The 72,089-nt window shown below is 42.0% G+C and overlaps 1 protein-coding gene across 1 annotated transcript; it reads left to right on the top strand.

Annotated features, from left to right (window-relative positions):
* The first annotated feature begins 17,161 nt into the window (after positions 1-17,161).
* LOC138675272 (annexin A1-like) lies at positions 17,162-61,480 on the top strand. Its single transcript, XM_069763359.1, has 13 exons — positions 17,162-17,242; positions 20,175-20,250; positions 24,099-24,198; positions 24,449-24,543; positions 25,615-25,728; positions 26,870-26,960; positions 29,250-29,329; positions 45,857-45,913; positions 46,024-46,117; positions 48,473-48,568; positions 50,153-50,211; positions 59,467-59,589; positions 61,236-61,480. The coding sequence occupies exons 2-13, from the start codon at positions 20,179-20,181 to the stop codon at positions 61,293-61,295; spliced, it is 1,041 nt and encodes a 346-aa protein (XP_069619460.1). The 5' UTR covers positions 17,162-17,242; positions 20,175-20,178; the 3' UTR covers positions 61,296-61,480.
* Positions 61,481-72,089: the final 10,609 nt, after the last annotated feature.

Raw genomic sequence — 72,089 nt, 5'->3', positions numbered from 1 at the left:
GGCCCATAGAAAGCATATAGTTTGTTACATTTGTTTTCTAAATTCTCCCTGCAAAAATCTATTTTTTTTTTTTTTTTGGGGTTTCTAAAGTGTTCCTGAAAAAAATAAAAATAAAAAAAAAATAATAGTGTGACATTAATATTAACATTTGTGCTTCAGTGACAGTCCTGCGTGTGGGGCATCTCTCTAATTTGCAGCCACCAAAAACAGAGTGTGTAACATTGGGCCTGATTTTCGCTGTGGTCTCACCAACCTGTAAAGGGGTAGCTAAATCATACTGAAGTTATAGCTCACCGTGTAAGTTGTGTGACTGCAACAAATAACGTTAGTTTGGTTACGTTTTTAAAACAATGAGGAAGTCTAGTGGAAGAGGTCGTGGCCGGGGGCGTTCATTGTCAGCTGGTAATGAGGGTAGTGGTAGTGGTGGAGCATCAGGTGGTCGTGGGGAAAAAAATATTGCACCTAAGTCTGGAGCTGTGGAGCCAGGTTCGTCGTCCGGCTACACAAGGCCTCGAACGCTCCCTTTTCTGGGATTAGGAAAACCGCTTTTAAAGCCGGAGCAGCAAGAGCAAGTTTTGGCTTATCTTGCTGACTCAGCCTCTAGCTCTTTTGCCTCCTCTCGTGAAACTGGTAAAAGTAAAAGCAGCGCGTCGTTAGTGGATGTTCACGGTCAGGGACAAGTCACTTCCTTGTCCTCTTCAGCAAAAACAACAACAGAGAAGAATGCAGCAGGCGACACAACGGGTTACTCCATGGAGCTCTTTACACATACCGTCCCTGGCTTAGAAAGTGAAGCAGTTAACAGTCCATGCCCATTACAAGTTGAATCTGACATGGAGTGCACTGACGCACAGCCACAGCCAGACTACTATGCTGGTCCTTTGACTCAGACCACAACATTGCCCTCGCAGGGTGCTGATCAAGAATCAGACCCTGATGAGACTATGTTGCCCCATCACGAACGCTATACCACCAAACGACACGGTGACACAGACGAAGTTGCGCAGGAGGTACAAGAAGAGTTATTAGATGACCCAGTTCTTGACCCCGATTGGCAGCCATTGGGGGAACAGGGTGCAGGCGGCAGCAGTTCTGAAGCAGAGGAGGAGGAGGGGCCGCAGCAGGCATCAACATCGCCACAGGTTCCATCTGCCGGGCCCGTATCTTGCCCAAAACGCGTGGCAAAGCCAAAACCTGGTGGAGGACAGCGTGGCCATCCGGTTAAAGCTCAGTCTGCAATGCCTGAAAAGGTATCCGATGCTAGAAAGAGTGCAGTCTGGCATTTTTTTAAACAACATCCAATTGATCAGCGCAAAGTCATCTGTCAAAAATGTTCTACTTCCTTAAGCAGAGGTCAGAATCTGAAAAGTCTCAATACTAGTTGCATGCATAGACATTTAACCACCATGCATTTGAAAGCTTGGACTAACTACCAAACGTCCCTTAAGGTTGTTGCACCCTCGGCCAATGAAGCTAGTCATCAACGCAACATCCCTTCCGGCAGTGTAGGACCACCATTTAGCGCACCACCTGCTGTATCTGTGCAGGTATCTTTGCCAGGCCAAAGCAGTCAGGGTCAGGGAATCACCAGTTTCGTAGTAGGAAACACTGCATCTAGGGCACCGGCGGCAACAATACCATCTCCCACCGTCTCTCAGTCTGCCATGTCCACCGGCACCCCCGCTAGTTCCACGATCTCCAGCTCTCCAGTCCAGCTCACCCTACATGAGACTATGGTTAGAAAAAGGAAATACTTAGCCTCGCATCCGCGTACACAGGGTTTGAACGCCCACATAGCTAGACTAATCTCGTTAGAGATGATGCCCAACCGGTTAGTTGAAAGCGAAGCTTTCAAAGACCTGATGGACTACGCTGTACCACGCTACGAGCTACCCAGTCAACACTTTTTTTCCAGAAAAGCCATCCCAGCCCTCCACCAGCATGTTAAAGAGCGCATCGTCCATGCACTCAGGCAATCTGTGAGCACAAAGGTGCACCTGACAACAGATGCATGGACCAGTAGGCATGGCCAGGGACGTTACGTGTCCATCACGGCACACTGGGTAAATGTGGTGGATTCAGGGTCCACAGGGGACAGCAAGTTTGGGACAGTTCTGCCTAGCCCACGGTCTAGTAAACAGTTGTCTGTAGCCGTTCGCACCCCCTCCTCCTCCTCCTCCTCCTCGTCCTCCTGCAGAAGCAAGAGCTCGTCCACAGACCGCAGTCGCACAAACACTCCATCCGCACCTGCCACTGTTGCACACCAGGTCTCCCATTATGGGGCAGCTACTGGCATACGTCAGCAGGCTGTATTGGCTATGAAGTGTTTGGGCGACAATAGACACACCGCGGAAGTTCTGTCCGAGTTCTTGCAGCAAGAAACGCAGTCGTGGCTGGGCACTGTAGATCTTGAGGCAGGCAAGGTAGTGAGTGATAACGGAAGGAATTTCATGGCTGCCATCTCCCTTTCCCAACTGAAACACATTCCTTGCCTGGCTCACACCTTAAACCTGGTGGTGCAGTGCTTCCTGAAAAGTTATCCGGGGTTATCCGACCTGCTCCTCAAAGTGCGTGGACTTTGCGCACATATCCGCCGTTCGCCTGTACACTCCAGCCGTATGCAGACCTATCAGCGTTCTTTGAACCTTCCCCAGCATCGCCTAATCATAGACGTTGCAACAAGGTGGAACTCAACACTGCACATGCTTCAGAGACTGTGCGAACAGAGGCGGGCTGTTATGTTTTTGTGGGAGGATACACATACACGGGCAGGCAGTAGGATGGCAGACATGGAGTTGTCAGGTGTGCAGTGGTCGAAGATTCAAGACATGTGTCAAGTCCTTCAGTGTTTTGAGGAATGCACACGGCTGGTTAGTGCAGACAACGCCATAATAAGCATGAGCATCCCCCTAATGCGTCTGCTGATGCAAAGTTTGACGCACATAAAGGATCAGGCGTCTGCACCAGAGGAAGAGGAAAGCCTTGATGACAGTCAGCGATTGTCTGGTCAGGGCAGTGTACATGACGAGGTACCGGGCGAAGAGGAGGTGGAGGATGAGGAGGATGATGGGGATGAGTATATTTTTAATGAGGAAGCTTTCCCGGGGGCACAAGAAATTGGTGGCGTGGCAAGGCCGGGTTCTGGTTTTTTGAGGGACACAAGTGACGTAGATTTGCCTGCAACTGCCCCTCAACCAAGCACAACCGCAGATTTGACAACGGGAACTTTGGCCCACATGGCGGATTATGCCTTGCGTATCCTCAAAAGGGACACACGCATTACAAAAATGATGAACGATGACGATTACTGGTTGGCCTGCCTCCTTGATCCTCGCTATAAAGGCAAATTGCAAAATATTATGCCACATGAGAACTTGGAACTAATATTAGCAACAAAACAATCAACTCTTGTTGACCGTTTGCTTCTGGCATTCCCTGCACACAGCGCCCGTGATCGTTCTCACACGAGCTCCAGGGGCCAGCAGACCAGAGGTGTTAGAGGGGCAGAAATCAGAAGTGGCGTTGGCCAGAGGGGTTTTCTGACCAGGTTGTGGAGTGATTTTTCTATGACCGCAGACAGGACAGGTACTGCAGCATCAATTCAAAGTGACAGGAGACAACATTTGTCCAGTATGGTTACAAACTATTTTTCATCCCTTATCGACGTTCTCCCTCAACCGTCATTCCCATTTGATTACTGGGCATCCAAATTAGACACCTGGCCAGAATTGGCAGAATATGCATTGCAGGAGCTTGCTTGCCCGGCAGCTAGTGTCCTATCAGAAAGAGTATTCAGTGCTGCAGGTTCAATACTAACAGAAAAAAGGACTCGTCTGGCTACCCAAAATGTAGATGATCTAACCTTCATTAAAATGAACCACAACTGGATTTCAAAATCTTTTGCCCCACCCTGCCCGGCTGACACCTAGCTTTCCTATGAAAAGGTCTTGCCTGTGGACTATTCTGAATGACTTTTCCAATCTCGTAATTTTCTTCACCTGATTGTCCAGCATACGACATGTTTCCACCTCACGAAATGGCCAAACTCCCCACACGGGGCCGTGCTATCGCCACTTTGCGCTTGGACCCTTGAGAGTGCTGTTTGTCTGAAGAGGTGGGTGTGGCCGCTTTTGGTCGACGGCACTGCCACTGGGTCCCTCATAGTACAATAAAGTGTCTCTGGCGGTGGTGGTGCGCACCCAACGTCAGACACACCGTTGTAATATGAGGGGCCCTGTGCCTGTACCGCCGGCCACAAGACAGTTCTTCCCCCCAGCTCAAACAGTGCTCTACCACTAGCAAAATTATCTCTCACAGCTTCACCAATGTGTAGTCTAGGCGCTGACATCCTTCAATGCCTGGCACTGACAATACCATTGTTTTGACATTTTTGTTATGTTAGGCCTTCGAAGCCTGTCTGCGGTCCCTTCTTTCTACAACTACTACACTGACCAGGCCACTGCTGGCCGTGTTACCCTGGAACCAATTTAAAAGTGCCTACAGCCAGCCCAAGTTTGTTATGTTAGGCCTTCGAAGCCTGTCTGCGGTCACTCCTTCCACTAGACTTCCACAGACCAGACCACTGCTGCCCGTGTACCCCTGGAACCAATTTAAAAGTGCCTACAGCCAGCCCAAGTTTGTTATGTTAGGCCTTGGAAGCCTGTCTGCGGTCACTCCTTCCACTAGACTTCCACTGACCAGACCACTGCTGCCCGTGTACCCCTGGAACCAATTTAAAAGTGCCTACAGCCAGCCCAAGTTTGTTATGTTAGGCCTTGGAAGCCTGTCTGCGGTCACTCCTTCCACTAGACTTCCACTGACCAGACCACTGCTGCCCGTGTACCCCTGGAACCAATTTAAAAGTGCCTACAGCCAGCCCAAGATTGTTATGTTAGGCCTTCGAAGCCTGTCTGCGGTCACTCCTTCCACTAGACTTCCACAGACCAGACCACTGCTGCCCGTGTACCCCTGGAACCAATTTAAAAGTGCCTACAGCCAACCCAAGTTTGTTATGTTAGGCCTTGGAAGCCTGTCTGCGGTCACTCCTTCCACTAGACTTCCACTGACCAGACCACTGCTGCCCGTGTACCCCTGGAACCAATTTAAAAGTGCCTACAGCCAGCCCAAGTTTGTTATGTTAGGCCTTGGAAGCCTGTCTGCGGTCACTCCTTCCACTAGACTTCCACTGACCATACACTGCTGCCCATGTACCCCTGGAACAAATTTAAAAGTGCCTACAGCCAGCCCAAGTTTGTTATGTTAGGCCTTCGAAGCCTGTCTGCGTCCCGTTCTTTCAACTACAACTACACTGACCAGGCCACTGATGGCCGTGTTCCCCTGGAACCAATTTTAACTTGCCTACAGCCAGCCCTATGTTATTATGTTAGGCCTTCGAAGCCTGTCTGCGTCCCGTTCTTTCAACTACAACTACACTGACCAGGCCACTGATGGCCGTGTTCCCCTGGAACCAATTTTAACTTGCCTACAGCCAGCCCAATGTTAGGCCTTTGATGCCTGTCTGCCGTCACTCCTTCCACTAGGCCTCCACTGACCTGTCTATTGCTGCCCGTGTACCCCTTGAACCAACATCATTAAATATAAAAAAAATTAATTTGATTATAAAAAATAAGATCGTGTTGAGATCTCAAATGCAGACATTTTAACAATCAAAACAAACACACAACAAATATCTGGAACTGTACTACAAAGGTCCAACAGCTACAATTTCTTTCTCCTGCAAGAAGTTAACTGAAAGTTTTTTGGAGTTGTTAACACAGATATGGCATCCACCGAGTGTTGTCCTGTCGCGTCTCCTTTAAATTATTTCCAATAAGATGTTAAACTATTAATTTAATAAAATCAATAATTAAAAAAATAATTGAGTAAGTCAAAAGCACATTGCAAATAAACATTAATTACAAATCAAGAAGCATGGCGCGTCCGAGGGTGAGTAGATACCGAATAAGAATATAATCACCCTCGGACGCACAAGGCTTATTTACAACAGCCTTCCTTCCTAAGAATCAGCCCTTCCGTGGTGTAGAGAGAGGTTGTGTTACACTCCAAGGTGTTCCCCAGGTTGCCTTTCCTGAGCTTCGATCTTCCGGCTCTCGTTTAGTAGCTGTTGGAAACTACGCTGCATTAGGCCTACTAATTGTGTATGGGTGAAACAGTGGCGCATCTGCGGTCCCTCCTTCCACTAGGCCTCCACTGACCTGTCTACTGCGGCCCGTGTACCCCTTGAACCAACCTAATAAAATATTTAAAAAATTAATTTGATTATAAAAAATAAGATCGTGTTGAGATCTCAAATGCAGACATTTTAACAATCAAAACAAACACACAACAAATATCTGGAACTGTACTACAAAGGTCCAACAGCTACAATTTCTTTCTCCTGCAAGAAGTTAACTGAAAGTTTTTTGGAGTTGTTAACACAGATATGGCATCCACCGAGTGTTGTCCTGTCGCGTCTCCTTTAAATTATTTCCAATAAGATGTTAAACTATTAATTTAATAAAATCAATAATTAAAAAAATAATTGAGTAAGTCAAAAGCACATTGCAAATAAACATTAATTACAAATCAAGAAGCATGGCGCGTCCGAGGGTGAGTAGATACCGAATAAGAATATAATCACCCTCGGACGCGCAATGCTTATTTACAACAGCCTTCCTTCCTAAGAATCAGCCCTTTCGTGGTATAGAGAGAGGTTGTGTTACACTCCAAGGTGTTCCCCGGGTTGCCTTTCATGAGCTTCGATCTTCCGGCTCTCGTTTAGTAGTTGGTGGAAACTACGCTGCATTAGGCCTACAAATTTGGTATGGGGTGTAGAGACAGGTTGTGTTACACTCCAAGGTTTTCACCAGGTTGCCTTTCCTGAGCTTCTATCTTCAGGCTCTCATTAAATTGTGGTTAAATGGAACAACTGCATTTGGCGTACTAGTTGGTTTGGGGCCTACTATCGGTGTCTGCCGCTCCTTGCTGTTCTCCTGGTTTCCTGTCCTGAAATTCCATTTTCAGCCTCTCGTTAAGTAGTTGTTAATGTTAAACTGCATTTGGCCTACTAGTTGGGTTGGGGCCTACTATCGGTGTCTGCCACTCCTTGCTGTTCTCCTCCACTGAACAAAGCTGTGCCGCCTGTTTACTACGGTTGCCAATTTTGAACTGCATTTCGACTACTTACTGATTTGGCCCTACTCTCTGTGTCAGCCTCTCATTCCAGTTGTCCTCCACTGCAATGCCCCCTGGTTATTCCTGTGTTACCAATTTTGAACTGCATTTAGCCCACTTTCTTCTTTGGGCCTATATCTGTGTTTCCACTTCATCGTGCCCATTGCCCAGCCAGTGATAGATGAGTCTGCTGGTACATTGACCCATAACGCAACATTCCCCGTGCACGCTACACAACAACATTGTGACCCTGCTGAAAGTCAGGTTGCTCTTCCCGCATACCATACCACCTTACACGGGGACAAAGAGGAAGGTGCAGATGAAAGTGCAGGTTCCTTCATCAGGTGGGGGGAGGAATACTAGTTGGCGACGTCACTGGCACAGGGCCTCTCATAGTACGCAAAAGTGTTGCTGCCGGTGGGAGGCGCCCCCGCCGTGCAAACACACCGCTGTACTTTGAGGGGCCCTGTGCCAGTGCCAATGCCAACGAGTGGGCCCCCCCTGCTTGCTCAGGTTCACAGCACTTGCAAAGTTGAAATACTTACCTCTCCCTGCTCCACTGCCGTGACGTGGTCCAGATTTCCTGGGCCCACTAATTACTTGAACCAGCCCTACCCCCCACAACTTTAGCCAAATGACCCCCAATTTCAAATGCCTTCCAATTATTATAAGGTAAATTACGCTTGACAAGCTTCATTAAGAAGAATGGATGGTTTTGACATTAAAATGGGCACTCTAGGTGTTTTCCTGGCCCCCACTCACTGCCGACTATGCTGCCCCATTGACTTGCATTGGGTTTCGTGTTTCGGTCGATCCCGACTTTACGTCATAATCGGCCGATTTCACTCGACCCGACTTTGGACATAGTCGGGTTTCGCAAAACCCGGCTCGACTCTAAAAAGGTCAAGGTCGCTCAACTCTAATGCCCAGTAATCAAAGGGGAATGACCTGTGAGGGAGAACATCGATAAGGGAGGAAAAGTAGTTTGTAACCATACTGGACAAATGCTGTCTCCTGTCACTTTGAATCGATGCAGTGGCAGAAAGTGGCTGGAAGATATATGAAAAAATACAAGGACTGTAGTACAATTTCAATCTCCCTTCAATGATCTCAAAAAAAGTATGGCAGCAATAAAAAGGACTGCTGCACACAAAAGTGTGGACAAATAAACAAGATAACTGTGCAGAAAGGAGCAACAGGATTTTTGCTTTTAAAAAAGCAGTTGTTTTGCACAGCAGTGTGCAAACAGCAATGCAGCTATCAGGGAGCATTATAAGGCAGCCTAATAAGCTACAGAGCTGATGCACAAAAATATAGCCTCCACTGTCCCTGCAAACACATGGTGGTGTTGGACAGTGGAAATTGCTACAGCACAAGCAGTTTCAGGGCTTAATCTTCCCTCCCTAACTATATTCTTCTGATGAAGCTGCGGCAACCTCTCCCCATGCTACGACTGGCAGAAGTAAGATGGCGGTCGGCGTGCACGGCCCTTTATAGCCCCTGTGATGCTGCAGAAAGCAAGCCAATCTCTAAGATGGTGGGGACCGAGACCTATGTCATCATGCTGCCCACATTCTGCGTCCTCCTTCATTGACTGAAAAATGTCAATGAAAGCGTCATACAAAACGCGACTTTGGCGTGAAGATCGCCGACCTCATGGCCGATCCCACACTAGGATCGGGTCGGGTTTCATGAAACCCGACTTTGCCGAAAGTCGGCGATTTTTGAATTTGTCCGATCCGTTTCGCTCAACCCTAGTTATATATACTAGATTCCTTGATAGGGTGTTGATCCAGGGAACTAGTCTGATTGCCTTATGTGGAGTCGGGAAGGAATTTTTTTCCCCAGTGTGGAGCTTACTCTTTGCTACATGGGTTTTTTTTACCTTCCTCTGGATCAACATGTTAGGGCATGTTAGGTTAGGCTATGGGATGAACTAGATAGACTTAAAGTCTTCCTTCAACCTTAATAAATATGTACTATGTACTTTGTATTTTTGTGTGGGTCTAAATACTCTGAAAAAATGTCTTAAAAAAAAGTTTGTGGGCGGGAGAGGCATCAAGAAAATGTGCTACCATGTAAGTCTCATTCAGACCTCTGTGTACAAGTCTAAGGGCTCATACTCTCTTGCGCGAAACTCGGATGAGTCTCGCATGTTAAAACCCGACGCTGCTGCCAGCACTCAGATCAGAGCATGCGGCCGCATAGTAATACACGCAGCCACACGCTCCGATCCTCTGTGCCAGGTGCAGTGCCGGGTATTGCCGTGCGAGACTCATCCGAGTTTCGCGCAAGTGAGTATGAGCCCTAACTGGAAGTCTTCTGACCCTAACTTGACAGACTGATAGGAATATATAAGACTGTCAAGTTCAAGTCAGGAGACCAGCTGCCAGTTGGTGTATCATGGTCCGTACCCAGACATCTAAATGAGGCTTAAAACATAGAATCTCTTTTATAGACGTTCTTATATAAAGGTACCTGTCAATTAATTCGATAAGGGGATAAATAATAAAAGCAAAATATTTACATTTTTGCTTTCCTAAAATACTTCTTTCAATTTACATTTTGTAGTTTTTTTTAGTAACTAAGGCTGGAGTCACACTAGCGAGTTTTACGGACGTATGAGCGCATAAAATACGTCCGTAAAACTCGCCTAACAAACGTCCCAATTATTCTCTATGCCCCTGCTCCTATCTGCCGTATTTTTACTGATCAGTATTATACGGCTTTCTACGGCCGTAAAAAATCGCAGCATGCTGCGTTTGTCACCGTATTGCGCAAAAAAAAAGCCAATGAAAGTCTATGGAAGCCCCAAAAATACGGATTACACACGCACCAGAAGTGTGACTTGCGAGGAATACGCAGCGGTGTTAGAGAGAAAAGCCGGCAATTCAGTGCGGTGTACAGTAAAATCACACTGACAGCTTACAATAGAATAGGTAGAATAAATGTGTACACATAGAATAGATAGATATATATATATATATATATATGTCAGTGAGACACATATATATATGTATATACATATATATATACTGTATATTAATATTTCATACAGCGCTAGATAGCTTTAAAGCCGGTAATTCAATTGCCGGCTTTTGCTATCTCCTTCCTAAACCCGACATGATATGAGACATCGTTTACATACAGTAAACCATCTCATATCCCCATTTTTTTTGCATATTCCACACTGGCGTGGGCTCCCGCGCAATTTTCTCCGCCAGAGTAGTAAAGCCAGTGACTGAGGGCAGATATTAATAGCCTGGAGAGGGTCCATGGTTATTGGCCCCCCCTGGCTAAAAACATCTGCCCCCAGCCACTCCAGAAAAGGCACATCTGGAAGATGCGCCTATTCTGGCACTTGGCCACTCTCTTCCCATTCCCGTGTAGCGGTGGGATATGGTGTAATGAAGGGTTAGTGTCACCTTGCTATTGTAAGGTGACATTAAGCCAAATTAATAATGGAGAGGCGTCATCTATTTGCAACGTTATGCTATTTGCAATAAGCTAATTAAACAAGAACTTAATACACCTAATATAACAAGGGGGTTCTCTAAAACCAATGCAAAATGTCAATTTTTATTACTTCTATAGTCTCAGAATTTTTCAACTTCTTCATGTCAAGTGTATTTACTGCCTAGTAGAATATCCTTTGAGTGTTATGACCTGCTGAAAACATCCTGCACAGCCATACACTAGCTTTTAGCAGCGTTCCTTAAGAATCTTAGTCCATTCCTCATGGGCAATTGCCTCCAGTACACTAATATTCTTGGGCTATGTGATTTAACCACTTCTCGACGTGCGCCGTACTAGTACAGCGCATGTCGTGTCTCCTCCTTTGATGTTGGCTCCGGCGCTGAGCCCACATCAAAGCCTGGACATGTCAGCTGTTTCTGACATGTGCGCGCAATAGTGGCAGGTGGAATCGAGATCCACCTGCTGCTATTAACTAGTTGAATGCCACTGTCAAACGCTGACAGCGGCACTTAACTATTGCTTCCGGCCGTCAGGGCGGAAATGCGTGCATCGCTGACCCACGTCATGTGATCGGGGGTCAGCGATGTGTCAGCATGACAGCCAGAGGTCTCCTTGAGACCTCTATGGTTTTTGGTGCCAGAGTGCTGTGAGTGTAACCCTGTGGTCGACGTTTATAACAATGCAGGAATTCAGCTACATAGGAACGATGTGAGCATAGCTTCTATGTAACAGAGCCAATCAGGCTATGCCAGCTTCTAGCCTCCCATAGAGGCTATTGAAGCATGACAAAAGTTAAAAAAAGTTTTAAAAAGTATGAAAAAATAAAAAAATATATAAAAGTTTAAATCACCCCCCTTCGCGCTATTCAAAATAAAACAATAAAAAAAAATCCAACTTACACATATTTGGTATCACCGCATTCAAAATCGCTCGATCTATCAATAAAAAAAGGATTAACCTGATTGCTAAACTGCATAGCAAGGAAAAAATTAAAAACGCCAGAATAACTTTTTTTGGTCGCTGTGACATTGGGCGATCAAAAGAACGTATCTGCACAAAAGTGGTATAATTAAAAATGTCAGCTTGGCAAGCAAAAAATAAACCCTCACCAAACCTGAGATCCCGAAAAATGGAAACGCTATGGGTATCGGAAAATTGCGCATTTTTTTATTTTTAGCAAAGTTTGGAATTATTTTTCACCACTTAGATAAAAAATAACCTAGACATGTTTGATGTCTGCAAACTCATAAAGACATAGAGAATCACAACAGCAGGTCAGTTTTAGCATTTAGTGAACCTAGCAAAAAAGCCAAACAAAAAACAAGTGTGGGATTGCACTTTTTTTGTAATTTCACCACACTTGGAATTTATTTCCCGTTTTCTAGTACAAGACATGGTAAAACTAATGGCGTTGTTCAAAAGTACAACTCGTCTTGCAAAAAAATAAGCCCTCACATGGCCAGATTGATGGAAAAATAAAAAAGTTATGGCTCTGGGAAAGAGGGAGCGAAAAACGAAAAAGGGCTGAGTCTTGAAGGCATTAAAAGGTATGAGAAAAGATCATTTCCTTACTTACACAAAGAAGTAAAAGGATACAAAAGGATAGCAAAAACATTAAATGTTCCTAGAAGCACAGTTGAAAGCATATTTTGCAACTTCAACGTTAAAGAAATAATGGCTACATAACTTGGAGTAAGAGTAAGCTGTTAATGGCTGCCACTAGATTACTTAGAAGGTAAGTGGTTTAACACCCTTGAGTAGCTGCAAAAGACCTCTAGAAAAATTTAGTGGTGGCAGGCTTTAAGGTATTAGTTTTGCATTGTAAGGTGCATAGTAAATGTCCCTAGAATACCAGCACCTCTGGTGAGGAGTTTTGTGTATGTGGATTGAGGGCTGGCGTATAGCCATTACAATTCCGGTTCCACGGGAGAGGAGCTTGTGTGCTATTCTGGAAACAGGAACACATGGGCTACCTGCACAGTGAACAAGTCTGTAGGAACATGTTCACACACCACCAAGAAACCTGAAGACACAAAAGAGAATAGTAAAACCAAAAACACTCAGTTTGAAAAAAATCGCAGTAATCCGCAAGTGCTAGTAAAAGATGTAAAAAACAGGGTATTTGGTTGATACGTTTTTTGCAAAAAATGTATATTAAGCTGCTCTACCACCAGGTTTCTTGGTGGTGTGTGAACATGTTCCTACAGACTTGTTCACTGTGCAAGTAGCCCATGTGTTCCTGTTTCCATAATTGTTCTCTTGTGTCTACAAGACTGGGGAGTTCCACCACTCCTCTTGGGCTATCTGCACAAAAGCTGTTCTACTCTGTATGCACACATGGATTTTTCCTCTCTGAACCCTGTTCACACAGGTAATATACAGATGATCAGGTTTTTAAATACATCAGATAGGGATTGCATACATTAGTTAGGACTGCTCTGATATGGGTATACCGTGAAGTTTGGTAGAGCAGCTTAGTATACATTTTTTGCAAAAAGCGTATCAACCAAATACCCTGTTTTTTACATCTTTTACTAGCACTTGCGGATTACTGCGATTTTTTTCAAACTGAGTGTTTTTGGTTCTACTATGCTCTTTTGTGTCTTCTTTTGGTGTGCTATTCTGACTGCATGACCACTGTTGGCTCTATTAGGTAGCTGTGATCTCCTGTGAGGTTAACAGGGCACGGCGTTCTCTTTTCGTAGTGAATCTGTGAAGTAACAGAGTTTGCTTATACCGCCATATAGTACTGCCTGTTACTAGCAGCAGGTTTCTCTCCTGCACGGTGGACCCTGGGTTGCAAATGCACCTACTGTCTCATATATACATATATTCGGTGCATTCCGCCAACCCTAACATACCCCTTTAAATTTTTCACTTTGTTTCATTGCAGCCATTTGGTAAATTCAAAAAAGTTTATTTTTTCTTATTAATGTACACTCTGCACCCAATCTTGACTGAAAAAAAGCAGAAGTGTAGTAATTTTTGCAAATTTATTAAAAATGAATAACTGAAATATTGTATGGTCATAAGTATACCGACCCTTTGTTCAGTTTTGAGTACAAGCACTCTTTTGAGCTAGTACAGCCATGAGTGTGCTTGGGAGTGAAACACATTTTTTACACCTGGATTTGGGGATCTTCTGCCATTTTTCCTTGCAGATTCTCTCTGGTTCCATCAGGTTGGATGATGAACATTGGTGGACAGCCATTTTCAGGTTTCTCCAGAGATGCTCAATTGGCTTTAGGTCAGGACTATAGCTGTGCAAGTCAAGAATAGCAACAGAGTTGTTCTGAAGCCATTCCTTGGTTATTTTAGCTGTGTGCTTAGGGTCATTGTCTTGCTGGAAGGTGAACCTTCGGCTAAGTCAGAGGTCCAGAGCGCTCTGGAAGAGGTTTTCATGCAGCATATCTCTGCACTTTGCCACACATGTTTTTGTCAATGACAACTAGTCGTCCTGTTTCTGCAGCTGAAAAACACCCCCATAGCATGATGCTGCCACCATGTTTCACTGTTGGGATTGTATTGGGTAGGTAATGAGCAATGCCTGGTTTCTCCACACATACTGCTTAGAATTATCACCAAAAAGGTCTATCTTCATCTCATCAGACCAGAGAATCTTATTTCTCATAGTCTGGGAGTCCTTCATGCATTTTTTAGCAAACTCTATGCATATTTCATATGTCTTGCACTGAGGAGAAGCTTCCGTCGGGCCACTCTGCCAGAAAGGCCTGACTGGTGGAGGGCTGTAGTGATAATTGACTTTGTGGAAGTTTCTCCCATCTCCTTGCTGCATCTCTGGAGCTCAGCCACAGTGATCTTGGGGTTCTTCTTTACCTCTCTCACCAAGGACCATCTCCCACAATTGCTCAGTTTAGATACACAGCTAGGTCTAGGAAGACTTCTGGTGGTCATAAACTTCTTCCATTTACGGATTATGGAGGCCACTGTGCTCTTAGGAACCTTGAGTACTGCAGAAATTATGTTGTAACCTTGGCCAGATCTGTGCCTTGCCACAATTCTGTCTCTGAGCTCCTTGGCCATTTCCTTTGACCTCATGATTGTCATTTGGTCTGACATGCACTGTGAGCTGTGAGGTCTTACATAGACAGTTGTGTGCCTTTCCAAATTATATCCTGTTACTTTGATTAAACACATCTGAACTCCAATGAAGGAGTAGAACCATTCATGGAGGATCACAAGGAAATGAACAGCATGTGACTCATATATGCGTGTCTAAGCAAAGGATCTGTATATTTATGACCATGTGATATTTCAGCTTTTCTTTTTTATTAAATTTGCAAAAATTTCTACATTTCTGTTTTTTCAGTCAAAATGGGGTGCAGAGTGTACATTACTATGAAAAAAAAAACTTTTTTGAATTTTCTAAATGGCTGCAGTGAAACCAGGAGTGAAAAATATAAAGGGTCTGAGTACTTTCTGCACCCACTGTATATCTATCTATTCTATGTGTATATATCTTTTCTATCCATTCTATTCTAACCTGTCACACTGTGATTTTACTGTACGAGGCAGGTGAATTGCTGGCTTTTCATCTATATCTATCTATTTATCTATCCCATTCATTTCAGCTTTTTTTCTCATGCCGCAGACCTGTTTGAGTGCATTCTCAAATCCAAATATTTCACTATTTGCTCATGACTAGTTAATATGTATAACCCCGATAACAGGTTCTCTTTAAACTGTATAATAGCCCTCACATTATATTCCACGCTGTACAATGGCCTCACATTAGCTCCTAGCTGTATAATGGGCTCCACGTTAGTCCCCAAACTAAATAATTGGCCCCACAGTACTCCCTATAATGTATGAGTGCCCTCCACTTTTTCAAGGTCCCCTATTGTTTATGATGCCTCCACAAGTTTTAATTAAGATAAAGAAAATCATATACAGTACTTACCTAATCCAGGATCCTGAGGACTTCACTGGAGAGGCTCAGGTGAACCAACACATTGTCATAGCGGCTGACACAAGCACAAGATAGAGTCACGACACTTCAATTATGACATCACCATGCCGGACTTTGATGTTCTGTGCATACGTAGGGCATTCTGTATACCGCATGTTTAAAGTGCTTTATCACTGCACAAGCTGATAGAGTTAAGAGTAGCGTATCTCTGGGTGGGCTCCTCTGAGTGTGGGGGCCTGGGGCTGCCGCACTCTCTGCTCCCCAGTAGCTACACCGCTGCATAACACCATAGCTCCCTGTCAATCTTCTGCTGTCTTCCTATTGTGTTGGTGCCATTGAGGCCTCAATGTATGTTATGATATCATTACATGTGCTGCTAATGTCATCGCATAGGCACATTAAGAGATTGTACCTCAAAGTGTTAAGGTACCTTCACACATAATGATTTTGTTAACGATATCATTGCTTTTTGTGACGTAGCAACGATATCGTTAACGAAATCGTTATGCGTGACAGCGACCAACGATCAGGCCCCTGCTGGGAGATCGTTGGTCGCTGGCAATGATCAGGACCTTTTTTTGGTCGCCGATCACCTGCTGTCATCGCTGAATCAGCGACGGCCGGCCGTAAAGCAGAGCACAGCGGTGACGTCACCGCTGTGCTCTGCTTTACAGCCGACGCTGACACAGTCAGTGCGGGAAGCTGACACCGGGGGACGTGACAGACATCGGAATGTGAGTATGTACTGTTTTTTTTTTAACTTTTACAATGGTAACCAGGGTAAATATCGGGTTACTAAGCGCGGCCCTGCGCTTAGTAACCCGATATTTACCCTGGTTACCCGTGGACTTCGGCATCGTTGAAGACACTTTTCCCTGATCGTTGGTCGCTGGAGAGAGCTGTCTGTGTGACAGCTCCCCAGTGACCACACAACGACTTACCTACCAACGATCACGGCCAGGTCGTATCGCTGGTCGTGATCGTTGGTAAGTCGTTTAGTGTAACGGTACCTTAAGTCACAGACTAGCCAGTGCCTCAATTGCTGGAAAATCTGAATAAGAGTTTAGTGCAGGGTGAAGGCAAGCAGAAGACCTATGGGAAGCTGTTACAGTAGGGAAAGGTGAGGGGATAGCTGTGTATAATATTTTTTTAACCCTTTCAAGCCCATATGAATCCAAAAAAAATGGTGCCCGGCTAGCCATCATTTTTTCAAAAATTCTGATTCACTTGAATCCATCATTTTGAGAAATTCTGAACAAACTCAATTCTTATAGAATGAGTTTAATCATTTCTATCCAATAGGCATATGAGATCGTGGAAAATTAAAATCTGTCATTCTCAAAGAGATGGTCATTTAGCACAATTTCATAGAGTACATATATATGCACACAGTACATTAAGCCTACTTAATTTTAGAAAATATCTATAAGCAAAAAATACCTAAAGGTATAAATCACTTCAATTGATCTACTCTTCCAGTGTTGCAGCAAACAACAGGAGTGGACACTTTTCTGCTAGAACATGTTTTCGACCTTGTGTTATTACTAAAGCATCATAGGTGTGGCTCATAAAAGTTATAAAAACTCAGCTCTTTAGAGAATGCCGTAACATTTGTCAGGCTGACACCCAACACAGAAAACAGAAGGCTACTGCTACAGAAAGGTACGTTTAATGCGTGTATTTCCACAAGATTGGTTCATTTCTTTATTTGTAAATGGATTAGGTATTTACATCTCTTTTCTTGGTAATTGTTTATTGATTCGTTAATAATGGATTCATTAGTATTAAACATTGTATAAGGAATACATTACTGTATAGGATGTGAGTTACTACCAGCAGCCAAGAATCCTGTGTTTTTCTAGGAATCTTATGCTGAGATTCACCAAAAGACAACAGGAGTTTTAAGCATTGTTACTTTTTCAGTAGGAGGTTCCTTGAATTACACAAGGTTGGGGGACATTTTTTCAGTGATCTTCATATATATAAGCATTGTTACTTTTTCAGTAGGAGGTTCCTTGGATTACACAAGGTTGGGGGACATTTTTTCAGTGATCTTCATATATATAAGCATTGTTACTTTTTCAGTAGGAGGTTCCTTGGATTACACAAGGTTGGGGGACATTTTTTCAGTGATCTTCATATATATAAGCATTGTTACTTTTTCAGTAGGAGGTTCCTTGGATTACACAAGGTTGGGGGACATTTTTTCAGTGATCTTCATATCTAAACTTTACTAACTTGGGAATATTTTCCAATACACCTAATATTATGTTTATCAATTTTGTACGCAAATAATGTACCTTCCGGATTTGAACAGTGACAGCTAAGGACCAAATCATGAATTGCAGTAGCTCATTTTTTACTTATTGAGAAATCTAGAGGAAACAAGTTCTGAGTCTTCACCACATCCCCTATTTCCCTTTTTTATTTATTTTTTATTGCAATTGACTAAAACACAAATGTTGTCAAATCTAGTTTTTTCAGCAAAATAATGACATAGTTTTTTACTTCATAGGTATATGAAATTAAGAAATATATATTAGTATAAAGAATATTAAACCCCACGGGAAAAGTTAAACAATAATCCTTAATGAGTGAAGTAAGACTAAAGTGACTCATGATGGGGTGTAGTGGATAAAATCAACTTGCATAATTACTTGTGTAATATATTTGACATCATACTTTACATATAATGGAGCTTACAGTGCTTCAAAGAAAGCCTGTATTATACAGAAGATAGGTTATGGGAATTTCTTGTTAGATTAATGTGCGTATTAGGGTGGCAGTAAAAGCTACTATTGATGCCTCAGCAGGCTAACATCTAACCAGTAGGTGTGTCTCTGTGTTCGCTGTAGAAAAAACTCTCTTTATTTTAACCCCTGCGCAACAGGGCCGATTTCTGTTTTTGCATTTCCGTTTTTTCTTTACCTTCTTTCCAGAGCCATAACTCTTTAATTTTTCTGAATACTTATGACCATGTGATATTTCAGTTTTTTCAAATTCTATATATATTTTAATTTTTTAAATGAGCAAAAATGTCTACATTTCTGTTTTTTTTTTTTTAGTCAAGATGGGGTGCAGAGTGTACATTAATGAGAAAAAAATGAACTTTTTTGAATTTACCAAATGGCTGCAATGAAACAAAGAGGGAAAAATGTAAATGGGTCTGAATTCTTTCTGTACCCACTGTGTATAAGGGGTATCATCAAAATATGAGTTGGCATAAATATTTAGTTCAGACAGTTATTATTAAAATATGGACACCTCAGCAACTAAAAGGAAGAAAATAAAAATGTTTATGGATAGAAAATGTCACACCATACAATATACTGTATATATACCCACCTAGGAAAACCCCATCCGACACTCATTTCACAGAGGCTTTGTCTTCATCTAGTCATGCCTTAATACACACAGTTTTCTCCAAAACAGGATGATCCATATTCTTATTGATTGAGAAGTACAAATTGATATCTTTGGCAGAAATTGCTCCATTTATAGAATTATTTCACCCACCACATTAAATAGGACTATAGTTACATAGTTACATAGTTATTAAGGTTGAAGGAAGACTATAAGTCTATCTAGTTCAACCCATAGCCTAACCTAACATGCCCTAACATGTTGATCCAGAGAAAGGCACAAAAAAACTATGTGGCAAAGACTATACCTTCAGTCACTACACCTAATGTCCTCTGTTCTGCTGGTCTGGTGTTGTTCTCCTGATCTAAAAAATGGGGGCAACAGAGGCACGGGGAGCACTGTGGAAATTCTGAACCATGCCTGCCCTGATTTTTAATATAAAATAGACCGGCAGGAATGATTTTTTTGCTGAATTCATCCAAGGGCAGAAAAAGTCATGGATGACGTGTTTGAGACTTTCGACAATACATTTAATATAAGCGGTGGAGGGTCACTTTAACCCCTTAAGGACCAGGCAATATTGCATTTTTGCTTTCGTTCCACTCCCTCCCCCTTATTTCAAGAGCCATCACTTTTTTCTTTTTTATCAACATAGCTACGCTCCATCTGTGGCTCTTACAAGTAGATGGTGGCTGATTACAAATATGTGGGCTCAACTTTGGAGCCTGCATCAAAGGAAAGGAACCAGTAAATGTATATTTATGTCATATGTCATTATGTGGTTACAACGGGGCATCTGAAATTCAACAAAAATTGCACCAATAAGTCAACAAATGTGAGTGAGGTTTAGCTTTAAATGTAGCCTTATACTCAATTAACAAAGGAAAATGATAAAAAAAAAGTTATAGACTAAACGCATAAAAGTATGTCTGCTCACCTGAAGTATTAAACAAAATTAAAATGGACCATTCTAAATGCACCAAATGGATTAAGGGTGGTACACCTTTTAATAATCTCTGAGACTGTGTCTTTGTATAGTAATTATGCCACCCTTCCTGTAAAAGAGCGTTTGAGGATAATCAAACTGTTAAACTAGGCTGGCCTGAATGTTTGGCTTTTTTCTCTTTGTTGGGGTGTTATGTTTTGACATGTCTCCATGTTACAATTTTTGTAATTATTTGATATCCTAATACAAACAACAATAAATGTGAAATATGTTTTGCTAAATTAGAAAAATGGAGGAACAACAGCATTCTATAGTCCAACAAATGCTTCAAGCAGCCCAGACATCACAGGAGAGCTGTACTGTAAGTATTATTATGTACTTTTACTATAATGATTCCAAACGTAATATTAAAAACTATTACTTGTTTTGCTTTAAAATGAAACTGACTCCATATTATTACTTGATAGCATCACTATATACATCTGTTAGACTTGATGCATTTTACTGTGTTCAGCATTGTCCTCTCTCTCCTATAGAAACTTATTTATTATGGTCAGCAGGGTTCTCTCTCTCTACTCTCCCCCACGTGTATTTTACGAGTAATTACAAGCATTACAGTTCTGAGATTTGATCAAATTTACTCTCAGCAAATCGATTTCTTAAGGGAAAATTTGGCTAAGTCGGTGAATTTGAATTTCAAAAGATGTGTGTCACGCTTCCTCCAATTGATGCTGCAGGAGCATGCTGAGCTGTTGGTATTTCCAACCTGACACTGGTAGATACTGACCTTCCTTCAGGTGTTCCCTGTTCTAAGTGATTACCCGGCTACTTAGCTAAGCTGTCAGTCTCAGCCTTGTATTCCTGTGCTCTGTTTGTTAATCTACAGCTGCTTGACCTTGGACCTCATTCTGACCATCTGATGGCCTAGTCACTTTGCTCTGATCCGCTATTTTCCTTGTATTCTGACATCAGAAAGTGACTTGATTATGACTTTGTCTTTCCCCTTTAGTTTATGATGTTATCACTTGGTTACATTAACCTGGAACATTTGATTACCCTGCCTCATCGCTTGTCCATGAGTAGTGTCTATCGTCACATTACTACTGGCCATATAATTTTTTTCTCCCCACCAATGGATCCAGTTGGTACACTCTGTGATAAGTTGGCGAATATGATTCAGATGTTCCAAAATCTGGTCAATGAGCACAAGAAGCTAAAATCTTCCCAATTCCAAGCAGCAGGGTCAATTTTCTAGTACTATGGGTGCTTCACGCAAAGCTCTCCACTACCAACTGTAGTTATAACTTGTTTACCTCCCGATGTGCAGATGATGTCTCCAGTACCAGTAGTAGCACTTTCTGATAAATTGTCGGAGGAGAAAGACTAGTTTAAGGCACTCAGGGAGAGCTGTAAACTATTTTTTTGCTTATGACTAGAGTTGAGCGACCTTTACTTTTATAGGATCGGGTCGGGTTTCACGAAACCCGACTTTTGAAAAAGTTGGGTCGAGTGAAATCGGCCGATCCTATAAAAAAAGTCGGGGTCGGACGAAACTCGAAACCCAATGCAGTGCATTGGGTTTCCATGGTTCCCAGGGTCTGAAGGAGCGGAAACTCTCCTTCAGGCCCTGCAATCCATATTTTAGTGTAAAATAAAGAACTAAAATAAAAAATATCGCAATACTTACCCCCTGACGCGCCCTGGTACTAACCGGGAACCTTCCTTCCTTAGAATCAGCCTTCCAGGACCCTGCGGTGACGTCGCGATGACGTCGCGGCTTGTGATTGGCCGCGCGGCCGCCCATGTGACCGCTCGCGCGGCCAATCACAAGCCGCGACGTCACCCGCGATGTCACCGAAGGTCCTGGAAGGGCTGATTTTTAGGAAGGAAGGCTGCCGGAAAGAAGCAGGGCGCGTCCGAGGGTGAGTATATACCTAATAGGAATATACTCACCCTCGGACGCGCCCTGCTTCTTTCCGGCAGCCTTCCTTCCTAAGAATCAGCCCTTCCAGGACCTTCGGTGACGTCGCGGGTGACGTCGCGGCTTGTGATTGGCCGCGCGAGCGGTCACATGGGCGGCCGCGCGGCCAATCACAAGCCGCGATGTCACCGCGACGTCACCGCAGGGTCCTGGAAGGCTGATTCTAAGGAAGGAAGGTTCCCGGTTAGTACCAGGGCGCGTCAGGGGGTAAGTATTGCGATATTTTTTATTTTAATTCTTTATTTTACACTTAAATCTGAATTCCGATACCAATTCCCGATATCTTAAACATATCGGGTATCGGAATTCCGATTCTAGATTCAAAAGATCGCCGACTTCATGGCCGACCCCACGCTGGGGTCGGGTCGGGTTTCATGAAACCCGACCTTGCCAAAAGTCGGCGACTTTTGAAAAATTTCGACCCGTTTCGCTCAACCCTACTTATGACCTCAGTCTAGTATCACAATCTTCTCATCTCTAGAGCTCAAGTGTCTTCCGTCTCCGCCCATGTAGAATAATAGCTGGCATTGAGCTGCCTGAGAATTTTGCAAAAGAGGGAGGAGGGACATTGAGGAGCTGCCAATCAGGCTAAATAGAGAGAGATTGAGTTTAAACTACCGGAAATAATTATGCATTTTTTCATTTTTAAAAGTATATAGATCAGCCTCATAAGGGGAAAGATATAATATGTGTTATTATATGCAGTTTGTGCTGGAAAATCTGCTGAAAGATCCACTTTAAAGCTATCCTGCAGGTCACCACAACAATTTTAATATAAATGAACAATGCCCAGATGTTGTCCCTGCCTCTTTCTTTTAATTTCTTTAAAATAACAACTTCTTAGACTACTCTATGCATGCTGTGCTTTATATTTCCCCCTGTTCTTGGACGGATCAGCTGAGAGCAGGGGAAAAATGTTTCAGACTACCAAAGACTGTTTTCACAGCAATAAAAATAGGAAGAACTACGTCAGATACTGTAGATTAAAGAGAGTCTATCATCCTAAAATCAATATTAAACAATGTATACAGGTATGTAGTGGACTTAACCCTTACAAAAATCATACTAGCACTATACCTGTTAGTGCCTGGGAAAAATACTTGTCATTCCCATACAAATGAGGAGGTTTGGGACACCCTTGGCATGGGCAAGAGTTCGGTGCACTATTATACCCCCTCATTTTACATGTTGAGCGCTTTCCCCTCCACTAATAATTGACAGTACTCGCTTGCGAGAGTGATCACTATCTGAACTCAGTCCATGTGTGTGTGCATGTTCCCCGTCCCCATTATGAGCCTGGATGAGCACACAGTGTTGGCAGGGTGCTTTTTTCCTCCTTGGCTTCTCTTTGCCGAACTGTAGCGAATGACATCTCCAAAGAAGAACCCAGGAGGAGAACGCACCTAACCACATTGTGTGGGGCTGAAACTGTGTACATGGCCAGGCTCAGTCAGACTAGTGTGCATAGGAAAAGAGACTCCAGCTCACCTTTAATAGTTCCTATGCTGTCCAGAGCACGGAACCAGAATATTTCTGCTTCTTTGCAGACTAGTGTGCTTGCACATACACATTAGCTGAGTTCGGACTGTGCTCACAATGGAACACAAGCACTGTCAATCAGAACATGGGGTAGGCCCTATATGTGCAAGATGAGCGGGAGTAGCGGTGCATCAAGATCTTGGCTGCACCAATGGTGCACCAAAGTCCATTCATTTTCATGCAAATTAAAAGTATTTTTCTCAGGCACCGTAAAACTAACAGTGCTCGAATGAGCTAAGCCCAACTATATAACTAAGATCATTAAATTTTTATTTGGGGTTAACAGACTTAATTTTTAATGTACTTCTATGCATTATGCATTTAAATTATAATTTTAATTGTTAACCAGTGGGTTGTTTTGAAGTGATTCAGAAGTAATTCAGTACCATGTAGCACCTTGTCAAAAAAGTTTTAAAAATACCAAAATCCTCTGAAAGCCATGTCAAAAAATATCCCATCTGTCATAAATGTAAAATAATTTGAAGTACATATGAAATAGAAAAAAACAACAATGAAAGTAAAAATCAAGTGTCGCTCGTGGATATATCCTATGCCACATAAACAGATGCAGGTTTATTTTATTCCTTTTTCTTGTCAAATCTATTTAAAAATAAACATCATTGTAAGATTTTTTCCATTATTTAATTCAGCAAAAATGATGCTCAAATCTATGATATGTATATCCTTAGGAAGCCACAGAAGTACAAGGAGGCGCAGATTTGAAACCTCGTCCTCGGTTTAACCCTGCAGAAGATGTAAATGCTTTGGAAAAGGCGATAACTGCAAAAGGTAAGAGGATAACGATCATGATAATGTAATTATTAGCTGAAAAAGGTCTGTTGTAGCATGTTATTATTGAATTTATAAGTAGAGTAGATAGTCTTTATGTAAACTGTATGACATTCCCCATGAACACATATTTACCATTGTTAATTCCTATGATCTTGTCTTTGTAATAAGCTTACAGTTTATTAATTATATGTGCTACTGCTGCTGTAATAAAATACAGATGTTACTTGTAAGAATTTTTTTTCCCTAGAAATTGATGAAGGATCTATTATCGATATCCTAACTAAGAGAACTAATGAACAGCGCCAGGAGATAAAAGCAGCTTATCAAAAGCAAACAGGAAAGGTAAGAAAACAATAAGATATCTTTTAATGTAGAATAGTAAAATTGAAGAATTTCCTATAAGGAGAGCAGTAATATGAAGTAGTATTGGGCTTCATGCTACTACCTTGTTGTGGATCTACATAAATGCTATGTTATGCTATAGAGGTTCCTGCTGTGTACCATATTTTTCATGCTGCGTGCATGGAGACTGTATGGAAAAAATGGTGGAAAATAATTTAATTTGGATTTAAAAACACATACATGAACATATTATCTTTTCAATTTTTGTTATAGACACTTGGCCTTGACAGGGTGTGGTTTATCATGGTTGTACTTGTTATGTGTGAGGCTTGTTGGGCCATGACTTACCACCATGTAGATGGGTTTACCTGCATATACATTTATTTCTGAAAATTTCCTCAGGGGAATAACATCAAAAATTCAAACCCAGGTCAGACTCCATAATTCAGGCCTTCAGGTCATTCCCCTTACTGGACCCCAATAGTCCAACCTCAGAACCGAGAACACAGTCTTCAGGCCAAATACAAATATTCAGACCATTGATTATACTAAAATACTGACTACAGACTTTCTATTTTACACCCCAGATCTCAAGAATTCAGATCCCAGATCAGAGTATCACCCTCCCCGAGAGGAAAGCAATGCCACTGCAACAACCGGTTACCGGGGGGGGGGGGGTGATAGAGTGTGTGGTCAAAACTAAGCAGGAGCTTTGATGGATTTGATGGTTTTGTTACATTTAGATAATGATCTTATAGATACTCTACAGCAACAACATGGTGAAACACTTTAAATAAAGACTACTGAAAAAGTGGTCTAATTTTGCTTTTGGAAGAAAATAAACACTAAGAAAAGAATTCTATACAAAGCACTACATAGCCTGTCAGCGATACCTGGCGAGACTTTCTGCTGAAAGAACAATGTAGTATTTCATTCTGTTGGGATAAATGTCTGTCCATGTAATGCTTAGACGATTCAGGACATCCATAAATTCTGATACAGCATAATAACTAAGGTTGTTTTCAGTATACACTATACTGTCTTTCATCCAATTTTTCTTGTGTTTTTTAGTCCCTGGAAGAAGCACTAAAGAAAGCTTTAAGTGGTAAACTTGAGGATGTGATACTGGATATGTTGAAAACTCCAGCTCAATTTGATGCCTCAGAGCTAAAAGCTGCAACAAAGGTATTGCACAGCGCTGTTGTTTTGTCCATTGAGGTATAAAACGTTAAGCATTTAGATTTAGATAAATACACTTTTATATACTCGTGTATAAGCCAAGTTTTTCAGCACATTTTATTATCTTATACATGAGTCATTGTCCCGGAAAGACTATGGGGAAGGGGGAGCGGCAGAGTAACGAGTCACAGAGGCAGGAACCGGCAGCTATGGCTGTAACTGTGCCTGCTGCTAAAGAAAAATTAATATTCACTGCACTGGCAGTGAATATTAATTTCTCCTATAGCACGAACAGTAGTTATAGCCTCAGCCGCCGGCTTCCAGCACACATCCTACTTACCTTCCCTGCGTGTCCTCGCTGCATCTCCTTCTGGCCGAGCGATCACGCTTCCCCTCGCTCATTAAGGTAATGAATATTCACCATTCTCCACTCCCATAGGCATGGAGTGAATATTCATTACTTTAATGAGTGGGCACACGTGATCGCTCGGCCAGAAGAGTTGCTAGTGCCAGAATGAGATGCAGCAAGGGGGCACAGGAAAGGTAAGTAGGATGTGTTTTCTTTATAGGAACCATGCATACAAGGATAGGGGATTAGTAGCCATGCATACAAGAAACGGGACGAGGGAGCCATGCATACAAGGACTGGGATAAGGAGCCATGCATACAGGGAGCCATACATACAAGGATGGGGATGGGGAGCCATGAATATAATGACAGGGATGGGGAGCCATGCATACCAGGATAGGGATGAGGGGACAATGCACACCCGGCTCATACTTGAGTTAATAAATTTTCCCAGATTTTCGCGGTAAAATTAGGTGCCTCAGCTTATACTCGGGTTGACTTAAAATTGAGTATATACAGAATTTTATTCTAAAAGTTCCAAAATCAATTTCACTAGCTCTTTTTATTCCACATTTTCATTATTATAAGTTTTCACTATTGGAAAAAAATGTGCAAAAAAGAACATTTTGTAATTGCAATGATGTCATATGTTAAAATTCAAGAAGATATAGAAAAGTACAATATTTTATGATAAATTCTAATAGAGTACCTTATGACATTGAAATTTTACTACTTGTATTTAAGGACACATTATCACACAATAAACAACAATGCATTATATGATGTACCTCTTTTAAAGGGTCTTGGAACAAATGAAGACACAATCATTGAGATTTTGGCAACACGGACTAATCAACAAATGAAGCAGATTAAGGAAGCCTACAAAGCAGGTATTTAGTCGGATAACCAAGCATTGGAGACATGGGGGGTCAGCGCATGCCCTGCTCTGCTACACGAAACCACATGGACCAAGGATCATCCCACCAAACGTCCGCTCTCCTTTTACCATGGGCATAATACTACTCAGACAACACAGTGTGAGGGTAAAACAGTATGGCAAAAATTTACTGAACCACAGAAAAGGCAAATAACATGTAGAACTGTCCCAGCAAAATACCCAAGATGTTGTAAAATTACAGAGTCTCACCCTTCTGCTGATTCGCTGGGATAAGAGTAGCTGTTACTTCAGAGTTTCCAGGGTCAACTACCCCATCTGTGGCACACACAAAGAGGAGGTAACGACAAGCTTAGGAAGATGACTGCCCATTCAGGTACAAAGCCAGTTGACAGGAGGGTCACATCCTGGCTTCTTCGAACATCTCCATGGAGCCAGACAACCATTGGGTCCCATTCCTGGTCCCCACAGACTTATACATGGGGCTCAGTCAACAGGTGGGTCCAAATCCTGACTACCGCAAAAGTATCCATGGATTCACGATGGTCAATGGAGCAGATCTGCAATATTTCAGCTGGGGTCATAGTTTCCTAAGCTGACATCCTGCAGAATGGCAAATCTGTGTCCCTCATGATGGAGCCATGATGTCTTGGCTGCTGTCCTGTAGAAAGTGTCTGGTTCTTTGGATGTCTTGGCTGAATATCTGTCTCTCATTACAGAGGCATAGAGACTATTTGTATAGTTAACAACTGTCCTTTATTCAGGATTCACAGGTAAAGGGGAAAAATGGTGAAAAAATCAACTCACATTGTTTGATTAAGTAATCTATTTGCATAGTTTTTCCTCCTCTGTTTTACAACTCAACAAACTAGCTGGCCTGGACACTGTGTAATCAACATATCAACAAACATCATTGTTCAATAACCCAGTATCACTGTTTTGCAAAGAAAGCAGCCAATAAGTTGCAGAAGCTGATATTAGCTGAAAAACATTAGCCATTCATCCATTTAAAAATCAATTTAACCTACAAGAAGATTCAACATTTCAGACTCTTGACCAACAAGAAAGAAACACATAAATTCAAAAGTCAACATATAGATAACAGTCTATTTCTCCTGGCTTACTGAAAATAGATGTCTGGTTAATTAAAATAAGATGCTAGTTATATTTTAATTCTGAAAATGTAACTAATATTTTAAATAGGGAATCTATCAGCTTTTTTCTGCCATGTAATCTGAGAGCAGGATGATTAAGGGACTGAGAGCCTTATTCCAGTGATGTGTAACTTATTGGGTTGTGTGTTGCCGTTTCACTAAAAATCAGTGTTTTATCAGCAGGAGATTATCTCTACAAGACAACTGTATTGTGTAACCCACCACTAATTAGAAGCTTTCTGTTAATGTACAGTATACACAGAAAATGTCAATAAGTAGTGTGGGCAGGGTTATGTAGAGCTCAGCATTCTGATCACTGCTAAATCTACAGCACAGAAACATTTTTTGCTTATTACAGTACAGTATACGGTATTGTGTTGTGGGTCATTTGCATCACAAACTGCACTATGACTAGTTTTAATATATTTTACATTGAACCTAAGGGCTTATGCACATTGTCATATTACAGCTGTATTTTCTAGAAAAAAGGTAACAAGCAACTTTTTGAAAATTTATTAGTAGAGGCAGAAAGCAGTGTTAATTTTAGTCCAAATTTATACCAACTCATCGCAGATGTAGATTACATTTTCTGTCTGTAGGATAATCCAAAATGCAACAAATTTATTAAGAGTTTTATAACTTATACTTAATTTGGTGCAATTTACTCAAACGAATGTCACTTGAAGACTGGTGTATAAAAATTAGTCTTATTAAATGTGACTCACGCCGTATTGGAATTCATGTGAAATTCATAGACTCCTTAGAAAAATGTTTTACATTGTAAAATAGTGCTAACTGTAGTTGAGATATACAATGTAATATTTGTATTGGGAACAGGTTTTGTTGATACTATGATTTGTTGAATAATTTCATATTGGAAGCAAATGCCAAATTTAGTTGAATGTTAATAAGGAAAATGTGTGTGTGTTGCATGTGTTTTAACAATACAAGTTTATGGAAATCTGTGAAAATGTGTCCAACAAAGCTCCAACCTATCTGATAAGTGTAAAAATGGTGCATTTACAAACGTTTGGGAAACACTCTGAAAGTTTAAAAATAAAATTTTTCATATGCATTGATTGTATTTAAATTAAAAATAATATTACTGATGGGAAATTTTAATTTTCTAGATTATAAAACTGATCTCGAAAAGGATATCGTTGATGATACATCTGGAGATTTTCAGAAGGCTTTGTTGGCCCTTTTGAAGGTATAGTCAACTACTGAAAAATTACTAAATCTTATTTAGACTACTAAATAGACGTGGTCACACTTTTTTTATTTTAATTTTCGAGGTTTGCTTAAATAAAAAAATGTATTTTGTGATGAATAGTTTCACTGCAAATCCAAGATGATCCAATTTCCCTTAAAAAAAATGTCTATAACACTCTGAGGTCTCCCAAGACTGTTTCAACCCCTTTCAATAATTTTAATGCAAACACAGCCTTGGTAATGTAAAAAAAAACTCACGATAGAAACAGATGCTAACCTAGCAGGAACTAATAGCCCATGAAATATTACAGTGCACTAACAGACTTTCATGTTGTAAGAAATGGTCCAAAAATTATCCATTTTAGTAATTTGTGATCAGGCAGATTGTACTGTGCAGTGCACTGATTCAATCTGATGGTATCACTGTTAAAAGTGATATTATCCTGTATTATTTGGACGACTGATGCACCATTAATTCCATTAACGCACAAAATGTCCTCCACTTCTTCCCCACGATTATGCTTTCTGGAGGCAAAGGTGGCCAATTGAAGTCGGCATTTAGTGGTAGCACTTTCCTGCTAGTAGCAGTGTATCACATTCTTAGCTGTGGCATTTTTTTCTTTTTTTTTTTATTAAAAACCACAACCATTGCCAATGCAACATTTTACCAAACATTATTTTTACAGCACTTTAAGTAATTTTTGACAATCTCTTCACCCCAATTATTCTTCTCTTGACAAAAAGGATGTAACAAGAAATACTAGGTAGGTAGATACAATTGTCATATTGGACTAGTAAGACAGGCGAGCAAAAATAGACATGCACAGTTTCCCCAAAAAATGACAAAGCATGCAATGCTAGTTAGGCCGGAGTCACACACAATTTATAAAAATATGGTCCGTTTTTTTATGGCCGAGATACGCGATATATAGACTGTATATACGTTTTTACGAATATTTGAACCCATGGATCCATTCTATGTCCATTTTGCAAGCCGTTGAGAAAGTCTCTCCATACGGATGCCATATAGGGATGACACACGGATAATTTTTGGAGAAAAAATTGCATCCTCGCATTGAATACGGATCACTGTACAAGAAATTTTCTGCGTATGTGTCTCACTTCTCACCGATATATATATATATATATATATATATAAATATATATATATATATATGTCGGTGAGAAGTGAGACACACATATATATACATATATTTATATTTCATATAGTGCTAGATAGCAGAAACGCCGGTAATTCAATTGCCGGCTTTTGCTATCTCCTTCCAAACCCGACAGGATATGAGACATGGTTTACATGCAGTAAACCATTTCATATCCCTTATTTGTTTTACATATTCCACACTACTAATGTTAGAAGTGTCTGTGTGCAAAATTTGGGGGCTCTATCTGTTAAAATAAAGGGTTAAATCCCGGAAAAAACTGGCGAGGGCCCCCGCACAATTTTCTCCGCCAGAGTGGGAAAGCCAGTGACTGAGGGCAAATATTAATAGCCTAGAGAGGGACCATGGTTATTGGCCCCCCCTGGCTAAAAACATCTGCCCCCAGCCACCCCAGAAAAGGCACATCTGTAAGATGCGCCTTTTCCGGCACTTAGCCTCTCTCTTCCCACTCCCGAGTAGTGGTGGGATATGGGGTAATAAGGGGTTAATGTCACCTTGCTATTGTAAGGTGACATTAAGCCAGGTTAATAATGGATAGGTGTCAATAAGACACCTATCCATTATTAACCCTATATTAATAAAGGGTTAAAAAAACACACACATTATCAAAAAAGTATTGTAATGAAATAAAGACACAGGGTGTTGTAATATGTTTATTAAATGCTCAATCCAATTGAAGACCCTTGTCACCTGAAACAAAGATAAAATAAAAAAACAACAATGATTTGGAGCGCCCCGTAGGGCAGTGGGGTACTCGATACCGGGCCCTTCGGTTCTCAAAGGGGGATGTCACGGTGGCTGACCCGATCTGTGGCCCTCGGGAAGTCCGTTGTGAAATGAGAAAGGTCTTTAAAGGGGAAATGTTCGTGACACCACCTGTGGTATTCGGTCAGTGTGATGTTATGGCAGCTGCTGGGGTGATGTTATGGCAGCTAGATGGTATACCTTCCCACAGGTGAAGTGTGTCCGCAGGGCTTCCCCGTGTGTAGATGGTGGATGGTGTAAGGCGCAGTGAAGAACAAGGACACAAGGTTGCAGTCTCTTTACCTTTTTACTGAAGGCTTCAGCATCCACAGTCCAGAGCACCAGATCACATGGCAGGCAGAGTCCGGCTGGTTTGGAGGCAAATCCAGAGTCCCTTTATCCAGGTGGAAATCAGTAGCCTTCTTCTAGTAGTGCCTGGGCGTTGTACTACCTTATTGCTGAGCCTCTCATAAGGTCCTCACAACTGCTGTAGATGTTCTAGATGTTATGTCTCTCCCTGTCCCCCAGATGGATAGGACAAATCAGTATGACTGGTGGCTTTAGGTTGTTTGTAGGGACTCTAGCACGCCCTGGCCTCTGAGGGGTGTCACTGTGCCTCCTGGGTGTAGGTGCGGATAGGTAATTTGCAATTAGCTGTCCTGCCAGTCTCTGAAGTAAAGCATAGAGATCCTTACTCCCTCGGTATTCTAGCTACCGGATTTCTGTGCCTCAGAACGAGGCAGCCTGCTCCTGGCTGATCTCCTTCTTATATCTTTTCCTTTGCTCTGCTTTCCTTCATGCTTGCTGCAATACGTTCTGCTTTCTATGTCTCTTTCCTGGGAGCTGCAGCACTTCATGCCACAGAGCTCCTCTCCTTCTGTATTCCTCACAGGAACTGAACCCTTTCCCTCCAGATCAGGATTTTCTTATAGGGGAGTTCACCTTAAACAGGCTTAGAGCTCCCTCTTCGGGTCTGGAGTGTGAACATGTTGCCATTGTGTTACCTGAGAAATAGTTCTTCTTCACTGCCTCCAAACGTAACATCACTTTCCCTGGTGGAAGAATGACGTTACTGCAACGACCAGGACACTGGGGCGCTCCATTCCCCCCCCCCCCCCCCTCCCATTAAATCCAGTACTCTGGGACTGGGAAAAGAAAACAACAATACATTAGCAAAAAGACATGCAATTTTTGAAATGCTATAAAACAAGTTAATATACTACGTTTCCCTTTATGGGAGGTGAGGACACTTGACCGTTACAAACAATAACATATTTACATTGCTGGCTTACTTCTACAGCTGACCATTTTTGTAACAGATGTATTAACTAGCTATGAAACACAATTACCCGTACAGGTATACTATCTATTAAGTGCAAATGCAAACATTTTATCTTTATTGAAGTGTAAACAATTATTCTTTCCTAAGTGCAAAATTAGCAACCAACTAACTAAGGGTACCGTCACACAGTGCAATTTTCATCGCTACGACGGTACGATCCGTGACGCTCCAGCGTCGTAACAATATCGCTCCAGCGTCGTAGACTGCTGTCACACTTTGCAATCTACGACGCTGGAGCGAAAATTTCATGACGTATGTGCGATGTAGAAGCCGTTGGTTACTATGCGCACATCGTATACGATATATGTTACACCATGCAATCATGCCGCCACAGCGGGACACTAGACGACGAAAGAAAGTTTCAAACGATCTGCTACGACGTACGATTCTCAGCGGGGTCCCTGATCGCAGGAGCGTGTCAGACACTGCGATCTCGTAAATATATCGCTCGAACGTCACGAATCGTGCCGTCGTAGCGATCAAAATTGCACTGTGTGACGGTACCCTAACTAACTAGCTATCTAACTCCCACGGATTCACTTTATTGAAATGCAGAACAGTCTATCAACCCCCACGGGCTCACTGCATTCCCTTTAATTTATTCAAAGTGCATTGCTTCAGACTATCTAACTTTATCTCTATAATGTTAACTACATCCTATTGACTATGCAAACACATTTCTATCTAACTATTCAATACTTTTAAGCATTATCACTTTTTAGGCAAAGTGCAACAAGTAGACATTCCCTTTAAGGGCAAAGCCAAGTCTTTCAATGAGGTAGTGCAACATATCAATCACATCATCAATCAAGTCAGTTTTAGCAACAAAGGTGACTTGAAGCGAGGGACCCGTAACAAACCCCCAAAGTTGGGGTTGGGTGGGCTACAAGACGTGTATCCTGACCCGGAATTTTGCAAGGCCAGGAGGAGCAGTTGGGCCCTTTGGTTATTGCACAGGAGCCCCTCAATGAACCACTCTTTTAAGAGTTTGTCTTCATTTTGCATGCTGGTTGGATCAACCTGCCTGATTGCCCGCAGTGCTTCCTGGAGATTAAGGGCATAGTCCAGTGGTCCCCAACTCCAGGCCTCGAGGGCCGCCAACAGTGCAGGTTTTCAGGATTTCCTTAGTATTGCACAGGGGTTGGAATCCTCACCTGTGCAGATGATCACATTGCCACCGATGCAATACTAAAGAAATCCTGAAAACCTGCACTGTTGGCGGCCCTCGAGGCCTGGAGTTGGGGACCCCTGGCATAGTCCCATAGGCTATCCTGTGGCCTCTGCTTACACCTATAAAACTTTAATTTGATTTCTGCAGCGGTGCGGGTGTCGAAGGTGGTTTTAAGCTTAGCAAAGCTCTGCTGCACAGTCCCTTTATTCGCAGCGGCCAGGATTTCACCTCCCTCTGGGCCGCTCCAAACAGTTGGCTCATTACAATGTGAACTTTCTGATGCTCTGTCAGAGGATAAACTTCAAGCAGGCTGCAGAGTCTTTCTTTAAACTCATGTATGCGATTCTCCAAAATATTGTGGGAGCCAGGCTGCTCCAGGGATGTACAGCATAGAGAGGGGCATGATGGCCGTTGTAGCCGTGGCGGTGTCCGACCGGCCTATGGGAGCTGCAGTTTCGTTCTCTGCAGGGCTCAGGGGCATCACTGGGCCTGCAGGCACATCCGCTGCAAGGTCGGGGGGTGCTATTAGGTCCGCGACTGTGACCGCCGCCAACTCCCCTCCTGGGTTAGACATGGCTCTTTCCCTTCGCTAACCTGATAGAAGTCGGCATCTTCTTTTGCGGCTCCGCTGTACGATGTCTTCACTTCCAGTGTTCCAGGCAGCAGCGTGGTACCCGTCCTTCTTGCTTCGTGCTCTTTTTTGGCTAGCTCCGCCCACGACGGTTTGTTTCTTCCCCTCGTGCTCCACGCGGTGCGGCAATGGCGGATTTTGGCGGCAATTCGCAATGCACAGTCTTTTAGCACAAATCATAGTTAGGCACAGTTCTTTAGGCACACATGACCTGATTTTTCAGGCTTAAGTAGATCCTGTTCGTGATGTGAAAAGATTTGGAGCACCCCCGTAGGGCAGTGGGGTACTCGGTACCGGGCATTTCAGTTCTTAAGGGAGAATGTCACGGTGGCTGACCCGGTCCGTGGCCCTCGGGAGGTCCGTTGTGAAAGGGGAAACATCTTTAAAGTTGAAATGTTTGTGACACCACCTGTGGTATTCGGTCAGGGTGACCGACGCTGCTTAGGGGTCCGATGGGGTGATGTTATGGCAGCTAGATGGTATACCTTCCCACAGGTGAAGTTTGTCCCCAGGGCTTCCCCATGTGTAGATGGTTGATAGTGTAAGGCGCAGTGAAGAATGAGGACACAAGGTTGCAGTCTCTTTACCTTTTTACTGAAGGTACTGCTTTAGCAACCACAGTCCAGAGCACCAGATCACAGGGCAGGCAGAGTCCAGCTGTTATGGAGACAAATCCAGAGTCCCCTTATCCAGGTGGAGATCAGTAGCCTTCCTCTAGTGCCTGGGTGTTGTAGTACCTTATTGCTGAGCCTCTCATAAGGTCCTCCTCACAACTGTTGTAGATGTTATAGATGTTATGTCTCTCTCTGTCCCCCAGATGGATAGGACAAACCCGTATAACTAGTGGCTTGAGAGTGTTTGCAGGAACTCTAGCACACCCCAGCCTCTGAGGGGTACCACCGTGCCTCCTGGGTGTAGGTGCGGATAGGTAACTTGCAATTAGCTGTCCTGCCAGTCTCTGAAGTAAAGCATAGAGATCCTTACTCCCTCGGTATTCTGGCTACTGGATTTCTGCACCTCAGAAGGAGGCAGCCTGCTCCTATCTAATCTCCCTCTTATATCTTCTCCTTTGCTCTGCTTTCCTTCACGCTTGCTGCAATATGTTCTGCTTTCTATGTCTTTTTCCTGGGAGCTGCAGCACTTCATGCCACAGAGCTCCTCTCCCTCTGTCTTCCTCACAGGAACTGAACCCTTTCCATCCAGATCAGGATGTTCTTATAGGGAAGTTCACCTTAAACAGGCTTAGAGCTCCCCCTTCTGGTCTGGAGTGTGAACATGTTGCATGCATTGTGTTAACTGACAAAGAGTTCTCCTTCACTGCCTCCAAACGTAACATCACTCCCCCTGGTGGAAGAATGACATTACTGCAACGACCAGGACCCTGGGGCGCTGCAATTCTATACCTCTCTGGCTTTACAGTCAAGTCCCACGATGAAAATCCATCAGAAGGGGTTAAATAATTTTACAAGCAGAAGCCTGCTAATGCAGCTGCCCCTGGCTGTAAAAACTGGGGAATGAATGGAAAGCAGGGGAACGTAGCTACCTAGACTTGTGGTGCTGCGCCCCCTGCTGGTATAACCTCATATGAACTCAAGCGTGGGATTTTTTCTGAATATTTTCTCATGCTCAAGTTCATATGAGGTTATGCCAGCAGGGGGCACAGCAATGCAAGTGTAGGTAGCTACGTTCCCCTGCATTCCATTCATTTCCCAGTTTTTACAGGCAGGAGCACAGCTGCATTAGCAGGCTCCTGCTTGTAAAATTATTTAACCCCTTCTGATGGATTTACATTATTGGACTTTACAGTAATGCCAGAGAGGTATGGGATATTGCTGTTTTTTTTTATTTTAACTTTGTTTCAGGCGACAAGGGTCTTCAATTGGATTGAGCACTTAATAAACATATTACAACACCCTCTGTCTTTATTTCATTAAAATACTTTTTTGATAATGTGTGTTTTTTTAACCCTTTATTAATATAGGATTCATAATGGTCCCTCTCCATTATTAACGTGGCTTAATGTCACCTTACAATAGCAAGGTGACATTAACCCCTTATAACCCCATATCTCCCCGCTACTCGGAAGTGGGAACAGAGAGGCTAAGCGCCAGAATAGGCGCATCTTACAGATGTGCCTTTTCTGGGGTGGCTGGGGGGCAGATGTTTTAGCGGGGGGGGGGGACAATAACCATGGTCCCTCTCTAGGCTATTAATATCTGCCCTCAGTCACTGGCTTTCCCACTCTGGCGGAGAAAATTGCGCGGGAGCCCACGCCAGTTTTTTCTGGGATATAACCCTTTATTTTAACAGAGCCCCCAAATATTGCACACAGACACTTCTAACATTAGTAGTGAGGAATATGTAAAACAATAAGGGATATGAAATGGTTTACTGTATGTAAACTATGTCTCATATCCTGTCGGGTTTGATAAGGAGATAGCAAAATTCGGCAATTGAATTACCGACTTTTCTGCTATCTAGTGCTGTATGAAATATTAATTTTATCTGTTCTATTCTAAGGCTGGTTTCACATTTGCGTTTTTTGCCGCTGCGTTTTAGCGCAAAAAACGCATGCATTTTTTTCCTATATTTAACATTAAAAACGCATGTGTTTTTTGTATGCGTTTTGCCGCGTTTGACGACGCATGCGTCGTTTCTATGCTTGCGTTTTGTTGTGGAAATGCAACATGTAGTAATTTCTAGAGGTGTTTTTTTGCCGAAAAAAAAGCATGCTTTTTTTGCGGCAAAAAAACGTATTGCTGTCTATGTAAATGCATGTGTTTTTAAGCACATGCGTTTGGTTGCGTTTTTTAACGCATGCGTTTCCATAGAGAAAAACAAGTCTACACACTGATAAGCCACCCCCACCATCAAGGTGATAAAGGGATCCAAACCATAACCCTAACTCTAACCATAACCCTAGGGATCCAAACCCTAACCCTAACCCTAACCCTAGGGATCCAAACCCTAACCCTAACCCTAGGGATCCAAACCCTAACCCTAACCCTAACCCTAGGGATCTAAACCCTAACCCTAACCCTAGGGATCCAAACCCTAACCCTAACCCTAACCCTAGGGATCCAAACCCTAACCCTAACCTTAACCCTAGGGATCCAAACCCTAACCCTAGCCATTTCTATTTATAGTGGGTTTTCTAGTTGATTTTTATGATTGGCAGCTGTCACACACTAAAGACGCTTTTTATTCCAAAAAATATTTTTTGCGTTACCACATTTTGAGAGCTACAATTTTTCCATATTTTGGTCCACAGAGTCATGTCACACGCCCTCTGTAGTCCCATTGGCGGTGTCTGGATCTTGATTTTTCTCTTGTGAAATTTCTCATCATGCGTACCAAAAACGCAAACGCATGTAAACGCGTAAAAACGCCGCGGTTTTTTTACCGCATGCAAAAACGCATGCATCTAAAAAATGCAGCATTTGCACGCGTTTACATGTGTTTTTTTCACCACCTGCATTTTCATTTTAAACGCTGCGTTTTTAAACGCAAATATGAAACTAGCCTAACCTGTCAGTGCGATTTTACTGTAAACCGCACAGAATTGCCGGCTTTTCTCTAGAACACCGGTGCCTATTTCTCGCAAGTCACACTGATGGTCCATGTGTAATCCATTTTTTTCTCGCACCCATAGACTTGCATTGGTGATTCTTGGCCGAGATACGCTGACAATCGCAGCATGCTGCGATTTCACTCGGATCCTGAATACGGCCGAGAAAACAACGGATGATAGGAGCTGCCCTATAGATTTTTTATCGCATAGCTCTCGTCCGTATTATGGTCTAGTGTGACTCCAGCCTTAGGTACATACACAAAAAGCCAGCACCTGCAATAAAGTAATGTATTGCCGTGAAGGGCATATACAGCTCTGGTAAAAATTAAGAGACCACTGCAAAATTTTCAGTTTCTCTGATTTTTCTCTTTATAGGTATATTTTTGAGTAAAATGTAAATTGTTCTTTTATTCTATAAACTACTGACAACATGTCTCCAAAGTACAAGCAATACATTTTGTATTTACTTACTAAAAATGAGAAATGGTCAAAATAACAAAAAAAAAACCATTACTTGCAGACCTCAAATAATGCAAAATAAACAAGTTCATAATCATTTATAAACAGCAATACTAATGCCTTAACTCAGGAAGAGTTGAGAAATCAATGTTTTGTGCAATAACCATGATTTTTATTCACAGTTTTCATGAGTCTTGACATGCTTTCCACCAGTCTTTCACACTGCTTCTGGGTGACCTTATGCCACTTCTGGTACAAAAATGTAAGCAGTTCTTTGTTTGATTTCGTGTGACTATTCATCTTCTTCCTGATTACATTCCAGATATTTTCAATTGGTTTCATGTCTGGAGATTGGTCTGGCCATGACAGGGTTTTTATGTGGTGATCCTTCATCCACACCTTGATTGACTTAGCTGTGTGGCATGGCGCATTGTCCTGCTGGAGAAACCAGTCCTCAGAGTTGGGGAACATTGCCTGAGCAGAAGGAATCAACTGTTTTTCCAGGATAACCTTGTATGTGGCTTGAATAATACGTCCTTTGCAAAGAACAACCTGCCCAATTTCAGCCATGCTGAAGCATCCCCAGATAATCATCGATCGCCCACCAAATTTCACAGTGGGTGCAAGACACAGAGGCTTGTACGCCTCTCCAGGTCTCCGTCTAACCATTAGATGACCAGGTGTTGATCTGGGGATGCTTCAGCAAGGCTGGAATTGGGCAGGTTAATCTTTGCAAAGGACGTATGAATCATGCAGCATACAAGGTTATCCTGGAAAAACAGTTGATTCCTTCTGCTCAGGCAATGTTCACCAACTCTGAGGACTGGTTTTTCCAGCAGGACAATGCGCCATGCCACACAGCTAGGTCAATCAAGGTGTGGATGAAGGACTGTCACAATAAATCCCTGTCATGGCCAGACCAATCTCCAGTCCTGAACCCCAATGAAAACCTCTGGAATGTAATCAAGAGGAAGATGGATAGTCACAAGCCATCAAACAAAAAAGAACTGCTTAAATTTTTCTACCAGGAGTGGCAAAAGTCTCACCCAAAATCAATGTGAAAGACTGGTGGAAAGCATGCCAAGACGCCTGAAAGCTGTGATTAAAAATCATGGTTATTGCACAAAATATTGATTTCTCAACTCTTCCTGAGTGAAACCATTAGTATTGTTGTTTCTAAATAATTATGAACTTGTTTTTTTTTTTTTTTTTTTTTTGTGTGCATTATTTGAGGTTGCAAGCAATGCATTTTTTTGTTATTTTGACCATTTCTCATTTTCAGAAAATACATACAAAATTTATTGCTTAGAACTTCGGAGTTGTGCTGCCAATAGTTTATAGATTAAAAGAACAATTTACATTTTACTCAAAAATATACCTATAAAGTTAAAAATCAGACAAACTGAAAATTTTGCAGTGGTCTCTTAATTTTTGCCAGAGCTGTATGTAAGATTTGACTAGTAAAACACATGTGCAAAGCTAGAAAAAAATATTTACCACACATACACTGAGAGATTTTGGAATATTTTCTGTTGTATTTTTAAAGATCTATTATTTCCCCTTCTCAATAATGATTGCACAAAAAAATGCAAAAAATCAGTAGGGTTGCTTCTGAAAAGAAAGCACACTGTCTGACACTGATCTTAGATTTTTTTTTTTACTGTAGAAGCAATTGTGCAATTTTGCTTCTGCTATTTTGTGCATTAGTAATGAAAGAATAGAGAAAAAAATGTAATTATAATTGTAATTCTAATGCAGCAGGAGAGATGCCAGGTACTGCATTTCAGTAATCAATGACACTGTGGCTAGCACAGCTGGGAGCTCCTGTCCTATCTCTCTCTCCCTATCAATATGCTCATCTTCTTCTGTTCTGTAACTGTACAACACATTACTGTCTGGGATTTTTGTCCAATATTATAGGGCATTCTTTTATTTTCTCTACTGCTGAGCTGTGAGGTCTAATGTCCTCTTACTGTCCTAAAATCACCATTTCGCTGTAAACAGACTAGCGCATGGCATCCGATGTAAGTGCATCACATCTGACCTGCTAGTGACCCTCGGCTCGAGCTCTGCTGTGGCTGTGAGCCGAGTGTCAGTGTAAGGCCGGGATCACACACAGCGAGATACGTCCAAGTCTCGCAGGTTAAAACCAATCTCTGGCACCGACACTCCAGAGCGGAGCGTGCGACCACATAGCAATGCATGGAGCTGCACGCTCCACTCCGGAGTGCCGGTGCCAGAGCTTGTTTTTAACCTGCGAGACTCGGCTGTATCTCGCTGTAGTGTGACTCCGGCCTTACTGTGCACCGATACTCTCACATGAGAGAATCACAGCACAGATGCAGAGGAGACTGAGAAAATAATTTCTCCATCTCCTCCATGGCCTGACTTGGTATATATTGTACTGCACTCAAGTGCAGTCCAATGTTTCACACGCACCCATGGACGTATGGGTGAGAGTGAGATGCAGAGATTGGTCTCCAATGCCGAATAGGCATGAGAATATAGTCTCAGATATGATCTGCCCCATAGTACAGTGGGTACGGAAAGTATTCATACTCTTTAACCCCTTCACGACATGCGCCGTACATCTACTGCGCATGCCGTGAATCCCCCTTTGATGTGGGCTCCGGCGGTGAGCCCACATCAAAGTCGCGACATGTCAGCTGTTTTGTACAGCTGACATGTGCGCGCAATAGCGGCGGGTGAAATCGCTATTCACCCGCCGCTATTAACCTGTTAAATGCCGCTGTCAAACACAGACAGCGGCATTTAACTACCGCATCCGGCCGGGCGGCCGGATATGACATCATCGCCGACCCCCGTCACATGATCGGGGGTCGGCGATGCATCAGGAAGGTAACCATAGAGGTCCTTGAGACCTCTATGGTTACTGATGCAGGTCTGCTGTGAGCGCCCTCCTGTGGTCGGCGCTCACAGCACACCTGCATTTCTGCTACATAGCAGCGATCTGATGATCGCTGCTATGTAGCAGAGCCGATCAGGCTATGCCAGCTTCTAGCCTCCCATGGAGGCTATTGAAGCATGGCACTAGAAAAAAAAAAATGTTTTTAAAAATATGAAAAAAATATAAAAAATATAAAAGTTTAAATCACCCCCCTTTCGCCCCATCCTAAATAAAACAATAAAAAAAAAACCAAACCTACACGTATTTGGTATCGCCGTGTTCAGAATCGCCCGATCTATCAATTAAAAAAAAGCATTAACCTGATCGCTAAACGGTGTAGCGAGAAAAAAATCCGAAACGCCAGAATTACGTTTTTTTGGTCGCCACGACATTGCATTAAAATGCAATAACGGGCGATCAAAAGAATGTATCTGCGCAAAAAATTTTTTTCACCACTTAGATAAAAAATAACCCAGTCATGTTAGGTGTCTATGAACTCGTAATGACCTAGAGAATCATAATGGCAGGTCAGTTTTAGCATTTAGTAAACCTAGCAAAAAAGCCAAACAAAGTGTGGGTTTGCACTTTTTTTGCAATTTCACCGCACTTGGAATTTTTTTCCCGGTTTCTAGTAAAAGACATGGTAAAACCAATGGTGTCGTTCAAAAGTACAACTTGTCCCGCAAAAAATAAGCCCTCACATGACCATATTGACAGAAAAATAAAAAAGTTATGGCTCTGGGAACGAGGGAAGCGAAAAACGAACACGCAAAAATGAAAAAGGGCCGCAACTTGAAGGGGTTAAATTTTTCACTCTTTGTTTCATTGCAGCTATTTGGTAAATCCATAAAAGTTCATTTCTTATCATTAACGTACACTCTGCACCCCATCTTGATTGAAACAAACAGAAATGTAGAAATTTTTGCAAATTTAATAAAAAAGAAAAATTGAAATATCACATGGTCATAAGTATTCGGACCCTTTGCTCAGACACTCATATTTAAGTCACATGCTGTCCATTTCCTTGTGATCCTCCTTGAGATGGTTCTACTCCTTCATTGGAGTCCAGCTGTGTTTAATTAAACTGATAGGACTTGATTTGGAAAGGCAAACACCTTTCTATATAAGACCTCACAGCTCACAGTGCATGTCAAACCAAATAAGAATCATGAGGTCAAAGGAACTGGCCAAGGAGCTCAGAAACAGAATTGTGGCAAGGCACAGATATGGCCAAGGTTACAACAGAATTTCTGCAGTACTCAAGGTTCCTAAGAGCACAGTGGCCTCCATAATCCTTAAATGGAAAAATTTGGGACCAACAGAAGTCTTCCTAGACCTGGCCGTCCAGCCAAACTGAGCAATCATAGGAGAAAAGCCGAGAGAGAGGTAAAGAAGAACCCCAAGATCACTGTGGCTGAGCTCCAATCAGGCCTTTATAGCAGAGTGGCCTGACGTAAGCCTCTCCTCAGTGCAAGTCACATGAAAGCCTGCATAGAGTTTGCTAAATAGCACATGAAGGACTCCCAGACTATGAGAAGTAAGATTGTCTGGTCTGATGAGACAAAGATAGAACTTTTTGGTGATAATTCTAAGCGATATGTGTGGAGAAAAACAGGCACTGCTCATCACCTGCCCAATACAATACCAACAGTGAAACATAGTATTGGCAGCATCATTCTATGGGGGTGTTTTTTAGCTGCAGGGACAGGACAACTGGTTATCATTGAAGGAAGCATGAATAAGATCATTTACAGAGATATTCTGGATGAAAACCTCTTCCAGAGTGCTCTGGACCTCAGACTTGGCTGAAGGTTCACCTTCCAACAAGACAATGACCCTAAGCACACAGCTAAAATGACAAAGGAGTGGCTTCAGAACAACTCTCTGACCATTCTTGACAGGCCCAGGAAGAGCCCTGACTTAACCCAATTGAGCATCTCTGGAGGGACCTGAAAATGGCTGTCCATTAACATTCACCATCCAACCTGACAGAACTGGAGAGGATCAAGGAAGGAAGAATGGCAGAGGATCCCCAAATCCATGTGAGAGAAACTTGTTGCATCATTCCCAAGAAGACTCAAGGCTGTACTAGCTCAAAAGGGTGCTTCTACTCAATACTGAGCAAAGGGTCTGAATACTTATTACCATGTGATATTTCAGTTTTTCTTTTTTAATAAATTTGCAAAAATTACTACATTTTTTTTCAGTAAAGATTGGGTGCAGAGGGTGCATTAAGGAGAAAAAAAATTAACTTTTTTTAATTTACCAAATAGCTGCAATGAAACAAAGAGTGAAAAATTGAAAGGGGCATGAATACTTCCTGTACCTACTGTATAACACTTTGCCGAGTGCTTTGCGATGTTTTATCGCTTAGCACTCGGCCGTGTTATACGGTAGTGTGACTATGGTCTAAAATTACTGCTACATTCACTGCTTAGGCTTTTATACAGGCTATTATAGTTCCTCTTGATTGGCTGTGCTATACCATGTGATATGATAGCTGCAAGGCATTATGTGGAAGTCCACGTGGGCAAGCCTGAGGTTTTGTCTGCCAACTGTAGCTGTTGCAATCCTCGGAAATGAGTAAAAAATGTGGCAGTCATTTTTCTAGAAACTCGTCCTAATCAAATTGCAAATTCTTCACATTAGCTGGGATCTGCAAATTTCATAGAATTAGACTCAAAACCAATTTAGATTGAATTTATTTGATCATCTCTACTACCAATATATTGACAAAGCCACTACAGGCAGTAAGCTAGTTTCTTTAGTGTTTTATACATACTACTTTTAAAGGGAACCTGTTACTCCCTTCAGGCATTTGTAACTAAAAGAGCCACCTTGTGCAGGACTAATCAGATGCAGCAAAGCCGTCACTCTGGGCCTGTGTGCGCTGGGCGCCACCTCCTCTTGCTTTATTAGCATCCCTGGTGCCTGCGCTGTAAGTTCGAAGGGCAATGCAACTGCGCATGCCCGGAAAAAATACTTACAGCGCAGGCACCGGGAACACTAATGAAGCAAGAGGAGGCGGCGCCCGGCACGCACAGGCCCGGAGTGACGGCTGTGCTGTGTCTGATTAGGGGGGAAAGACCCACACCGGGACGATTTCATGGTATGAGGGGCGCATTTTATAAGCGTTTATTTCAGCTTGTGCAGGGAGCATAACTAAAAGAGCCACCTTGTCAGAATGCAGCATTAGTGCTGCACAAGGTGGCTCTTTTAGTTACAAACGCCTGAGGAGGGTGACAGGTTCCCTTTAAAGTTTAATACCATAATACTTGAAAACGAGTTTACATATATATTAACTAATAAACCAAACAAGTAATAATAAAAAATATACCAAAAACTAGTAAAGTACAATTTAATTAATAGATCTTATAGATAATAATATGTTCCTCAATCGGATGTGTTAAAAAAAAATGTTCCTATGCTGATAGAATCTTATAAATGTGCACTTGCTATTTACTGTGTAGTGGCTGTGTCTGAACAAGTTGGCATGTCAACACGTACCACATCTCGTCGCCAAGGGACGGAGCTTAAAGGGTTGTCCTGTCTAAAATGAAAAGTCTGCAGTCACTCTGTGTGACTTGTGAATCCTCCCAGTGCATGCACTGGTTGCTGCAAGGATTCGCCATTGTCTGCCCTGGGAACAGTGGTCAAGTATATGATATGAAAACTCCTGGGCCTAAACCGTCTAGTGGGCATAGTAGTCTAGTGGGCACAACCGTTCAGTGGGTGAGGCCTTGCTCAATACAAGTGTATTGAACAAGGATTTTCCCATTATAAAGGTTCTGCCCGGGAATATGTATGTTGCATACTTGACCTCCGCTCTTGTGGCAGACAATGGCAAATTCTCACCATGTGTGCACTGGAAAAATTTACGAGTCAGCGGTTGCACAGAATGACTGCAGACATTTCATTTTAGACTGGACAGCTCCTAAAAATTACTTATGATAAGGCAAAACAGATTGGTTCGCAATTTCTGCTTTCTGAGGGAACACATTTGCTTTCTTGAGGTAACATCGGTTAGAGTGTTTCTGCATCTACAGCCCCTCAGCTCATCACAAATCAAGTCAGTGACATATGAGCACAAGTGCAGCCGGAGCTCCTTTCCTACAGGCTTAATTAATTACGAACTCAGGGGACTGGAGATGTGGCAGAAAAACTCCCATTTGTGTTATCTCGGGGTAGGAAATGTGTTACCACAAGGAAGGAATTGTGTTACCTCAGTTAGGGAAAAGTGTTACCTCAGAAACCAGAATCTACAGGTCCCTGCTGTTTCATCTGTATACTCACTTATTATGAATAACTTATGCTTCTTTCCCTGGCCAGGAGCTGTGCTATGTTCCGACCATGAACTGGAGGAACTCAGCATGGTCGGACACAGCCATGACAAAGTTATCTCTGCACAGGAACATGTCTTTAACACATCTAATTGTGTAATGTTTCATTATTCCAAGATCTATGGATTTAAATGTACAGTGTGGGACAATGACTTCAACTTCATTACTTTGTTTCCAGGGGGGTCGTAGTGAAGATTGCTATGTTAATGAAGCTCTTGCTGACAAAGATGCCAAGGTAAATTATATAGTAAATTTAATTTCTATCTAATATATTTATGGTATTCTAATTACATTTTGTATGATTAACAGTCCTATTTTACATAACTTTATTCTAAATTTTACTAGGCACTTTTTGATGCTGGGGAAAATAGCAAAAAGACTGACGTGTCTGTGTTCACAACCATTCTTACCCAGAGAAGCTATCCACATTTGCATCAAGGTAATAATACTAGAATAATTTAGATATACATTTAATATGCAAGAATTTCAAGATTTTACAGGTGTTCTCGTACTTTAAGTATTTTAGGTGCTCTGTGAGCACTGTGTGGGCTTTTATTGGTTGTGCTGCTGCTTTGTTGGCTCTTTCTACGAATTCTTATAAACTTTAGTAAAACTGGGGCACCTAAATGACGTGTGTCGTTCAACAGCAATCCTCAGACAAGTTGTTCAATTAATTTGCACATCAACAGATTACGGTAAAAAAGGCAAAGTCCTGGGCCTCACTTGAGATTTTTATGTGAGCCCAGCACCCATTCAACATGGTCAGCATTGTCCACGCCTTGATAAATAAGGACTCAAAAAGAAGTCAGATCTGTGGCTGGCCACTCTCTTCCTTTTGATTACTTAGATGTCTGAAAGTGAGGACAGTGAAGCCAGCACTGATTTGTTGCAGGGCTCACACAACAACCTCACGTGAGCCCTGTCATTGCGAGTGTCCACACCGCTGGAGGAGAATATAGGTGTTTTTATTTCAACGGAGGCAAACACGCAGACAGAGGTGGGGTTGTACTAGTAGTAGACAACCTCTTTAATTGCTACTGATACATTGCAGCATGAAATAGAGGTGAATAAGGTAGCATTACAACCGCTAAAATACTTTGATCACCACAAATAAATAAGAAAAAAATGAGACTGTGAATTTTTCTGAGTTGCTTGTCATGGTTGCATTACCATATGTGTCACAAGGCGACCCCATTCAACACTGCAATGTAGTAGTGGCAAATAGAAGAACAGTAATTCTAGAAAACTAGTATCCCTGAGCATGTTGCCACAATAGTCTGCCAAGACTTTGAAATGAGCACAATAATAGAACTAATATTTTGAAGGTTTTTATTGGAATTGAGAAAGTGTTTGCTGCACACTTCGGGGAAATTGGTAACTATGTGTTTATAATACAGTAGCGTTTGCGATGCTATATTGAAATACAAGGCATCCAAACAGCCTAAACCATAGAACTGACTTGCTAAACTTTTACTTGTGTGCTAGTGGTTCTTTAACCCTTTTTTGCCATCGGATGGAATAGTATGTCCAATGGCAGTACCCCCCTTTGAAGTTGGCTCCGGCGGTGAGCCCGCATCAAAGTCGGGACATGTCAGCTGTTTTGAACAGCTGACATTTGCCTGCAATAGGTGCGGGTGGAATAGCGATCCACCCGTGCCTATTAACTAGTTAAATGCCGCTGTCAAACTCTGACAGCGGCATTTTACAAGCGTTTCTGGCAGGAAATGCATGCTCCGGTGACCCCTCGTCACATGATCGGGGGTCATAGGCGCATCATCATGACAACCAGATGTCTCCTTGAGACCTCTATGGTTGCTGCTGCTGGATTGCTATGAGAAGAGGCTTCTCTCTTAATTACAGCAGGTCCAATACCCCTCCACAGACAGAGAGAATTTTAGTCTAAGAAGAGGTTTCACATGTACCCATTCAGATGGAGACGTTTATTCTCAGCGAGGTAAGGCAAGCGTAGGACCTGGTATAAGAGAGATGCCGTAAAGAGGCTACCAGGTACACATAAAATTGGCCATTTTTATGCGCTAAAAGCTCTCATTTTTCATATTTCTAGTGCAGTAATGCAGTTCAAATTTCGTGTTTCATGTTTGCATGTTTTAGCGCTGCAGTGTGCTGCCTTATTTACTTAACTATATACGAGTTGGCGACTCTAGGTTCAGCACCTGTTCACACTGAGTCTATGTTTGGATGTGCCGGTCAGGTTTTTGAAATATGAACTCGTTATGACCTGGAGAATCATAGTGGCAGGTCAGTTTTAGAATTTAGTGAGCCTAACAAAAAAGCCAAATGAAAAACTAGTGTGGGATTGCACTTTTTTTTGCAATTTTACCGCACTTGGAATATTTTTCCCATTTTCTAGTACACGATATGGTAAAACCAATGGTGTCATTCAAAAGTACAACTTGTTCAGCAAAAACAAGCCCTCACATGGCTATATTGGTGGAAAATTAAAAAGGTTATGGCTCTGGGAAGGATTAGAGCGAAAAAAGAAGACGCAAAGCCAAAAAAAGCTCCAGGGGTTAAGAGGTTAACCCATGCTCCTCTTTTGTCAAACCTTTCTCTGTTCAATGAAATATGATGAAACTCTCTCCTATTTCAAGTACAAACTTTTAAGTCCTTGTGCTTTATACCATCTCTTCCACTTGTCAGGTTTTCAAATTACCTGTTATTATTGCAGGTAATTCATCAAGCCAACCTGTGATGACCCTCTACTTGTTTAAACAATTTTTATTTTGCATTCATTCATTCATTTTCATTCCATTTTTTAATTTATTTTCTTCAGTATTCAAAGACTATGCGAAGTACAGCAAGCATGACTTAAATAAGGCACTGGATTTGAAGCTGAAGGGAGACATTGAAAGCTGTTTGGTGGCTATTGGTATGTACTGCTAGACTGTTGTGTAGTAAAATTACAGAAAAACATAAAAAAAACCTTTTTTCTGTATAGACATAATTTAAGATAATTTCTTTAAAAAAAACAATTATTCAAATTATTACTTTTTGAGTGTAGCCTGAAACTTAAAGGGAGTCTGTCAGTCTTTAAACACAACACCTTGTAGGGTCCGATAAAACTTGCATCTTTAGAGCAGCTTGCATTGTGCAAAACATAAAGTTTAACCAAATATGCTAATTAGTGTGCTCAGCGCAGCCTTAGTTTTGCCAGCGGCTCAGTGTACCATTAAAATTACTGGTTTTGTATACTCCAGCAATAGTGATTGACAGTTCTGGCTTGCCTAAGATTTCTTTAGAAACATTATTTGCTCCAGGCAAACCAATGATTTCAATCACCAGTGAGTAAAGGTACCGTCACACATAACGATATCGTTAACGATATCGTTGCTTTTTGTGACGTAGCAACGATATCGTTAAGGAAATCGTTATTTGTGACAGCGACCAACGATCAGGCCCCTGCTGGGAGATCGTTGGTCGCTCAGGAAAGTCCAGAACTTTATTTTGTCGCTGGACTTCCCGCTGACATCGCCGGATCGGCGTGTGTGACACCGATCCAGCGATGTCTTCACTGGTAACCAGGGTAAACATCGGGTTACTAAGCGCAGGGCCGCGCTTAGTAACCCGATGTTTACCCTGGTTACCAGCGTAAACGTTAAAAAAACAAACACTACATACTTACCTTCAGCTGTTTGTCCCTGGCGCTCTGCTTCTCTGCAGTCCTCCTGCATCCTGTGTCAGCACCAGCCAGCCGGAAAGCACAGCGGTAACGTCACCGCTCTGCTTTCTGGCTGACCGGCGCTGACAGTGCAGAGGAAAGCACAGCGCCGGAGGACAGACAGCGGTAGGTAAGTATGTAGTGTTTGTTTTTTTAACGTTTACGCTGGTAAACAGGGTAAACATCGGGTTACTAAGCGCGGCCCTGCGCTTAGTAACCCAATGTTTACCCTGGTTACCGGGGACCTCGGGATCATTGGTCGCTGGAGAGCTGTCTGAGCTTCAGCGATCGACAGCGTTGTTGGTATCGCTGCAGCGTCGCTTAGTGTGACGGTACCTTAATGGATGCATGCAAAGCCACTGGGCAGAATTTTGCACTGAGCCTTCTTGCCACTCCAAGGGTGCACCTTACCGGTAATTAGCGTATCTGATTAACCTTCGTTTTCTGCAAAAATAAAGGCACTCATTAGAACAATAATGATGAGATTTTGGGGGGGGGGATTTATAGCATTCAAGGCAGCTGCTCAGAAGAACCCATGCCTGGTTCTTACAACTTCTAAGTTCCAAGTCATAATTCTCTATCAATTGATTTCCATAGTTCCTACTTCATCTCTATATGCTTCCCACTTTCGAGGCAAATGGATTTTTTTTCTGTTGAATTCTGTGTCAAGCTGGGAGAAAAAATACCATACTCCATCACCTATTTTGCAATTACTATTTATTTGTTTCTGATTTTTTGTGTATACTTTTGTTTTAATGGAAGATAAAGACAATAATTCATATCTGTTATATGTAGCAAAAGTTGCTGTAAGCAAACCAGGATACTTTGCAGAAAAGTTGCACCTTGCAATGAAGGTAAGTCAAATACCCACTATTTAAAAATACATATTAACATTTTGCTGTAAAAATTAATCAACAGCCATATATTTTTTTTTTAATTCTTTATTTAAATTGTCAAGTAACAAAACAAATGTCAGAAACATATACTCACAAACAGATCTCAGACGCATTTTAACTCAAGAATTAGAGACTTATTTATACATAAAGCAAATAATAGCGATGCGGGAGAAAACAGGTGAGTATCATAACATTTACAAACGTTTTCAGGTCAAAAGAGAATAGCCATAAGTTCCAGTTTCTACCATAGATAGAAATGAAAGGCTAAAAAATATGACTAGTAGGACTCTGAGAGGACAATTTTCTACAACCGAGGATTGAAGAAGGATGGAAGATTAAAGAAAAGGACTAAAACGGGCTAACACGTGAGGCAGCGGGCTCGACCAACGCATCACACTCAATAGGATCTGGGAGAGAAGGGGAGAAGTAGAAACCAGCCAGCGTAACTAAGACATAGGCAAAGGTGTGTGTCAGAGGGAAGATCATCAAAAACCTGGAGGGGACAAAAATTTAATCCAGGGAAGCCAAGAGGTTTGGAATTTCTCATGAGTGCGTGTTTCCAAACTAGACAGTTGTTCTAAACGGTACAAGTCTTGAACCTTGGAGGTCCATTCTTTCAGTGTTGGAGAAATCGACTGCCTCCAATGTGTAGAAATCAAATGTTTTGCGGCTGCCAGTAAGATGGGAAGCAAATCTTGTTTTCTTGGATTAAAAGTAGATGAGGGAAGAGAAAGTAAGACATCTTGGGGAGTAAGGTCATGATTCATTAGGCCCATACTATGTAGAGATTTGTTTATGTCAGTCCAGAATTGAAATAATCCTGGGCAGAACCAAAAATATGTGATAAGGTACCCACGGATCGCGAGCACCTCTAGCACCAGTGGGGAGTCAGTTAATCCTAAATGGAACATCCGATCCGGGGTTCTGTACCACCGAGAAAGAATTTTGAATGTGTTTTCTTGTAACAAGATGCATCTGGAGAACCAATGTGAGTTGGCAAGTACTTGTTGAGATTCTGGAGGGGATAATGAGATCTTTAACTCTGACTCCCAAGAAGAGAGGTAAAGAGGTTTAAATTGGATTGGGGGTTTGAGGAGATTTGTCTCTAAACTATATGCCAATCTAGTAATTGGCGAGTTCAGCTTAACCAAAAATTTGAGCCAGAGCGAATCGGAGGATTGCCTCCTTTCAGATCTGAATTTTGTCATGATGTGGTGTATATGGTTCTTCTGAAGGAAATTGGAGGGTTGTTTTGTAGCAGTGGTTGGCCAGTATTCGGTGCATGGTATTAGATTGGAGAGAAGCTGAGAGATTGGGACGTTAGGTAGGGATGCCCATAGCCCAAAAGCATCTTCGTAATTAGGATCCGTTAGCAAAGGAATGACTTTAAGCGGAATGTTGTCAAGAAAAAAGCACCACAGAAGACGGTTTGGGATAAGGGCATGTCTAATAGATAAGGTATTCCGGGTCATATCATCTAGTTTTTGTTGTGGGGGAGTAAAAGATGACCAGAGGTAAATGTCGCCCCCCCCCCATCAGTGAAAGTTCTAGTGTTATCCTAAGGTTGTCCGGATTAGGTTTTATTAAGTTTATCCATCTGGCAAGGTGAATGGCTTTATAATAAATTTGTAAGTCAGGGAGACAGAGACCACCCCCACCCCTGGGCAGAGAAAGAATTTTCAGGGGGAGTCTAGCTTTGTTGTGTTTCCATACAAATTGAGAAACCAGTTGGTTAACTGAAAGGAAGAATCAGGGAGAGGTATAGGGACCATGTTCATGATATAAAAAAATCTTTGGAAAAATATAAGATTTTATGACATTAATCCTATCTATCCAGGATAAATATTGCAGGTTGTATTTTTTTTAAAGGGACTCTGTCACCTGAATTTGGCGGGACTGGTTTTGGGTCATATGGGCGGAGTTTTCGGGTGTTTGATTCACCCTTTCCTTACCCGCTGGCTGCATGCTGGCTGCAATATTGGATTGAAGTTCATTCTCTGTCCTCCATAGTACACGCCTGCACAAGGCAAGATTGCTTTGCGCAGGCGTGTACTATGGAGGACAGAGAATGAACTTGAATCCAATATTGCAGCCAGCATGCAGCCAGCGGGTAAGGAAAGGGTGAATCAAACACCCGAAAACTCCGCCCATATGACCCAAAACCAGTCCCGCCAAATTCAGGTGACAGGTTCCCTTTAAGTCTGTTTGGTTTGTAGGTTTATTAGGAGGGGGGCGTAATTATGTTTGTATAGGGAAGAGGGATCTGTCGTTAAGAAAATTCCAAGGTATTTCAATTTTTCTGAGAGGCAGTTAAAGGGGGTATCTTTTTTCAATGCTGAAACATCTGAGGTGTTTGCCAAGACATTTAGAGCTTCTGATTTGTGCATGTTTATTTTAAAATTGGAGACCTCGCCAAAGTCGGCAAACAGAGACATAAGTCTGGGAAAGGATGATTTTGGGTTAGTGGTCAAGATTAAAAGATCATCAGTAAAAGCAGCCACTTTGACTTCCAACCTACCCACTGTGAGGCCTTTAATGTCAGTGTCTTGACTTATCTTCTCTATTAAGGTCTCCATTACCATCAACAGCCATATTTAATAAATAGTGTATAAATACAAAAGTACATACCTCCAAATATTTGAAGAAAAGAAAGAGGAACAGAGAATGAAACTGCAAATTTCAGGAAATTCAACTCAAACTATACTTAACATGTATCATACTTCTCAATTTTCGTAGAATAGAAAGGGGGACATATTTTAAGCCATGTTCTTAACCATAGCCACACCTATTACCATTTCATTCTCACCTGGCCACTTTAGGAAAAGTTTAGAAAGTGAGGGACAACCATTTTAAGGTTGTGTTTACACTACTGCTATACCTTTTTGTTCTCCAGTCCATTATAAGAGCAGAACATCGGAAAGCAGCAGGGGATGGATAAGTAATTGAATGCACAGCAGAACCTGGCTGTCTCCAATGACTATACTGAGCTAGGCCAACTTTCTGTCCAGGTGTCTACAGCATTTCGAAGCAAATTTCTTGTTTCTATCAGTCAACACTCAGGTTGTCTCCTCAGTGCTCCTCTCTGACCTCAAGCTTTCTCCTCAGCGCTGCTCTCTGCTCCCAGGCAATCTCTTCTGTGCTCCTGTCTGCCATCAGGTCATTTCCTCAATGTTGCTTTCTGTCCTTAGGCTATCTCCTTGGCACTCCTTTCTGCCCCCAGCCATCTCATCATTTCCCTCTACCCTCAGGCCATCTCCTCATAATTTGTTTCCCAACAGCTCAGGAAATCTCTAGGGGGCGTATGTTTATTTCTTCCTTGCTGTGCATATTTTCCAATGTAGCTGAGACATTGTTAGAAGACTAAGTTACATGGAAAATATCCAGGGACTTGTCACTAGCAAAGCTGATCTGAGTGAGGTAGGACTCAGCTGCTCTGCATCAGGCAGAGACCCAATAATGGAAAGATGGGTTTGATGGAATATTTGGTTGTGCTGAAGCTTCTATTTTGGCCACATAACTCATTTCTGTCTTCTCAGGGGAGTGCTACACAGTGTGCGCTCAGCTGGTCCGAGTTCATGCTGCACAGTGCTACACTGATGATGGCAGGGTGTGACACTTGGCTCGCCACCCGAGTCGGTTGAACATAGACCAAAATGCCCAGCTGGACCCGGGACAATTGGGAGCTATATAAAAGTATACCACTAAGAAACCTAGCAGCTCATCTAGTTACACTACATTTTTGATGAACTGACTAAATAATTCAGTGAAGGAATATGTAACAATATATAGGTACTAACGAATCTGATAGCGTGGGATAAAACCAGTCTGAGAGGAAAGCTGCAGTAAAAGATGTATTTAAACAATACAGAAAATGCTAACAAAACTAACCCAGATATTCCTGCAATTGTAGCGAGGTGCTCAGCACAATATGGTAATCACAGCACAGTGAATAGCGGGACACGACCACTAATATGAACCAGTCCAGCTAGGATATGACGAGGGGGCAAACAAGACACTTGACAATGAAGTCCAGTAGGTTATTAGTGAAAATGCACACACTACTTAACGAGGAAGTCCAGCAAAACTTGATCCCATGTGCGCACAGCACTTGTTTGTGGAAGTTCAATAATATGCAGGTGGTGCATTGAGCATGAAGTTCTGAGAAAGTATGAAGGGAAAAAGAGGGAGAGCGCTATCTAAGCGTAGTAGATGAGTAAGAACTCTCTTGATGAGAAAAGCAACACTAGAATCTTGCTCACCTGGTGTGGTTGTGCAAAGAGGCACAACACTGGGAAAAGCTTAGCAAAACAAGGGAAATCCTTCCACAGGTGTGCTGCCAGTCACAGCAATTCCAGAGGTGAGATGCAGCTGAAAGGGGCGAGGCAGACCACCGAGTAGTAAGTAGCTGAAGCAGGGAGTTCCCCAGAACAATGGCAGAAGCTCAGGAGCCAGCAGCACAAAATGCTCAGGCACAGAACACCACATGACTCGGACTTAAATAATTAGGACAGACAGGAAGTTCCATGACAGGGTGATGGAGCGCCCCCAGACACAGGGCCACGAGTTCTCGGTACCGGGCCTCTCTGGTTCGGTTCTGAGGCTGTCACAGTGGCTAGACCCGGTCCGCGACCCTGCTAAGGGGCGTCCAATAAAGGTGGTACTGTCTGTCAGGGATTCGTGATGCCACCTGTGGTGTTCGGTCAGGGTGACCAATGCTGCTGTGGGGTCCGCTGGGGTGATGGAATGGCAGCTAGATGGTATACCTTCCCACAGTTGAAGTAAGTCCCCAGGGCTTCCTAGTAAAGTGGATGGTGATGGTGTGAGGTTGCAGTCTCTTTACCTCTTTACTGAAGACTTCAGGATCCTCAATCCAGAGCACAGTTAACAGGGCTATCTGAGACCGGCCGGTCCGATGGGCACATCCAGAATTCCCTTTGCAGGTGGAAATCATTGCCTACCAATAGCGCCTGTGTGTTGTAGTGCTACCCTGCTGAGCATTCGGAATAGTCCTCACAACTTCTGTTCTTGTTCGTTTGTTCTTTCTAATTCGTTCCAGATCTTTCTAGTTCAACATCCCCCAGGTATGTTATGGCTAGGACGCACCCGTATGACGGGAAGGCCTGGAGTTCTTCTGGGACCCTAGAGACGCCCCTCTCCCACAGTTGCCCCCTATGTATTCGTAGGTGTTTAGGTGAGACAGCCAACCTATAATTAACTGTCCTGCGGAGTTTGAAGTAAAGCGTTGAGTCAGTTACTCCCTCGGTGTTCCGGCCACCGGCTACGCACCTCAGTAGGATGTTGCCTCGGTCTCACGGCATGACTCCTACTTGTTCTCCTTTGTGCATGATCTCATTTCTCACTGTTCCACAATATTCTTTGCTTCGTGTCTCTTTCTTAGGATACCGCCGCGGGGTGTGCAGGCACGGTTCCGTAACGTTCTATTCTGGTCACTAGGTGCCTGCCAGGTTCCCACGCCTGACAGGGACCCCCCTGTGTCTACTCCCTGCAACACCCCCTGCCACAGGATGTTGCCTGAATCCAACCCAGTCAGCTTCTCACTAACTTCCTATCCAACCCCTAGTTTTACCAGTGTGAGGAGTGGCCCAATAAATAAAGCCCTTTTCTCCCCCTAGTGGCTGGAGTGTGAAGTGTAATGTGTGCTGGTGATACCTGGTCAGTAGAATTCCTTCAGTGCCATCAGACGTACCATCACTCCCCTTAGTGGCAGAGTGTCATACTGCAATGACCAGATCTCTGAGGCGCTGCAGTGAGATCCAAGACTCCATCTTGGATCAGGGCGAACAGGAACAAAGGAAGTCCGGAATCCTTACAGAATACTCTAAAGTTGAAATTCAAAGGGTTTTCCCCAAATTGACATTTATCACCTAGGATTTAGTCTAGGATTATTTAGTCTAGAAAAAAGACGACTGAGGGGCGATCTAATAACCATGTATAAGTATATAAGGGGACAATACCAATATCTCGCTGAGGATCTGTTTATACCAAGGAAGGTGACGGGCACAAGGGGGCATTCTTTGCGTCTGGAGGAGAGAAGGTTTTTCCACCAACATAGAAGAGGATTCTTTACTGTTAGGGCAGTGAGAATCTGGAATTGCTTGCCTGAGGAGGTGGTGATGGCGAACTCAGTCGAGGGGTTCAAGAGAGGCCTGGATGTCTTCCTGGAGCAGAACAATATTGTATCATACAATTAGGTTCTGTAGAAGGACGTAGATCTGGGGATTTATTATGATGGAATATAGGCTGAACTGGATGGACAAATGTCTTTTTTCGGCCTTACTAACTATGTTACTATGTTACTATGTTACCTATCCACAGGCTAGTTGATAAATATTTCAGCAGAGAGACGTCTACATTTCAATAGAACAAGGGTCCTCTAACTATATTTCATCCTTGCTACCACAATGATAATAAATAGAATGTTCACAAATGTACCCTGTCACTTGATTCAGTATCTTTGAGCAGCAATAGCCAAATGCTGCACTATGTCAGCACCAGTGTCATAGATTGGATTGGATCCACAGGTTGCATAAAAGATCACTGATCACCCCCATATGTAAACTCCTCAATGTAAAGTGAGGGCTTAGTTCCCTTATATAGCAATCATGGGGAACTCAAATGAAACCTCAATCAAACGAACATTTATTACATATTCTACAGCTATATGAGTGGCATTCATTAAAGATTTCCCCTGACCCACTTCCTGTGGACTGAAAGCATTGAAACTTGGCAGAGTTATTAGTCCTTCTCTACATATGTGCCAGCTAGGGACACACACTTCTCCCATCTCTTTAAGCAACTGTAAACACCTCGCTTGTAGAAGTCGACACGTTGCTCCAAAAGCCACATTGTGACTTCGGAAATCAGAGTCTCATCATCTGGAAAATGCTTGCCCTTCAAAATTAACTTCATTGTTGGAAAGAAGTGGAAGTCCGATGGCACGATGTCGGGAGAATAAGGGGGGTGCAGTAGAGTTTCAAAACCACAGAAGCATGCTTCCATTTTGGGCAACATGTGAGTTGTAAACTGGTGCATTGTCTTGCAGAAGGCGGACACCTTTGGTGAGCATGCCACATCTCTTGGTTTTGATGGCCTACCACAATTTCTGCAGTAGTGAAGCATTGTATGCCCCAGTGACCTTGTTACCCTTTGTTAGGAAATCCATCAATATTACTCCATGCTGGTCCCAAAATACTGTGAGCATGACCTTGGCTGCTGAGGGTTGGGCACGTACCTTCTTTGGAGGCGGTGAGTTATGATGCTTCCATTGCATCGACTGGACTTTAGTCTCAGGATCATAATGATGGACCCAGCTTTCATCCTGTGTGATCAGTCTGTTGAAAAAGTCCTCCTGGTATCCATGGCACATCGTCAATAGAGCCTGAGAGCATTCGACTAGTTCCTGCTTCTGGAAAGGTGTGAGCAGCTGGGGAACCCAGAGAGTGGATCTTGGATGATTTTTTCCATGGACCCCGCACTAATCTTGACATTTTGGGCTAGGTGGCGAATGGTTACATGGCGATTTTCCAAAATGGCGACCTCCACTTGCTGGATGATGTGTTCATCAATAGCAGAGTGAGGTCGCCCTGGAATTGGAGCTGCTTGCACCGAAGACCGACCGTATTGACAATTCCAGTTCTTGACTACATGACATGCTAGGGAATCAAAACCATGAACCTCTTTCATTTTATCTCCTTTTGTGTGTGGCTTTTCAAGTAAAGGAAATTTGATGACTGCTCTGTATTCCACTGGGTCCTTTCTCAAGCCTCACGCAACTTCAGTACCTGTAAAATCAAGACGGTTATCAGTTCTGAGTTGCAAATTGATAAGTAACCTATAGAGACTTATATCATTGCACTTGTGCTGTTTCAGTGTCCTGTAATAAATAGAAGTTGGTCAGGGGAAATCTTTAATGAACACCTTTGGTAAGTGATAAATGTCCATTGTGAGACAACCGTTTTAACTGATCATTTCCATTGGTTTACTCTTATACATTTAAAATGTAAAAAATAATACATTGGTTTTCATTAAAAATGTATATCTGTTTTACTTTTGCAACTTAGGTACATTACAATACATTGCAATCTACTAAATGTCATTAAGTGTCAATTGCAGCAGCTGAGCTCCAAGTCAATCACAGGCTCAAGGATCTTCTACGCACCTTCTGTTTTCGTCTGAAAGAGCTAAGCTCAATTCTGTTCATATCAAATAAAAATTGATCTTACATTTATTTAGAAGATAGAATTTGATGAAGACTGAGCTGTTAATCTACCTTGCTATCCAGCCTTACACTGCATAGCATCAAGCAGCTTGCAATGTATTGTAATGTATGCAAGTTGTATAAGCAACATATAACAATTTTTAATCTAAACTCTTTACAATTTTTTACGTGACACATACAAATCAATAACAAAGAAGCAAAGCTTTTCAAAATTGTTTCCATTCAATGTCTGTTGGACCCCTTTAGCTGTTACCGGCAGTCTAATAGACAACAAAATATCAAGAAGTCAAACATATTCCCCTATGTTTATTTCGAGAAGAGGCTCTAAAGCATCCACTTATCTTGTTCCATCTCAGGATTGTGGGTGGTCTCAGAGGTTGGGCCGCAAGAAATCAGTAATCCAATGAAATAATCCTTTAGCAACAAGCAGATTACAAGTAATACTGCTACACTATTGCGGAGACAGGTGTGGTCAAAGAAAATCTTGTATTGCCTGCAGCTCCATCAAACGAGAAATAAAGAAATACATATTGCCCTTTGCAATCAATAAGCTGTTCATATTATACAGGCAAGTGCTAGGTCCTCTGAGAAGGTCTACATTCTGGATGACTGATGAAGCACTTGATTAAAGTAAACTTCTTTCACATTGCTCTGGTTTTTAATCCTAGCAACACATGTTATTAGCTGAATTACATTTTCTCAAATCATATTTTCTTAACTTCATTACAAAATTGGATTTAATTGGCTGGGATGGAGTCATCTCAACTTGTGATGAATCTTTGCTGTTTTATCTGATCTATTACTGTTGGATAAAAAAACGATAATATGTAACAATATATGGATTGTATATATCCTTTAGCATAATTATTTTCCGTAATATTAATGACATATCCTCAGGGGAGGTCACCAATATCAGAAATGAACAATAACTTAGAGATATGTCTTCTAATCTTATCAATATCCTATTTGCATAGGGTTTGGGAACTCGAGAAAAAATTCTCAACAGGATAATGGTTTCACGGCATGAGATTGATATGAAAGCCATTAAAACCCAGTTCAAGCAGCTCACTGGCAAACCCCTACGTGATGCTATTATGGTATGCATTCTATCTTTTCTTCTTTATAGTGTATTCACTGAATGTAAAGTTGCCAATATACAGGTGCATCTCACAAAATTAGAATACTATTAAAAAGTTAATTTATTTCAGTTCTTCAATACAAAAAGTGAAACGCATATATTATTTAGAGTCATTACAGCGTGATCTATTTCAAGTGTTTATTTCTGTTAATGTTGATGATTATGGCTTTCAGCCAATGAAAACCCAAAAGTCATTATCTCAGTAAATTAGAATACTTTATAAAACCAGCTTGAAAAATTATTGTAAAATCTGAAATGTTGGCCTACTGAAATGTATGGTTTAAAAACAACAGTATCGCTGTGCTTGATTGGCCAGCAAACTTGCCTGACCTTATACCCTGGGGTATTGTAAAGTGTAAGATGAGAGTTACCAGACCCCACAATGCAGATGAACTGAATGCTGCTATCAAAGTAACCTGGGCTTCCATAACACCTCAGCAGTGCCACAGGCTGATCGCCTCCATGCCAAGCCGCATTGATCCAGTAATTGATGCCAATGGAGCCCCAACCAAGTATTGAGTGCATTTACTGAATATACATTTCAGGAGGCTAACATTTGGGATTTTACAGTCATTTTTACAAGCTGGAGTTATTAAGTATTCTAAATTACTGAGATAATGACTTTTGTGTTTTCATTGGCTGTAAGCCATAATCATCAACATTAACAGGAATAAACACATGGAATAGATCACTCTGTTTGTAATGACTCTATAGAGTAGTGTTTCTCAACTCTGGTCCTCAAGACCCACCAACAGGTCAAGTTTTCAGGATCTGTTAGTATTTCACAGGTGATAATTTCATCACCTGCTTCAGCATTAACTCTATCACCTATGGAAATCCTGAAAAATGTTCCTGTTGGTGGTTCTTGAGGACTGGAGTTGAGAAACACTGCTATAGAATGTATGAGTTTCACTTTTTGTTTTGAAGTACTGAAGTAAATTAACTTTTTTATGATATTCTAATTTTGTGAGATGCACCGGTATTTGCTCATAAAAACTAAAGATACCCATAGGAGTTACATTTGTCAACGGATCTCGCCAATTTTGGTATTATCTGGCCAACAATTTAAAGTCTTTCGGGGGCATACACATATTTCCTGAAAGTGTACCTGCTGTTTAAAAAAAAATATTCCAAGGCGTTAGAACCTCATCAATCACTGAAATAAATGAGCAGAAGTGCTCACCCAAGTGCCACTTTCCTCATAGGTTCCATATACTTTCTTTTGATACCATATTGAGTGCTGGAGGAGAGCTGTACTCAGGGGAACATTTCTACTCCTTTCTTTTTGCAATTGGTGTGGGTTTCAGCACCCTAATTCCCACAAGTCAAAGCTTAAGACAGGTTAACAGTTTACCAAAATGACCATTAAGGCATTAAACTTCAATGTCACAAGATGATTTATTTTTTACCTTGCTTGGAGATAAGAAACATCTAAAGCCGATCTTTTGAAATAATATGCACATTCAGCTAGATAGTCATATCTAATAATTGTATGCTAATCAAAGAAAGGAAAGTATTTATGATGACAAGCTGAAAATTGTATCTACTGTATGTATTTAGCAAACATGATTTTTAGGAATTGATCCTTTTTTATTTTTCTTTTAGGCTGAAACAAAAGGGAACTATCAAACTGTTCTTGTTTCCCTCGCTGGCTATGACGAGTAATCATATGATATAAATGGATGAAAATTCTTTATTATCTTCAATATAATCTAGTAATGTGAAGAAAGTTTTTCATATAAATATGTTATTAATCTTTACAATGTCTTTTCAACAAAAGAAAGTATTAAATGGAAAGTTTATAGATACTTGGATTTCCTTAATAAAGCATAAACTTTATTATACATAAACACATTGGCTATTTTATGTATGGTGACCAAACAGACATTTCTGGCATAATTTGAGAGCCTCTCCATATTTGCTTCCACTAGACGCTGGTCACCCATGGATTGACTTCAGAAGGTGCTTTATATATACTGCATGTTTGCTGTCTTAGCTTCTGGCAACAAGAACATTATTAATTTTGTAACATTATTTTATGGATGTCTGAAATGTGTTTGTTCTCATTTTGTTGTAGCTATGTATTGGTATTGGTTTTAGGGATTCATTATATTAGCACTATGAAATAATGGTCCTCTGGCTGTCACTGTAATCTAATTGTCTGTGGGTATTCCCTATTTATAAAATTGAATTAATAGGATAAGCAGTATGAAAATAAGCAAGTTTGCAAGTGTCTTGCTTTTTCCACCTGCTATCATTCTCCTGCAATTAGAGCTTTTATCTATGATAGTGTACAGCTTGTTTCTAAGGAGCTTGACCGCTAGAGCTTGTGAGTCTGCACAGTAGTTGCATTTCAAAAACCTGACCTGCACATCCAAACATAGACTGAGTGTGAACAGGTGCTGAACCCAGAGTCGCCAACTCGTATATAGTTAAATAAATAGGGCAGCACACTGCAGCGCCAAAACATGCAAACTTGAAAAAACGAAATTTGAACTGCATTACTGCACTAGAAATATGAAAAATGAGAGCTTTTAGCACACAAAAATGGCCAATTTTATGTGTACCTTGTAGCCACGTTAAGGCATCTCTCTTATACGAGGTCCTACGTTTGACCTACCTCACTGAGAATAAACGTCTCCATCTGAATGGGTACATGTAAAAACCTCTTCTTGGACTCAAATTCTCTCTCTATGTGGAGGGGTATTGGACCTACTATAATTAAAACACCTGAAGCTAGGAGGCGGGGAGTGCACGATCAGAAGGCTAGAGAATACATTTCAAAAACCTGACCTGCACATCCAAACATAGACTGAGTGTGAACAGGTGCTGAACCCAGAGTCGCCAACTCGTATATAGTTAAATAAATAGGGCAGCACACTGCAGCGCCAAAACATGCAAACTTGAAAAAACGAAATTTGAACTGCATTACTGCACTAGAAATATGAAAAATGAGAACTTTTAGCACACAAAAATGGCCAATTTTATGTGTACCTCGTAGCCACGTTAAGGCATCTCTCTTATACGAGGTCCTACGTTTGACCTACCTCACTGAGAATAAACGTCTCCATCTGAATGGGTACATGTAAAAACCTCTTCTTGGACTCAAATTCTCTCTCTATGTGGAGGGGTATTGGACCTACTATAATTAAAACACCTGAAGCTAGGAGGCGGGGAGTGCACGATCAGAAGGCTAGAGAATACATTTCAAAAACCTGACCTGCACATCCAAACATAGACTGAGTGTGAACAGGTGCTGAACCCAGAGTCGCCAACTCGTATATAGTTAAATAAATAGGGCAGCACACTGCAGCGCCAAAACATGCAAACTTGAAAAAACGAAATTTGAACTGCATTACTGCACTAGAAATATGAAAAATGAGAGCTTTTAGCACACAAAAATGGCCAATTTTATGTGTACCTCGTAGCCACGTTAAGGCATCTCTCTTATACGAGGTCCTACGTTTGACCTACCTCACTGAGAATAAACGTCTCCATCTGAATGGGTACATGTAAAAACCTCTTCTTGGACTCAAATTCTCTCTCTATGTGGAGGGGTATTGGACCTACTATAATTAAAACACCTGAAGCTAGGAGGCGGGGAGTGCACGATCAGAAGGCTAGAGAATACATTTCAAAAACCTGACCTGCACATCCAAACATAGACTGAGTGTGAACAGGTGCTGAACCCAGAGTCGCCAACTCGTATATAGTTAAATAAATAGGGCAGCACACTGCAGCGCCAAAACATGCAAACTTGAAAAAACGAAATTTGAACTGCATTACTGCACTAGAAATATGAAAAATGAGAGCTTTTAGCACACAAAAATGGCCAATTTTATGTGTACCTCGTAGCCACGTTAAGGCATCTCTCTTATACGAGGTCCTACGTTTGACCTACCTCACTGAGAATAAACGTCTCCATCTGAATGGGTACATGTAAAAACCTCTTCTTGGACTCAAATTCTCTCTCTATGTGGAGGGGTATTGGACCTACTATAATTAAAACACCTGAAGCTAGGAGGCGGGGAGTGCACGATCAGAAGGCTAGAGAATACATTTCAAAAACCTGACCTGCACATCCAAACATAGACTGAGTGTGAACAGGTGCTGAACCCAGAGTCGCCAACTCGTATATAGTTAAATAAATAGGGCAGCACACTGCAGCGCCAAAACATGCAAACTTGAAAAAACGAAATTTGAACTGCATTACTGCACTAGAAATATGAAAAATGAGAGCTTTTAGCACACAAAAATGGCCAATTTTATGTGTACCTCGTAGCCACGTTAAGGCGGTGCACTCCCCGCCTCCTAGCTTCAGGTGTTTTAATTATAGTAGGTCCAATACCCCTCCACATAGAGAGAGAATTTGAGTCCAAGAAGAGGTTTTTACATGTACCCATTCAGATGGAGACGTTTATTCTCAGTGAGGTAGGTCAAACGTAGGACCTCGTATAAGAGAGATGCCTTAACGTGGCTACGAGGTACACATAAAATTGGCCATTTTTGTGTGCTAAAAGCTCTCATTTTTCATATTTCTAGTGCAGTAATGCAGTTCAAATTTCGTTTTTTCAAGTTTGCATGTTTTGGCGCTGCAGTGTGCTGCCCTATTTATTTAACTATATACGAGTTGGCGACTCTGGGTTCAGCACCTGTTCACACTCAGTCTATGTTTGGATGTGCAGGTCAGGTTTTTGAAATGTATTCTCTAGCCTTCTGATCGTGCACTCCCCGCCTCCTAGCTTCAGGTGTTTTAATTATAGTAGGTCCAATACCCCTCCACATAGAGAGAGAATTTGAGTCCAAGAAGAGGTTTTTACATGTACCCATTCAGATGGAGACGTTTATTCTCAGTGAGGTAGGTCAAACGTAGGACCTCGTATAAGAGAGATGCCTTAACGTGGCTACGAGGTACACATAAAATTGGCCATTTTTGTGTGCTAAAAGCTCTCATTTTTCATATTTCTAGTGCAGTAATGCAGTTCAAATTTCGTTTTTTCAAGTTTGCATGTTTTGGCGCTGCAGTGTGCTGCCCTATTTATTTAACTATATACGAGTTGGCGACTCTGGGTTCAGCACCTGTTCACACTCAGTCTATGTTTGGATGTGCAGGTCAGGTTTTTGAAATGTATTCTCTAGCCTTCTGATCGTGCACTCCCCGCCTCCTAGCTTCAGGTGTTTTAATTATAGTAGGTCCAATACCCCTCCACATAGAGAGAGAATTTGAGTCCAAGAAGAGGTTTTTACATGTACCCATTCAGATGGAGACGTTTATTCTCAGTGAGGTAGGTCAAACGTAGGACCTCGTATAAGAGAGATGCCTTAACGTGGCTACGAGGTACACATAAAATTGGCCATTTTTGTGTGCTAAAAGCTCTCATTTTTCATATTTCTAGTGCAGTAATGCAGTTCAAATTTCGTTTTTTCAAGTTTGCATGTTTTGGCGCTGCAGTGTGCTGCCCTATTTATTTAACTATATACGAGTTGGCGACTCTGGGTTCAGCACCTGTTCACACTCAGTCTATGTTTGGATGTGCAGGTCAGGTTTTTGAAATGTATTCTCTAGCCTTCTGATCGTGCACTCCCCGCCTCCTAGCTTCAGGTGTTTTAATTATAGTAGGTCCAATACCCCTCCACATAGAGAGAGAATTTGAGTCCAAGAAGAGGTTTTTACATGTACCCATTCAGATGGAGACGTTTATTCTCAGTGAGGTAGGTCAAACGTAGGACCTCGTATAAGAGAGATGCCTTAACGTGGCTACGAGGTACACATAAAATTGGCCATTTTTGTGTGCTAAAAGCTCTCATTTTTCATATTTCTAGTGCAGTAATGCAGTTCAAATTTCGTTTTTTCAAGTTTGCATGTTTTGGCGCTGCAGTGTGCTGCCCTATTTATTTAACTATATACGAGTTGGCGACTCTGGGTTCAGCACCTGTTCACACTCAGTCTATGTTTGGATGTGCAGGTCAGGTTTTTGAAATGTATTCTCTAGCCTTCTGATCGTGCACTCCCCGCCTCCTAGCTTCAGGTGTTTTAATTATAGTAGGTCCAATACCCCTCCACATAGAGAGAGAATTTGAGTCCAAGAAGAGGTTTTTACATGTACCCAATCAGATGGAGACGTTTATTCTCAGTGAGGTAGGTCAAACGTAGGACCTCGTATAAGAGAGATGCCTTAACGTGGCTACGAGGTACACATAAAATTGGCCATTTTTGTGTGCTAAAAGCTCTCATTTTTCATATTTCTAGTGCAGTAATGCAGTTCAAATTTCGTTTTTTCAAGTTTGCATGTTTTGGCGCTGCAGTGTGCTGCCCTATTTATTTAACTATATACGAGTTGGCGACTCTGGGTTCAGCACCTGTTCACACTCAGTCTATGTTTGGATGTGCAGGTCAGGTTTTTGAAATGTATTCTCTAGCCTTCTGATCGTGCACTCCCCGCCTCCTAGCTTCAGGTGTTTTAATTATAGTAGGTCCAATACCCCTCCACATAGAGAGAGAATTTGAGTCCAAGAAGAGGTTTTTACATGTACCCATTCAGATGGAGACGTTTATTCTCAGTGAGGTAGGTCAAACGTAGGACCTCGTATTAGAGAGATGCCTTAACGTGGCTACGAGGTACACATAAAATTGGCCATTTTTGTGTGCTAAAAGCTCTCATTTTTCATATTTCTAGTGCAGTAATGCAGTTCAAATTTCGTTTTTTCAAGTTTGCATGTTTTGGCGCTGCAGTGTGCTGCCCTATTTATTTAACTATATACGAGTTGGCGACTCTGGGTTCAGCACCTGTTCACACTCAGTCTATGTTTGGATGTGCAGGTCAGGTTTTTGAAATGTATTCTCTAGCCTTCTGATCGTGCACTCCCCGCCTCCTAGCTTCAGGTGTTTTAATTATAGTAGGTCCAATACCCCTCCACATAGAGAGAGAATTTGAGTCCAAGAAGAGGTTTTTACATGTACCCATTCAGATGGAGACGTTTATTCTCAGTGAGGTAGGTCAAACGTAGGACCTCGTATAAGAGAGATGCCTTAACGTGGCTACGAGGTACACATAAAATTGGCCATTTTTGTGTGCTAAAAGCTCTCATTTTTCATATTTCTAGTGCAGTAATGCAGTTCAAATTTTGTTTTTTCAAGTTTGCATGTTTTGGCGCTGCAGTGTGCTGCCCTATTTATTTAACTATATACGAGTTGGCGACTCTGGGTTCAGCACCTGTTCACACTCAGTCTATGTTTGGATGTGCAGGTCAGGTTTTTGAAATGTATTCTCTAGCCTTCTGATCGTGCACTCCCCGCCTCCTAGCTTCAGGTGTTTTAATTATAGTAGGTCCAATACCCCTCCACATAGAGAGAGAATTTGAGTCCAAGAAGAGGTTTTTACATGTACCCATTCAGATGGAGACGTTTATTCTCAGTGAGGTAGGTCAAACGTAGGACCTCGTATAAGAGAGATGCCTTAACGTGGCTACGAGGTACACATAAAATTGGCCATTTTTGTGTGCTAAAAGCTCTCATTTTTCATATTTCTAGTGCAGTAATGCAGTTCAAATTTCGTTTTTTCAAGTTTGCATGTTTTGGCGCTGCAGTGTGCTGCCCTATTTATTTAACTATATACGAGTTGGCGACTCTGGGTTCAGCACCTGTTCACACTCAGTCTATGTTTGGATGTGCAGGTCAGGTTTTTGAAATGTATTCTCTAGCCTTCTGATCGTGCACTCCCCGCCTCCTAGCTTCAGGTGTTTTAATTATAGTAGGTCCAATACCCCTCCACATAGAGAGAGAATTTGAGTCCAAGAAGAGGTTTTTACATGTACCCATTCAGATGGAGACGTTTATTCTCAGTGAGGTAGGTCAAACGTAGGACCTCGTATAAGAGAGATGCCTTAACGTGGCTACGAGGTACACATAAAATTGGCCATTTTTGTGTGCTAAAAGCTCTCATTTTTCATATTTCTAGTGCAGTAATGCAGTTCAAATTTCGTTTTTTCAAGTTTGCATGTTTTGGCGCTGCAGTGTGCTGCCCTATTTATTTAACTATATACGAGTTGGCGACTCTGGGTTCAGCACCTGTTCACACTCAGTCTATGTTTGGATGTGCAGGTCAGGTTTTTGAAATGTATTCTCTAGCCTTCTGATCGTGCACTCCCCGCCTCCTAGCTTCAGGTGTTTTAATTATAGTAGGTCCAATACCCCTCCACATAGAGAGAGAATTTGAGTCCAAGAAGAGGTTTTTACATGTACCCATTCAGATGGAGACGTTTATTCTCAGTGAGGTAGGTCAAACGTAGGACCTCGTATTAGAGAGATGCCTTAACGTGGCTACGAGGTACACATAAAATTGGCCATTTTTGTGTGCTAAAAGCTCTCATTTTTCATATTTCTAGTGCAGTAATGCAGTTCAAATTTCGTTTTTTCAAGTTTGCATGTTTTGGCGCTGCAGTGTGCTGCCCTATTTATTTAACTATATACGAGTTGGCGACTCTGGGTTCAGCACCTGTTCACACTCAGTCTATGTTTGGATGTGCAGGTCAGGTTTTTGAAATGTATTCTCTAGCCTTCTGATCGTGCACTCCCCGCCTCCTAGCTTCAGGTGTTTTAATTATAGTAGGTCCAATACCCCTCCACATAGAGAGAGAATTTGAGTCCAAGAAGAGGTTTTTACATGTACCCATTCAGATGGAGACGTTTATTCTCAGTGAGGTAGGTCAAACGTAGGACCTCGTATAAGAGAGATGCCTTAACGTGGCTACGAGGTACACATAAAATTGGCCATTTTTGTGTGCTAAAAGCTCTCATTTTTCATATTTCTAGTGCAGTAATGCAGTTCAAATTTCGTTTTTTCAAGTTTGCATGTTTTGGCGCTGCAGTGTGCTGCCCTATTTATTTAACTATATACGAGTTGGCGACTCTGGGTTCAGCACCTGTTCACACTCAGTCTATGTTTGGATGTGCAGGTCAGGTTTTTGAAATGTATTCTCTAGCCTTCTGATCGTGCACTCCCCGCCTCCTAGCTTCAGGTGTTTTAATTATAGTAGGTCCAATACCCCTCCACATAGAGAGAGAATTTGAGTCCAAGAAGAGGTTTTTACATGTACCCATTCAGATGGAGACGTTTATTCTCAGTGAGGTAGGTCAAACGTAGGACCTCGTATAAGAGAGATGCCTTAACGTGGCTACGAGGTACACATAAAATTGGCCATTTTTGTGTGCTAAAAGCTCTCATTTTTCATATTTCTAGTGCAGTAATGCAGTTCAAATTTTGTTTTTTCAAGTTTGCATGTTTTGGCGCTGCAGTGTGCTGCCCTATTTATTTAACTATATACGAGTTGGCGACTCTGGGTTCAGCACCTGTTCACACTCAGTCTATGTTTGGATGTGCAGGTCAGGTTTTTGAAATGTATTCTCTAGCCTTCTGATCGTGCACTCCCCGCCTCCTAGCTTCAGGTGTTTTAATTATAGTAGGTCCAATACCCCTCCACATAGAGAGAGAATTTGAGTCCAAGAAGAGGTTTTTACATGTACCCATTCAGATGGAGACGTTTATTCTCAGTGAGGTAGGTCAAACGTAGGACCTCGTATAAGAGAGATGCCTTAACGTGGCTACGAGGTACACATAAAATTGGCCATTTTTGTGTGCTAAAAGCTCTCATTTTTCATATTTCTAGTGCAGTAATGCAGTTCAAATTTTGTTTTTTCAAGTTTGCATGTTTTGGCGCTGCAGTGTGCTGCCCTATTTATTTAACTATATACGAGTTGGCGACTCTGGGTTCAGCACCTGTTCACACTCAGTCTATGTTTGGATGTGCAGGTCAGGTTTTTGAAATGTATTCTCTAGCCTTCTGATCGTGCACTCCCCGCCTCCTAGCTTCAGGTGTTTTAATTATAGTAGGTCCAATACCCCTCCACATAGAGAGAGAATTTGAGTCCAAGAAGAGGTTTTTACATGTACCCATTCAGATGGAGACGTTTATTCTCAGTGAGGTAGGTCAAACGTAGGACCTCGTATAAGAGAGATGCCTTAACGTGGCTACGAGGTACACATAAAATTGGCCATTTTTGTGTGCTAAAAGCTCTCATTTTTCATATTTCTAGTGCAGTAATGCAGTTCAAATTTCGTTTTTTCAAGTTTGCATGTTTTGGCGCTGCAGTGTGCTGCCCTATTTATTTAACTATATACGAGTTGGCGACTCTGGGTTCAGCACCTGTTCACACTCAGTCTATGTTTGGATGTGCAGGTCAGGTTTTTGAAATGTATTCTCTAGCCTTCTGATCGTGCACTCCCCGCCTCCTAGCTTCAGGTGTTTTAATTATAGTAGGTCCAATACCCCTCCACATAGAGAGAGAATTTGAGTCCAAGAAGAGGTTTTTACATGTACCCATTCAGATGGAGACGTTTATTCTCAGTGAGGTAGGTCAAACGTAGGACCTCGTATAAGAGAGATGCCTTAACGTGGCTACGAGGTACACATAAAATTGGCCATTTTTGTGTGCTAAAAGCTCTCATTTTTCATATTTCTAGTGCAGTAATGCAGTTCAAATTTTGTTTTTTCAAGTTTGCATGTTTTGGCGCTGCAGTGTGCTGCCCTATTTATTTAACTATATACGAGTTGGCGACTCTGGGTTCAGCACCTGTTCACACTCAGTCTATGTTTGGATGTGCAGGTCAGGTTTTTGAAATGTATTCTCTAGCCTTCTGATCGTGCACTCCCCGCCTCCTAGCTTCAGGTGTTTTAATTATAGTAGGTCCAATACCCCTCCACATAGAGAGAGAATTTGAGTCCAAGAAGAGGTTTTTACATGTACCCATTCAGATGGAGACGTTTATTCTCAGTGAGGTAGGTCAAACGTAGGACCTCGTATAAGAGAGATGCCTTAACGTGGCTACGAGGTACACATAAAATTGGCCATTTTTGTGTGCTAAAAGCTCTCATTTTTCATATTTCTAGTGCAGTAATGCAGTTCAAATTTCGTTTTTTCAAGTTTGCATGTTTTGGCGCTGCAGTGTGCTGCCCTATTTATTTAACTATATACGAGTTGGCGACTCTGGGTTCAGCACCTGTTCACACTCAGTCTATGTTTGGATGTGCAGGTCAGGTTTTTGAAATGTATTCTCTAGCCTTCTGATCGTGCACTCCCCGCCTCCTAGCTTCAGGTGTTTTAATTATAGTAGGTCCAATACCCCTCCACATAGAGAGAGAATTTGAGTCCAAGAAGAGGTTTTTACATGTACCCATTCAGATGGAGACGTTTATTCTCAGTGAGGTAGGTCAAACGTAGGACCTCGTATAAGAGAGATGCCTTAACGTGGCTACGAGGTACACATAAAATTGGCCATTTTTGTGTGCTAAAAGCTCTCATTTTTCATATTTCTAGTGCAGTAATGCAGTTCAAATTTCGTTTTTTCAAGTTTGCATGTTTTGGCGCTGCAGTGTGCTGCCCTATTTATTTAACTATGCACAGTAGTTGCATTCCTGAAGAGGAGTTACCACCCAACATCCCAGATAGATGTATTCAGCCTACTGATTTCTATGTAGCAATTAGCTGCACACCTCCCTCCCCTTTCTTTTCAGCTCCTTAGCTCTTATCAGTCCTGTAGAATCACAATCTACTGGCCATCAGCATCAGCAGTTTCCTAAGAAGTTGTCCTAATAATGGCTTTCCTTTTCCTGAGCCACGGGCTTGCTCAAAGGCACTGTTATTATTGTATGTAACTATAGTGGTAACACTTTCAGACACAGAATAAACCCTTGCAGACCATTAATGTGTTGAACAGGATGGAGCTCCTGACTAGAATTCTCACTCAAGGAGGAATGATCGCTCACCCAAGCAACAAGAAAGTAAGGAAACTGCATAGTTCTGAGCATCTGAAGAAAAAACTTAAGAATACTCCTTTAAAGGCTAGGATTACCTGCATAGAAAAAATATGGTGCGAAGAATGCCAAATCTTTTTAGCAACCTTGATGACTTATCCATAGTATACCACATGTCATGTCAAAAATGAGACCTATGTATTAGTTACCCCTGTCCATCCAGGTAATGTACTCAGAATATGGTACCTTACCTCAGATAGCAAAGCACTGAAATATTATGTCACAAACAAGTGTAATTTGACATCTAACAACTTTAGTACTGGCTTGTGCAATGTTAAGTTATCTTAAAGGGAACACATTAGCTTCCTCAGTCCTCCCAAACTGCCACTATGACTTTATTAATCTAATAAAGAGGTCCTTTCTCTAAATTTTTCATGTTGAACTGAACACTTGATGTAATATTGGATGCAAAGGCTACAGAGCCTGCAGAGGGTGATAAAACTTTTTTTTAAATTATTATTATTATTTTGTCTCTCCATTGCGGAGTTATAAGCATTAAGCAATCAAAGTATTTGGCACCTAATGAGTTAACTTTTGTTAAGTCAAAATGGGTGTTAGCAGATAACTCATACCTGGAGAATATCAATT

Source organism: Ranitomeya imitator, chromosome 1 (genome assembly GCF_032444005.1).
Source record: "Ranitomeya imitator isolate aRanImi1 chromosome 1, aRanImi1.pri, whole genome shotgun sequence".
Classification (NCBI taxonomy): domain Eukaryota; kingdom Metazoa; phylum Chordata; class Amphibia; order Anura; family Dendrobatidae; genus Ranitomeya; species Ranitomeya imitator.
The sequence above is the reverse complement of the archived record's forward strand: the minus strand, read 5'-3'. Positions and strand labels throughout refer to the sequence as shown.

Excerpts from the sequence above, each read along its gene's own strand:
- LOC138675272 (XM_069763359.1), top strand. The coding sequence starts at position 20,179 with ATGGAGGAACAACAGCATTCTATAGTCCAACAAATGCTTCAAGCAGCC. Across the intron at positions 24,199-24,448 it reads AAAGGCGATAACTGCAAAAG|AAATTGATGAAGGATCTATT; the intron begins GTAAGAGGATAA and ends TTTTTTCCCTAG. Across the intron at positions 26,961-29,249 it reads TAAGGAAGCCTACAAAGCAG|ATTATAAAACTGATCTCGAA; the intron begins GTATTTAGTCGG and ends TTAATTTTCTAG.